The following is a 67,771-nucleotide window of genomic DNA, read 5'->3' as shown; positions in this document are numbered from 1 at the left end:
TGAGGAGTGAAATGATGTGAAGTTTATATGAAATAATTCATATATGAACTGCGGTAGTAGATGAAAGTGAAGAATGATCATCGCAGTTAATTTTCCAATTTAAGCAATTGGAAAGAAGAAGCCTGAAAAAAAAATCAGGGCTTCAACGGGATTCGAACCCGTGACCTCCGCGATACCGGTGCGATGCTCTACCAACTGAGCTATGAAGCCACACATTGGGAGCGAGGTCAATTAATTGAGTTCATATCTTCCCGTGAGGAGTGAAATGATGTGAAGTTTATATGAAATAATTCATATATGAACTGCGGTAGTAGATGAAAGTGAAGAATGATCATCGCAGTTAATTTTCCAATTTAAGCAATTGGAAAGAAGAAGCCTGAAAAAAAAAATCAGGGCTTCAACGGGATTCGAACCCGTGACCTCCGCGATACCGGTGCGATGCTCTACCAACTGAGCTATGAAGCCACACATTGGGAGCGAGGTCAATTAATTGAGTTCATATCTTCCCGTGAGGAGTGAAATGATGTGAAGTTTATATGAAATAATTCATATATGAACTGCGGTAGTAGATGAAAGTGAAGAATGATCATCGCAGTTAATTTTCCAATTTAAGCAATTGGAAAGAAGAAGCCTGAAAAAAAAATCAGGGCTTCAACGGGATTCGAACCCGTGACCTCCGCGATACCGGTGCGATGCTCTACCAACTGAGCTATGAAGCCACACATTGGGAGCGAGGTCAATTAATTGAGTTCATATCTTCCCGTGAGGAGTGAAATGATGTGAAGTTTATATGAAATAATTCATATATGAACTGCGGTAGTAGATGAAAGTGAAGAATGATCATCGCAGTTAATTTTCCAATTTAAGCAATTGGAAAGAAGAAGCCTGAAAAAAAAATCAGGGCTTCAACGGGATTCGAACCCGTGACCTCCGCGATACCGGTGCGATGCTCTACCAACTGAGCTATGAAGCCACACATTGGGAGCGAGGTCAATTAATTGAGTTCATATCTTCCCGTGAGGAGTGAAATGATGTGAAGTTTATATGAAATAATTCATATATGAACTGCGGTAGTAGATGAAAGTGAAGAATGATCATCGCAGTTAATTTTCCAATTTAAGCAATTGGAAAGAAGAAGCCTGAAAAAAAAAATCAGGGCTTCAACGGGATTCGAACCCGTGACCTCCGCGATACCGGTGCGATGCTCTACCAACTGAGCTATGAAGCCACACATTGGGAGCGAGGTCAATTAATTGAGTTCATATCTTCCCGTGAGGAGTGAAATGATGTGAAGTTTATATGAAATAATTCATATATGAACTGCGGTAGTAGATGAAAGTGAAGAATGATCATCGCAGTTAATTTTCCAATTTAAGCAATTGGAAAGAAGAAGCCTGAAAAAAAAATCAGGGCTTCAACGGGATTCGAACCCGTGACCTCCGCGATACCGGTGCGATGCTCTACCAACTGAGCTATGAAGCCACACATTGGGAGCGAGGTCAATTAATTGAGTTCATATCTTCCCGTGAGGAGTGAAATGATGTGAAGTTTATATGAAATAATTCATATATGAACTGCGGTAGTAGATGAAAGTGAAGAATGATCATCGCAGTTAATTTTCCAATTTAAGCAATTGGAAAGAAGAAGCCTGAAAAAAAAAATCAGGGCTTCAACGGGATTCGAACCCGTGACCTCCGCGATACCGGTGCGATGCTCTACCAACTGAGCTATGAAGCCACACATTGGGAGCGAGGTCAATTAATTGAGTTCATATCTTCCCGTGAGGAGTGAAATGATGTGAAGTTTATATGAAATAATTCATATATGAACTGCGGTAGTAGATGAAAGTGAAGAATGATCATCGCAGTTAATTTTCCAATTTAAGCAATTGGAAAGAAGAAGCCTGAAAAAAAAATCAGGGCTTCAACGGGATTCGAACCCGTGACCTCCGCGATACCGGTGCGATGCTCTACCAACTGAGCTATGAAGCCACACATTGGGAGCGAGGTCAATTAATTGAGTTCATATCTTCCCGTGAGGAGTGAAATGATGTGAAGTTTATATGAAATAATTCATATATGAACTGCGGTAGTAGATGAAAGTGAAGAATGATCATCGCAGTTAATTTTCCAATTTAAGCAATTGGAAAGAAGAAGCCTGAAAAAAAAAATCAGGGCTTCAACGGGATTCGAACCCGTGACCTCCGCGATACCGGTGCGATGCTCTACCAACTGAGCTATGAAGCCACACATTGGGAGCGAGGTCAATTAATTGAGTTCATATCTTCCCGTGAGGAGTGAAATGATGTGAAGTTTATATGAAATAATTCATATATGAACTGCGGTAGTAGATGAAAGTGAAGAATGATCATCGCAGTTAATTTTCCAATTTAAGCAATTGGAAAGAAGAAGCCTGAAAAAAATCAGGGCTTCAACGGGATTCGAACCCGTGACCTCCGCGATACCGGTGCGATGCTCTACCAACTGAGCTATGAAGCCACACATTGGGAGCGGGAAGATATGAACTCAATTAATTGACCTCGCTCCCAATGTGTGGCTTCATAGCTCAGTTGGTAGAGCATCGCACCGGTATCGCGGAGGTCACGGGTTCGAATCCCGTTGAAGCCCTGATTTTTTTCAGGCTTCTTCTTTCCAATTGCTTAAATTGGAAAATTAACTGCGATGATCATTCTTCACTTTCAGTTTTAGTTTTATTCCGGCTATAAGCTCCCCTCGGATATAAGCCCCTCCGTTTATAAGCCCATCTAAAAGCCTATATTGGTAAAGTCACTTTTTTAAAAAATCAGCAAACACAACGTAACTTGACTTAGTTATATCGCGAAAATTACTTGCTCGGTCTGTATTAACTCAAAAATATTTCATATCCCATTTATATCTATTTTTATTAACATCAAACCTTTACAGTGTGTATGAATTATCTCTTAAAAAAACATTTTAACTTGTTAAAGCAATGCACAATTTACGGTTGTTCGAAAGCTGGATAACGCTATCCACCGGATAAATCACTATCCAGTGGATAGCGTGGTTTGTTTTGTCAACGCTTACCCGCTGGATGGCTTTTCATCCGGCGGATAGCGTTATCCAGCCTTCGAACAACCGGGGTAAGGTCTCCTACCACAGCAAAATAATCATGGTAATAAAGAATGAAGTCCGGCACAGTGGGACAAGGTATGTCTGACGTGACAAAATCACAGGTTCAACAGTGCTTCCTTATGTGCTTCTATGAAATGTAACAATTCTCTGTTGTGACGAGATGTTGCATACAAGTGGGGTGTCACGGGCCTCTCTGGGTATGAGAGTAAATTGTGTGGCAGACGAGAACCTTTGGAACATAATCATCTTTGGAACAAAATCATAAAAGAAATCTGGACTGTCCAAAACAGATTAGAGTGGTTTTCAACTAAGTATCGTGAAACCAAAACCAATCCAATTGCTTACCAATCAGACTACCCAACCAATCTCAAACCGTAGTAAAACCAAAACCAAAGTGATTGCCTGACCTTTTTCGACACTCAATTGAAAACCGCTTTGTCTGAAATGTGATTTTTTTCTCAAACGTAGGAGTCTTATGCAGACCCTACAAATCAAACCGAGCCCACTGACCTCACTGTTGTCCTCAATTAATTTCGTTGCACCTCAAGTTTGACTTCAATCTGATAGAAAAATAAATCACTTTATATCTTGCCTAGACACGTTTTGTCTCAGAGTAGCTTAAATCTTTACCAGTATACAGTGTTTGTTCATTTCTTTTAAAAAAAGACTGACGATTATACAATATTTCCTGAACCTAAGCGTATCTTTTGTAATCAGTCGGAATCTTCCTCATTTTTAAAGTGTCCTTCGTCTTGGCTAATTATAACATATTCTTTAGCCGTTTTCTGTAATTTTGTAATGTGCTATCATTATGAAACTATTTTGGGACTGAAATCTAATCTGATATATAAGCCCGCCCAAAGCCAAGACACACTTGCTTAATGCACACTAATTATAGTTCCTTCAAAGTCAACGGCACTGTAGTTAGTGATCAAACAACCGTTGCCGAGACTCTAGCATGTCACTTTGCCACCCCTGCCGACAGTATTGGCGGAGTCAGAGCTTAGCAGTCAGAGAAACAACTTTGCAACCACCCAAGTCTAGCTCGTATTATATCTCATTGTCGAAATAAACAAGCAATAGCTATTGAGCCTACCAACAGAACACAAGTACGGTGTGCACTTGAATCGCTTATTTAATACAAATAAAGCAACGGGTAATGATGCTAGCCCAGCTAAAATACTGAAGCTGGAACCAAAGGAAGTAGCCACACTCCTCACTGAGTTATACAACTCCTGCATCTCCGGTCCAGTGGAAGGTGGCCAAGGAAATGGAAAAGGGGACAGTGGATAGCCATCTTCAAGAAAGACGATCCACTCGACAAAGAGAGCTACAGACCGGTTACTGTCCTTTTTGGTGTGGACAACGTCTTTGAGCAGCTGATTAGCAAACAAATCACTTCTCAATTCGAAAGTCGCCTGTCAGATTAAATTACCGCCTACCGCAAATCTCATAGCTGCGAGACAACCCTTGTCTCACTGGTGCAACAATGGAAACGGGCACCAGTGTGTAGCTATATTAAATACGGATATGTCAAAAGCATTTGACTCACTTCATCCACGACTCATCCTTAACAAGTTAAGAGCTTACGGTTTTGAGGAAAACACCGTCAATCTTCTACACTCGTATCTCTCCAACCGACAAAACAGAATCGGAATGGGATCACAAACAAGTTCCTGGCAAGTGGTAAACAGAGGATGCCCACAAGGCTCTGCGTTAGGACCACCTCTCTGGAACATCTTCCAGAACCACCTGGCCTACGAAACTAATTTGAACCTTTCTATGTACGCACATGACCATCAGATTTACGAAGCAAGAAAGGATCTCGCAAATGTAAAGTCATCACTTAGCAGGAATGCAGTAAAAGGCTCTAAATGGTATGAAGATAGCATGCTTAAGGCTAACTATAGTAAATTCAAAACCATGGCAATGCAGAACAAAACAGAGAGAACAAATCCGACCATGAGTATTCAAGGCAGCGAAATCGAGTCGACAGAGAAGCTAAACTTTCTAGGAGTGACGATAGATAGTAAACTAAAATTTAACCATCATATCAACAACGTGTGTAAAAAAGCAAGCCAAAGAATTGGAGTCCATATGAGACTGAAAAGCATTATACCAACAGAAGCAAAGCTGCAACCACATAAAGCTGTCATCTTACCACACCTTACTTATTGTCACCTCACCTGCCACTTCTGCAAGGCTAGCGACAGGAGAAAGCCTGAGCGCAACAAGAAAGAGGATTCAGGGCAGTATTAAAGGATAAACATTCTAGCCACGAGAAACTACTAGCGAAAGCAGACATACCATCGTTGTACAACAGACGATTACAGGACATTGCCATCTTCATGTAAAAGATTAAGCCACAGAAACTTTGGAATCGTTTCCAATTTGACAGTGCCTCATATTACGTAAGGAAACGAGAATTTGTTCAACCTCGATTCTCCTCGTTGACATACACAGTTCGTTACCTAGCGCTCAAACCGTGGAATAATCTCACTCCTAGAAAAAGAAATCTACCTTATTTGAAGCAATTTAAAAGCGTCATACGTAATCAGGACCTTCCTTCCCTAGCTGCAAATCTGAGTGACCGTCGAGGCTGCAACCTATGCCGAGAATGACTGGTTGTTTAAATATTTTTTTTTACAATTAATATACATATTTTGAATATTTTGATATGATTTAAGATATATAATTTTATAGGAACTGGGTGCCCACAAATATTTTGTAATTCAGGGTTGAGCAAATGATTTTAATTGGGTTGTTAGTTAGGTGTCCACGATTAGTAGAGGGGACTTATCCCTTCAGCTACTGCCATTCGACACAATAATAAAGTTATTATTATTATTATTATTATTATTATTATTATTATTATTACTATTATTATTATTTTGTTTTTTCCAATAACAATAATCCATTTTACCTATTTTATTATCATTATTATTATTATTTTATTATTATTATTATTATTATTATTATTATTATTATTATTACATGAGTTATATGACCCAGGAATTGAGCGTATAGTTAGCTATAGAAGTCATCCTAGACGAGTTACTTACAGTTTTAAAATTGTTTCGCGTCTCAAAAGAGCCACATGTTAACAGGTACCTTAAATTTCTCTGTGATGTTTATGTTTCAGCAACCAACAACCGTCAAGATTTAAGGATAGAAGAGAAAACAATACTGCTGTTTAGAAGTAAACAGAATAAATAAAGACAGAAATTAACGTGAAACCCCGGTAGTGCAATGGACTAGCGCGTTGGACTTCTTATTCAAAGGTTGTGGGTTTGAGTCCCACCGCGCATGAAGTTTTTAATTTTACTTTTTGAGAAAAAACTTCAAAAATCCTCGCTTTCAAGTCAGTTTTCAATTTTCTCGGTAAATATCGATTCACGGCACGGGTAACTGATTGGAGATCCGAGACGCCGACGAAACCCCGAACACACTAGCATTTTTCATACCCGCACCAGACCCTTTTCGATACGCTGCGTCACACCCAACGAAGCCCCGTTACGCTTGGTAGTGACTGGAGTGACTACTCCAGAGTTTAAGCAGGCAATTTGTTCTTGTGTACATGAGGTGCTTAAAATTCTCATATTTACTCTATCATCGAGGAGCCAGCGCCAGTAGAACTGTTCTTAGGCTCGATTTCCGCTGCCCTCTCGAGTCCAGCGGCTGGTAATCGAGCGTAAACAGTTCTTGGACACCAAGCGATTATAGAGTCACTGCTTTATCCTAAAGATTTCTACGGATCAGTGCAAAACCAGAAAATATATATTCTGAAACGTTTACTAAGGTCTCAACGTAAGAGTAACTATCCACTGTGTAAAAAGTAAAACATAAACAAAAATGGTAATTGATAAAATTAAATTGAAAAAAAAAAGCAAAACAAAAAACAACATACAAACAGAAAACCTTTTCATTGTGCAAAAGAAGGGAGATTAACTACAGTATAATCAAGAATCATGCTACTATAGTTTAACTTTGTAGCCCCCCCCCCCCCCCCCCCCCCCGAGGAGCAAGAATCTTTCCGCAGCCGCTGCAGACGGATTCAAGGAGAAAATCAGTCGTTCAGAGCGATACTTATTCGGCCATCTACGGTGAGAAAACAGCCCGAAAAATTGAGTAATGTTCCTTCGTTCCAGGATTCCATGAAAACTAGATGAAAACAAACTAACATTAAATCTATGATCTATGATGAAGATGACAAGGACTTTTTATCTCATTTATCTCCTGGAAATGGATTTACAATATAAGGTGAATATTGCGGCCGTCACTTTACAGGACAAGCCACTGGCTTTGCAAATTGCACATGCAATATAAAGCAAATCTTTCACACGGGAGCTCACTTCAACAGAAAAAAAAAGAGCTTTATTGAACACCGAATTCTTTATTTTCTGAATGGAAAACGCAGTTAGAGTTTTACAGTACATGAAGCAAACCTACGCATCACGAACGTCATGACTTTCAATCACCTTTCAATGGCAAACACTGTTCTAAAAAAAAGCAAACAATGAGGATATTATGGGTATTTGTGTTTGCAATTGAAAGGTCAATTTTAGTCACACGCCGATGTTTGTGGCACGTGCTACTGCAAGAGGACTTCCCGTCTAGTTTAAGCAAATATAGACATCAGTTTCTGTGAGAAACAAGTAGTAAAATAACAAAGCGTCAATTTACAGTCATGCCACTTCCACACTTATTTTGCTTCCTTCGGCGACAGTGGAGGTGAAGTCTTGTGCTTGAATCGTCCACAAGGACGCAAGAGACTAGTATGATAATACTCTTCTGTGCTTACGGCTAAAAGTTCAATAACAGCTATACGTTGATGTTCATGGTACGTGCTACTGCGCAAAAATATCCCGTCTAGCTTCAGCGAATGAGGACATCAGAGGTTGGAACAAACAAGCAGAATAGGAACGAATTGTCAGCTCACAGCCGTGGGCAATTCAACATTTCTACACATACTTCCAGCGACATTGGAGATTTTAGGTCAGTATATAAATAGCCAGTAAGGAAACAATCGAGAGGCTTATCAAGTAACCGTGATCACTAAAACAGAAAAAAATAAGTAAATAACAAATCTTTATTCTCTAAAGTAAAACGGAATGTTTAACGTTACAAGAACCAGACATTCATATCACGAACCTCGCATTATGCTAAAGAAAGCAAAACATAAACATATTTCCGGCAGTTTGTGCATCAGTTAGTGGACCAAAAATGCACGTGATGTCGCTTCACCGCTTGTTTTATGCTTCCTTCAGTGACAGTGGAGGTATCGTTCTCTACATAAATCGGCCACAAAGAGTCAAGAGACTGGTTTAAAAGAAAGTGAAAGCTGAAATCTTCTTTCTTCTGACAACCTTACCCACAAGAAATCTAGATCAGTTCTTGCTGACATAACTAGCAAAATGGTACGTATGAAGGTTCAATAGTCTGTTAAATGGTTATTTACAGTCTATTGATGAATATCATGTTTCTTAACATTTAGGCTAAAAAAGTCGCGTTGTGGCTCGTGTGTCTGGTTTCCATAGCTTTCCTCTCTGTACCATCCTCCTCACGATGCAAGTCAATCTCCTGCCTGTTATGGCTGCATGTTTTTGTATGTATTTGTAGGCACTTAACGTTTCCATATTTGTAATAATAAATTTCATAGTCCATCATCAAAAGGACTCTAATTAAGGATACAGTAAAAAAGAAGACCTTTTTCCAGAAGACTTAGTTAATAGGCGAGGAACTGACAATGTTTAGCTGAAGAAACAAATCAGATCTATAAACTTACACGTTATTAAATTTGGTTTTGCATTCAGGTATTGTGCAGAAGTGACAGCTATTCTTGGTTGAATACTGGCGCGTCAGATGCAGGTCAAACTGAATTGCTTTGACTTCAACACTTTCGAATTTAACGTTTGCGTTACAAGTTCACGATGGGCAAGTTACATTTGCCTGTGACTTTCCAAAGAAATACAAGGGGTCTTGTAACCGCCGCACTTGTTAATTACTCATAGCTTTACACGGATGGCGAAAAAAACCAATGTACATATGTACATATGCAATGGCTTGGCAGAGAGAAGGCATGATAACAAAGTTGCTGCCATAATGTACGACTCTTTCGGAAATCTGTCTGGCAAAAATAGGTCCTTTGCAGGATCCGGTCACATGGTACGGAATTTATTACGCTGGGACACAAGTTACGCAGTGGGACTTCCAAAACAAAGGAAAGTCGGACTGGACTGGTACGAGTTCCTTTGTTTTGGAAGTCCCACTGCGTAACTTGCGTCCCAGCATAATTAATTCCGTATCATGTGACCGGATCGTGCAAAGGGTCTATTTGGGATGACGTGTCATCGATCTTGGAACTTGTCGTTTCCGCGGCAACCATATTTTGAGAGGCATAGTTTTCCAAAGTTGGAATTTTATGGTCATATTAACAAATTTAGCATTCATGAAATTAGTTTTGGTTTTTCAGAACTATTTGAAATAATGAAGAAATCCAAGATGGTAGTTGTTTCGATAAATTGACGTAATAACCACGTAATACGCTCCTCCCCCCCCCCCCCCTCCTACCCTCAAACACACACACACCTCACTCCCCCTCTGTCCGCCGATTGTATCAGACCAAACAAAGCCCCATCTAAATAGGAACAAAGGAGAAGTGTAATTACCACTTTTTTTTGTTTGTTTGTTTTCTCTCGTTCAGATAATCAGCTGTGATGTGAGTGCATTTATATTGAGAAGAACCCTTTTTGTTTCTCTCTTTTTTGTTAATAATGGTCCGCAATGGGATTCGTATTTTAAACAGATACGTGGAAAATTTTGAACAGAATTCTCTAAAATATGCCAGAATCTCGCTTTTAAGGTCACGCCTAATTTAAAAGGTTTTCTAACTCCTCGTGGTGATGCCATTTTTGAAAAGAAGTGGTAGCGATCATAGACTATAGCATGACTATAACCGCTGTTATGATTTAATGTGACTACCGGAAGTTCAAGATTAGATCATTTACTTCTGTCATCCATGTCATTGCAGTTTTCTCCCAGGTCGCGCTTTGTAGGAGACACGACTATCATCATGGTCTCCCAAATTGTCTGACTGAGTACTGGGACTTGAGATGCAGATTTCTAAACGGGCGTCATGTCAAATGCCACTTTCAGCCTGGACGTTTGCAATGGGACTGTGGACCAAGCTGGATTCACGGCAACGACGTGCCACTTTGCTGTAAACTCATGTGTCCATAAACATTCTTTTTGTCTAAGATATTGCTATTTTATAGTAAATGGTTTGAACCCAGGAGTATCAGTAGTTCGTATAGTGTGATCGACCGGGTGGGGGTAGTTCTGAAAAGAACTGCTGTTGGTGACTGACGTTTCGACGACCTGAGCGGAAGTCATCTTTAGAGTCAAGTGAATAGTGTTTGTCAGTCGATGCTGTTAAAATTCTGGTCCGTTGAACGTGATTGGTCAGTATAGCCATGATGGTATTGGCTGAAAGACTCGTGTAAAGTTTGTCATCAGTCATTGGTGGGTTTCGATCCGTCTATTGTTAGTCAAATTGGTCGGTTTTTGGTCGTGTATTGTTAAGCCAGTCTGTTAGGAGTCCGTTTGTCGGTTTCGTTTCCGTCGTGGATAAGTCGTTTGTTAGGCGCCGGTAGTTGTTGACATCTGTTAAGAGGCGTTTGTTCTAAGTTAGTGTACCAGCTTTCCAGAGTCGGTCGTTGAAAATAGTTTGTACTGTAGGTTAAGCACTGAGCAGAGTCCCAGTCAATGTTGTGGTTTGTCAGTTGATGATGTTCAGCAATGTTATTGTTGGCATCACCATTTCTTGTGGCTCGTTTGTGTTCTGTCAGTCTCGTGTTAAGGTTTCTGCCTTAACAGGAGACTTACTGAACACAAACGAGCCACGAGAAACGGTGATGCCAACAATCACAAAATATTAGCCTTTAACCCTAACTTGTGCAAATGAACAAGATCACAACTACCTGGTCTCCTTGCTGCTAACCTGTCACAGATAAAAATATTATATTATTGTGCGATTAAGTAATCGCAATTTATACTATAATAAATTTCTTCATGAACGATACTGGAGTGTTTATTTATTTAATTTTAGAAAATAGCCTAAAGAAAATACGCGCGCTGATTGGTTAAAATCGTATGTCTGTTTAACAACTGGATTATGAGTTTGAAATTTCTATTTAACAATTAGATTATGAGCTCGAGATTTCTATGAGGTGATTGTTGATGAGGCCGAAGGCCGAATCAACTATTACCTCATAGAAATCGAGAGCGAATAATCTAATTGTTTCAGTAGAATTCTTAGTAAAATTTACGCGATAGTTGATAGCGTGATAGTTGAATCGAGCTCATGATATAATTGTTAATTATAGTTCTCCACTTAATAATATACATGAACAAATTACTCGATTCTGACTGGCTGAAAGCAGCGCAGTCCAAGTGTAGCACCAGTGTAAAAAAATGTAACACCAGTACAAATTACATATCGTAAACTCTGGATTATGATTGGCTGAAATACAATGGAAAATTTTCTAAGCCCATGATATCACGTAAAATGATCACGAGAAACTTTGAAAAAAGTTTTCTCGAATGAGAAAAAATGGCTTCAAGAAAGATCTTCCGGCACCTCCTCCACGCGAATTTTTTCATGTTTATATTATTAATAATACTCGCCGAAGCGGCTCGTGCAATTTCAGGTTTTTGAAAAACTCATTCGTGCAAATTAATTCCAAATTGAACTCGAGACCGTATGATCACCTATACAAATTGTAATTCTAGTTGGTTTAAATTGATCACGTGACGCTACTGTGTTCATCGGCGGGGGGACACTATCTACCCATAGTACCCGTCCGAAATAAATACCCGGAAGGATAGTGCTCGCCCGTAAATTTGTTTTTCTGTAAATAAGCGGGCTCTTAATTTAGAAAATAAAATTGAAAGATTGAGTGATCTGCTTTGAGTGGGTTTTGAGTGGGTGGAAAAGAATTCAAACCATCTTTGAAGTGGCGAAGATAAAGTGTTTATGTCTCGGAACTATCGGTCTGATAGTTGCTTCATCTAAAAATAACATAACATTTCTTCATTTCTTCAATTTATCATCTTTGTGTTGTCAAATAGAAAACGTCGGGGAGACTTATAATTAAGAAATCAGTTCTGACGCAATCTCTTGGAAAAATCCCTAAAACTGTTTATATTTTGCTCTCCTTTCAATAATTCAATCAGCATCTTCATCTTGGTGTCCTTAGTTATAATTTTAGAACTGTTTTGACCACAAATGCATCTGCTTTATCCGACAGTTTGCAGATATCCGGCTTATTCTCAGCCGAAGCAAAACGGAATGTTTTCACAGCACTAGAAACGCCATAATATTAGATCAAGAAGAGTTTAAAAGTTCCCGATCGACCTTTAACTTGTAAATAATGTGTAACGATACGTTTGGCAAACGTCAGTTGGGAAGTGTCGACCAGTCAAAACACACACTTTCTTCATGTGATTTGTGTGACACTTCACAAAATGGCGACCGCGGCATCTTCTGTGCAAGGCTCTTGGACGAGCGTGTTGTACGCGCCAAGGGAGGGATTTCTGCTGATATACGGTTTCGTCTAAACCTTTTTATTTCTCCTCCGCTTTCAGTTTTCCTCTCTGCCGATTAACATAAAATAAGACCAAGACACAAGCGGCAACTCTACCTGAGTGACACTACACTACACCGGCCACGTTGTAAATTAGCCAACAAAATGTTTGCCAACACGAGTTTGACTACTTCAGTTTGCCGTTTGAAGGCCGCTTTAGAGGGTGCGCAACTTCGAGACTCAAACTAGGGCTCATTTCTCTCTCAGAGTCGCGATTCACCATTTTCCTTACGACTAATCAAGATGTACAGACAACCAAGACATCCTTGTAACCATTAAACCTGGTTAATGACACTTTATATATAGAAATGGTATTTTCTCGTTGCTAACAAGGTTCCACAAAAATCATAGGACATTCTCCTACCGCAAAGTTTCGTTTTCTTGGTGGCAAAACACACTGCTTGACATTAAACTGAAACACCGTTTTTATTTTCTTAATCATATATCATTTACTTACAAATAGTATATTACATATATCTTAGTTTTTTAAAGTTTTATTTACTTATTGCTCAAATCACTTTTACAATCAGCAAACACGATCGGTGAACACAGTGTAACTTGATTTAGTTATATCGCGAAAATTACTTGGTCTGTATTAACTCAAAAATAATATCTATTTTTACGAACAAGCAACATTCACAGTATGTATGTATTACCTCCTTAGGAAAACATTTAAGTTGTCAAAGCAATGCACAATTCAGGAAGCACTCTTTCACATTTGTCAAAAGCAACAGTTAATGCAGACTGGCCTTTCTCAAAGGCAACATTTTCTTACAGAGTGAACGTTTTAGGTTCAATAATTGGCATCAGCAGAGAATCGTGTTTTTTTGTTGTTGTTTTTTTCGGCATTTGATGCCACGAAATTAACTTGTGTTATATAATATAAGGGTGCTTTATATTGACGTACATTTGTAGTAGAACTCGGTTGCATAGAAAGCAAACTTACATCCCTAGTACCAGATAAGACAAAACATGATGTGCGTTGCACCATCTAAATACAGTTATACAAACAGGCGCGTACAATGCCTGTTCTGCAGAGTTCATAGATTTCTGCAAGGACGAAACTGGTAACTATTTTAAACTGGATTTTTCTGCATATTTTAGCAACTCATTGAAGTAAATTACATTTTGGTCCAATCGATTGTAGTTTTTGTACCAAGGCAGCGTCTATTGCTGAAACAACCGGTCTCCTACCACAGCAAAATAATCATGGTAACAACGAATGAAAACAAGGTGTGTCTGACGTGGCAAAATCAAGGTCAACAGGCTCGGTGACCTGTTATAAATCTCTTATTATATCTCTTAGTTAGTACGCGCGCTGTGATTGGTCAAAACTGTTTTCTGATTTATCGCCAAGTGTTCTTAACTTTTATAGCAAGTAAAAGTTTAAAACTTTCTTTTACCCTAGATTGTGTATTAAAGCGTGCTAACGACTTAAAAACAATTTCAAATTGCATTGTTTTGCTTTCGAGGTGCGTCAGAAAGTTGAAGCCGTTCCGCGTGAACAGAAATCGTTCCTGAGCTCGTCAGACACACGGTAGGGATATAATAAATATCTTACTAACCTCGTCTTCTCGGTCCGTACTGTAAGTTACGGATCCTCGTTTTTCCCCCTTTCGATTTATGGCCCGTATGCTTCGCGCTTGGGCCATAAATCGAAGGGGAAAAAAACTCGGTCCGTGACTCACAGTACGGCCCTCGAACTCGGTTAGTAAGAGGTATTTATGTGATTAGGTGTTACACAGACGTAAAGCCTCCTGGGTTTCTTGGAGTATGACAGTATATGGTTTGGCCAAAGAGGACCTTTGGAACAAAATCATAAACAAAAATCTCCAACGCCCAAAGCAGGTTATTTGGAATTTTTGAAATCTGAAAACATGTCTTTTTGTTTAGCGTAGGAGCTATTACACAGACCCTACAACTCAGCCCGAGCCTACTAACCTCGTTGTAGTCCTCAATTTTTTTGTAACTCAATTTTGACTTTCTGATAGAAAAATAAATTACTTTATATCTTTCCTTGAAGTTTTGTCTCAGAGAAGCTTAAATCTTAACCAGTATACAATGTTAAAGATGACAAAACAGACTGGAAAGAGGATTCTAGCGTAATCATCGATGCAGTCTGGATCGATCACATTAAGGCATGATGTTTTCACCCTGCACTGTGGCGTTCTGGGATAGGTCAGCGGTCTGCTTTCTATGTCACTGGAAGCTCCATGTCGCCTGGATTTTGATCTTTCGCAAAGATGTGTGCTTGGTTTTTTGGATTTATCGCTGAAAGCACTGTAACTCTGGGGATAGAAAAGAACGATGGCAAACAGATTAAAAACTTAAGAAATTGTGTTGCGGTGCTCTACTTAAATTGTCATTCTCGTTAACATTGGCGACACACTGAGGAATATATGAGCCTCTGGTCAAACAGAACATGATGACCAATGAAAATCGATGATAATGAGGATTATTTAAAGAGGCGGCGAGGCCGAGTGGTTAGGGCGCCGGACTTGAAATGCGGAGGTCGCAGGTTCAAGTCCCGCTCTGACCACTTAGCTGGAGTTGTTTCTCGGTAGACCCTAGTTCAACTCCTCGGTCATGCTTGTAAATAACCAACTGGTTTGCCTCCCGCCAGTTGGGATTTTTAAGCCTATCATGATAAGTTGATACAACATTTGAACATGAATGGCCGAATTTCTGCCTAAGACGAATAAATTGCCTAAAAATAAATTCGCTGTTTAGACGAATTATGGGGCAAAATGTTCTTTTAAGCACGTTTTCGAGACATGCTAATAAGCCACTCTGCTGAAGCACTAATATTGCCCAATAACTGGTTTAATTAAACAACGATTCCATGTTTAGGCGAACTATCCGTCTTCATCGGATAAATCACATAATCCTAATATGGATACATCATAAATTCGGCCTCGGATAGTACGTTTGAAGTATGAAGCAGGCCAATGATAGAAGACTTTCACAGACCGTTTTAGTCAGGGCTTAAACTATAACTGAAGACACAAATACAGTAAGGATGCAAATACAATTACCTCTAGAGGGTCGTAATCATAGTCGTGGCTCTCACGATGATTTTTATTAGCTACACTGCCATTCATTGCTGGCTTTCGGGAAGCTTTAGCTTCCTCCTGGATAAGACAAACAAGGAATGTGCAGTCGTTTAATGTTTAAACAAAGTAGACCTTTCCAGATTGGCTGGCTAGTTACTAATTTTATACTTTAGATTACTAAATAGGTTAAATCTTGCTGGCAAAAAGAAAGTTATCAATGCTATAAAAGCAGAGCTAATTGGTGTGCAGAACGAAAGCAAAGGGGATGGCCGGAATAGTAACAACAAACTTTATCCTCTTTGATTTTGTTTCTGTATAGTTTAGGTTATATATAGAATAGAAAAGAAGACGAGGGGGAAATATGAAATTCCCATACCAATTGCCAGCTCGATACCAAGTTGAACAGGAGTAGGGAATTTCATCAGTACATGCACTTCCAAGTATTACATTGTAAACACGGTAATAAGCAACGGTAGCTTTGAGGATTTTCCAAAGAATTCCAACAGTCTTTTCCACAGGCCAAATGAACTTTTTGAAAATGTTCTGGCATTTCTTAAGATTGCCATGGGAAGTCTAACAAACACAACCTGCAACTGAGTTTATTCATCGTTCTATAGAACTACTGACTTTTTGATGGTTGTGGTAAAAATATTCGGGCAACTACGAAACTTTTGTATCGCGCCTCATGATTTGTCGCTCTGAACCGCCCGCAGAACGTTGCTATGTTGAACCCAGACTACAGCATAGTTTCTCATTAGTATTTTAAGCTGTTGAAAACACCCTCAATTGTAGCCTAACCTGATCACGACTCAAAAACGTACGAGCTCGTTATTTACTGTGAAATTGTGATCAGCGTATCAAGGTGCAACTTTATAAAAAGCTTCCTCGGTATGATCCGTATAATTCTTTGAAACACTTTTAAAGAAGTTGAAAATTGTATCTCGTTGATGAAAGTTAGCTAATAGAGAGATGGAGATCACTTCGCTAGATTTTCAGTTGTAAGATCTAAACGCCGAATTAAGGGTGTTCTTAACTAGTAAGGGCGTTACTATGGTAAACCGTTCTGGAAATATGACCACGACTGATTGGGTAATTCTTTCATACCAGCTAGTGTTGTTACATCAACCGATAAAAATGGAAGAAGTGTTTATCTAGTATAAGGTCTGAAAAATGCTAAAAAAAAAAGTTACCAGCCATCTTAAAAATCATGTTGTCTTGATGCTTACTTTGCTACTTACCGCTTCTTGTATTTCATGCTCTATCATCAATCTCTTTAACCGTTTGTTGTGGACGTTCACGACATAAAGAACAAACGTGTACTCCACTAACACTCCAAATACAAACAGAAAACTTCCAATAAGGTACCAGTCTATCGCCTTGACGTAGGATACCTGGCAAGAAAACAAACACAGCAATGTTGGCAAACTTTGAGTCGAAAGTTGTGTTCTAAGGAGTCACCGTAGAGCATTAAGGTACCTGAATGGTAATTCATATTGTTAAAGAAAAATAACACACTAGAAGGTGATCCAAGATACAAAGTTTCGCTATTCACTATCTCACACAGACGATCCACAAGTTAAGCTAGCTTGCTAATTAGGCATCTTGCCGGAAAACCCGAACGATCACGTCATGGCTATCATTATGCTTTGCACTGCAAAGCACTATTCCAAATATAAACAACTTTACACGAAGCTAAGGTTCGATTTATTGTTATCCGAGGGAACTCATGATCTGCAGAAGTGACACTGATACCGGTATACTGGATTTGTCTATGTGCCTATCTATCTGTCTGTCTGTCTATCTTCCTGCTTATCGGCTTGTCTGCCTTTCTAGGACACTTATAGATTATTTTACTTCATAGAGAGTTTGTTACCTTTGGCATCGCTGTATTTAGCATGTTTAATATCGTTGTAATGGTCAGAACGGACGTTATTCCGAGAGCAATACGAGCAGCAGTGGCATCAGGAGGAATACAAAATGATATCCATGATAATATGACAATTAGCGCACATGGAGCATAGATGTGAATTAGAAAATATCCCGATCTCCTGACGAAGCTAAAGGAAGATTGCAGGCGCGACCAATTTCCTGATGAAAGAAAAAATGTGAACAAGATTTTGTCTATTAGTTGATACAAATCTCATTAACAACCTTTGTGGAAAAAAAATAATAGGCAACATGTTGTCTATCTTTTCGACCCTGAAGGGTAAATATCTGATGGGATAATTTTTGCTTCTATCATAATGTCTGTGGACGAAGCGAAATTTCTTATGTGTAACCATTCAAATAAGTATGGCACGGCATTGTTTCACCAGGAAGCTGTTTGTGCAATTTCAATAAATGTTGCCTTTTAATCTTTGGATACAATCAGAGTGATTGCCCATTCAAACGAATGCAATACCTTCATCTAGTATGTACTATTTGTTGTTTTGGCCAGCATAATTTGAAATACATTTTATTTTAATGCTTTTTAAGGAACTTTTAATGACTATCCATAGAAGGTATCGAAGCACACAAACATGCATTCAAGCATACATATCTTAAATGTATAAAATTACTCATCCTTGATAATCATTTAGCTTTTAATAATCAGTGTCACTTTTGAAAGGGCACTCTAGAGTGACTCGCTCAAAACATTGCTCGTATATTGTGGAAAACGGTCCCTGAATGATTTAAGTTGATCTTATGAAAAATAAGCTTAACCTGCATACCTGAGTAATACATCGTAAAATATCTTTTGGTTGATGTACCCGTCAAATTGTACTGGGGCATATCATCAAGCTTCTTATTAACTGCTACTCCTTTGTCAGTTCGATTTTCCCATTCATACTGCATATTGTCAGCGTTGTATCCATCTGAGTGGTATATAATCATAAAATTTCCACATTACCGATCATTTTCACCAGTAGTCGTAAAGGACTAACTAGTATATATTGTATTGAAGCACACTGTCGTGTTCAGAGTTTTGCTGCAATGGCAATACTCATAGTATGGGTAAAGTCAGCGTACGAGCCAAGTGGTCCATCAGGGGCCCGTTTCTCAAAAGTCACGGAAACATTTCGGACCCCCAAAGCCATTTTTAGATAATCACTATCTAAAAACAGAGAGGTGTATACACCTGAAGCTTCTTGTATTGAATTGCTAGTCCATCACAGGGTTATTCGCCGGTACCCATTTCTACCCGTGGGTGGAGAGAGGCACTGTGAGTGTAGAGTGTCTTACCCAAGAACACAACACAATATCCCCGGCCAGAGCTCGAACCCAGACCGCTCGATCCGGAGGCGAACGCACTAACCATGAAGCCAACGTGCCTCCCACTCATAATAAAAACTTGAGATATTTAGAGAGGAAGCCACATCAGATGTAGCTGGTTTTCATGCGAATCCTCTCTCCTGTTCGATTTGGAGTGTTGGATAGCATGGGAAAGAATTATTTCCTTGGACATGGCAATCCATACTTACAGCTCTCGATGTTCAAATCGCAATGTTGTTCGTCAAATGGAAAGAGATGCAGGTCCATTGGACAGCTTGCCCGCACGGTCACTCTGAAACAAACACCATATAATTATGAAAAAAAATTTGAATTATAAACAGCCATAAAAATAAGTATTTCTTACTACAGGAATAGAGATGTTTGACAAACGGTTGAAATGTGTGATAATTAGGAATTGGGCATATTGAAATACTGAATGACGCTGTTATAACAGATGCAAAGAATGGAGGGATGCAAAGTTTGAAAACTGAAGTTTCGAGCGATAACCCTCGCCTGTCAAATGATAAAGAGAGTTTTACCAGTAACAATGTTTGGATACCAGGAAAATGTTGAAAGGATCTTGAAATATGCAATAGTCCTTTCAAAAATTGTTTTTCCACCATTTCATCATAATTTGTTATAGTTTAATTTTGTGAACTTATAACATGGTTATTATCAGTAATAACTACTTTTTCAAGCCAAAAAAAAGCAGGGTATGATTACTGAAATGGTCTGTGTTTGTCTTTTACCTTGCATTGTAATGGACCCCTCCGTCAGGCGATATGGACAACAACTTATTGACCATTGTCACTTTATGGAACTTTGAACTTTTAGAATTCTCAAAATACGTATCTGGGACCCATATCTTGTCCAGCATGGTGTTACTAAGTGCTAGTGTTTGATTCCAGTCGTGACTTAAGCGAGGGTCAGTCCACAGTTGCCTCAAGAAGAAATCCAGTTTGTAGTCCTTGGAATAATGAGAATAAAAAGTAATGAAGAAAACAATAAAGTGTATTTCATTAATAGTAAAAGTTTCTTTTTTTGGAGAGGTGTGTTAAGGTGGTAGAATTCCATCCCTTTACCGATTTGTGATGGTACACATGCCGCCCACAATGAGTAGTCCACTTAACTTCTTGGTCATTTGAAGCTAATTTCATTGCTGGTTGGTATAGGAGTCACAGAAATCAAAACTCAGTTTTTACCGTCAAGGATGGAGCTATTCACGAGCCTGCACATTTGCAGTTTCACATATTAGTTAATCCCTGTTAATAACCTAATTGGAACTTGTGCGAGTTTTGAATGGGCAATTCTGCTTGAAGTAGTCAACTAGTGAACGTTCGAGTATATGCAGCCAAACAACCAAGCTTTTAATCAAAGGAGGGAAGGACAAATGAATTAATATACAGGCGAGAATTCCCTCAGTGAACAAGTTTCAAAGTTGTCACTAGAGGCCCAAAGAGTTCTCGAGTAGGTTAAGAAAAAATCAGGCTGTAAGTGGCAAAATGCAAGAACTCCCTTACCATATCTACAACGTTGATTGAGTCAATTGACAATACCCACAGTCCAACAGTAATGATAACAGGATCACCTACGAAGGACAAGAAAAATCAACCAAAATATGTCTTGTTATAATGTTTGCTAGTACATGTATAAATATAACAAGTACAACAACAACAACAAATATATTTCGGTTGATTATATTACGATGGCAGCTATCTGTAACTAACAGTAGCTAAAAAGACACACTAAACTTGACGTGGTTTAGTGATCTCTGATTGGCTAATAGGCATTTCAAAACGATTAACAGTGCAAAACTATCCATTTATGAAACTGATTTTGATTTTGAACGAAAATAAACGTGTAGCTTCGGTACATTTTCATTTGAATGGTTCTGCACGAAGACACGTTTTGACACAGAGACAAGAGGCAACTTGCCTTGTCTATTAACTGATTACTTTCCTTTTTTCACATCACAAAAACAATACGGATACAAAGAATACGATTACTTACGCTAGTTTATATTATATACAATTATTTACAAAATAACTGAGATACTACGCGCGCGCTAATTGGTCGATAGGTGTGTTAAGATGAGGGTATGTAAACACGGTTGTGACACGCCTATGTTTGAGAAATTCTCTATAAAAACAATAGAGTACTTTTTCCGTGTTTACGGAGTCTCATCTAAACACTTGTGGGGCTGGAAGAGTTCTCGAAAGTTATTCAAATACTCAACTGCGCCTCGAGTTTGCATAGCTGTCTCGAATTCTCGAATTCTCGAATTCCTGTTTTTAAAGCCATGCGTCGCCGAACATTTAATTTCTATTTTTTCCCATTTATGTTTTACAGCAAAAACATATGTTCTCCTGCGAATGAATCACTTAGGGACCGTTCATTTTTTATAAGGTAGGGGGGGTGGTGGGATTTGGGGGGGGGCATGCGAAAAAAAATGGCTTTCGAGGGGGGGCCATCCCAAAAAAATAAGGGGAAAAGGGGGGGTCACGTGAAATATTTTAGTAAAACTTTAAAATGTCATAATGTCTGAATATCAAAAAAATTGCTATAGAATAAACATAGAAGGCAGGATACAAATTTATTACAAACTTTCCTTCTGCTTTAAAAAAACGTTTGGCGACAAAAAGCATTTGTAGATACTAAAACAAAGTGTTTAACACTGTTATTTTCGAATGCAACTTTCACTGGCACTCATCTTCATCTTCGCTGTCGTCGAGTTCTTCGTCGCCGCTTGTGCTGCTATGGGAGTCTCTCTCACCAATGCTGCAAGAAGCAGCAATGCTTTCCGTCAGAGTGTACTCTTCAGGGTACATGAAGGTGTAAACACAATCTCTGACTTCCTGCTCAAGGTTGGTGGTGATTCTGCTTCTTGCAGAATTGGTGAAATAATTCCCTTCCAAGAGCTGTGCGACGTATGGCCCATCTCTTCTAAATAACGACGTGGCAACGTCCTCAACCTTAATACACTCTTCCAGGACGGCCGCTCTAGGAGGGTACACAAGGCATTGTGGAAGATCATTTCCTAGCGGGTTTCCAACACAGATTCCATAAACTCGTTAGACGTTGTTTTCAGTCCGCTTCCTCTTTCTTTCATTTGACTTTCTCCGGTTTTTTTTTTTCCTTCTCCTTTTGTTGATGTGCTGTTTGAGTATGCCCTTGAATATACTGTTACAATTGCCCTTCTTATTTTCCAGTGCTTCCATGTCCTGCGTGACCTTCGTCAACTTAGCTTCTATACATTTGATCTGTTTTACATTAAAACTGTGGGCAAATTCTTCGCCCTGCTTTAAAGCAGGCCCATTGGACTGAAAGAGTGTGGAATCGTGTTCCTTTACATCTTTCAATAGGACATTCAACTTTTCCACCATTGCCCTGTGTTCTTTGATGGAGAAGTTCAGTTTTCTTCCATCACTGGGCTTCAACTGGTACCCTGGCATGGAAAACTCACTCGCCCTTTCTGAAAGGCCATCCGCACTTAGAAAGGTTGCTTCTTTTTCTTAAACCAGTTCCTGACCATTCCTGCCTACCGGAATACCACTACCTCTCCTACCAGAAGACCCCAAAAGAAGGGCGTGATCCAGATGACTGGCAGCCAAGGGTCCAAGCGAAGAAAGAGCATGGAAGTGGCAGGCTGGTTTTATCTCACTTAGAAAGCGTTGCTCTATTTGCAGATAAGTTTATTGTCAAATCAAAGTTTGTGGTGGATTATCTTCAGCATCTTGAAGTGCTGGAATTTAAAAGGAAAAAGAGAGCAGAAGAAAAGGCAAAGTTAAGTAGGGACGCAAAAGATAAATCATATGAGGATTATCCTTGGACTGAGTTGTGCGAAGATCTAACCAAGCTTAAAACGCTACGTGTTCCAGAACTAAACAAGTACTTGAACCACCTCGGGCTGAAGCAGCATTTGAAAAGCAGCAAGAGTGAGAAAGTAAAGGCAATTGTAAGACATTCATGCTTGCAGCAGAAGAGTCCTCTCAGAGCTGGCCAACCAACACTGAGAAATACCAGGACATTGACACAAAATGACAACAGGGCAAGTGCTGACAGCCGTGAAACGGATGAAAGTGACAATGATGAGTATGACAGTGATGCCATTGACTCTGGGGGAGAAGATGACTCAAGTGACGTCATTCTTGCATTCATCAATTCAGATGAGGAAGATGCCAATGAGAGGCCAAATGCCACACGCTCAGGGCGAGCCATAACTAGGAGATCCGAAATTGACTTCTCTTTCTTTTGATTTGTTTTTTAAACAACAGCTCTCTGTAGTATAGGGATTGTAAATATTGTCTTCATAGTGAGCACAATAACGTGAAGTAGGGGGATAATAGAGAAATATTAAAAAAGTTGAAATCTAAATATTGTTTGTTCAATTTTTTTTGGGGGGGGGGGGTCATCCCAAAAAATTACCGCTATAAGGGGGGGCCATGTGAAAAAATTGGTAAGCTGAGGGGGGGTCATGTGATTTTTAAATGGTGCTTCCCAAATCCCACCAGCCCCCCCGCCCCCCCCCCCCCTCCCTCATAAAAAATGAACGGTCCCTTAGTCGGTATTTGTTGATACAAATATAATAAAACTTTACATTAGGACCTTTAAAAAAATAGTTTTGACAAAGTGAGGTATCATACTTACCCCCAAAGTTTGGCCTGAGTCGATTGTCGTAACCTTTTATGAGTTTGTTTAAAAGAGCTGTCATATCCTCCGCAGAACGTCTGAAACCATAGTTAAGTATAAAAGCAAAGCCAAGGAGAGGAAAATTTTAACACTTAACTCTTAATTACCCATACATCTAACGGTACATCAGTCGCTTACCTACCAGCCTACCGCGGGGCCTTCCCACCAAGCTTCTCACCGTGCCACCCGCCGTAAATCATTATACACTCTTTCTATTTGTTAGGATTGACCGCCTTTTTCAGGAGGCAAATATTGAGATGTTTCGAGAATTTATCAAGCACGTATCTGTTGCGAAGTAACAATGTTTCTAGTGCGGCAAGGTGAATGAAAATACAACTTAACTCGCAAAACACAAACGAATTATGCAGCCATACAACACACTAAACTTTCATAAGGAAGAAATGCAAATGAAATAGGCAAACTGCGCATTCAGTGTCTCCTCTAACTTACTTAAAAACAAATCAGATCAAGGGGATGTAAAAAATGATTACAAAAAATTATGGAGTCAGAACTCTTATGGATGGACGGTATTTTGCAGTCGTTTGTTGAAACGAAACTTGACAACCATGACAAATATTAAACTACAGGTACATCAGAATAACACAAGCCAAATATTCCAACTGTGACAGCTGCAGGTAAAATGCTGTTATATGCTACCCTTCCCTGTCGGTGAAAAATAAAATAAAAATTCTAACGGCGCCCTGTTATGTTTCGTTTCGTTTTTTTTTTTTTTGTTTTTTTTTTTGTTTGTTTGTTTTTTTTTGTCTTTGTTGTTGTTTTCATTTTTTTTTCTTTAAGAACAACTAAAACGGAAGCCGAGGATGACTGAGTGATAAAAACGTTAGTGCGGCAAACAAAAAGAAAGAAACGATAGTTATTAGTTAATTGCAGGTTTGAAGCATCCTTGAGTAAACAATAGCTGTTCTATAACTAATTAAAAAGCACATTGTGTGAGATGTAATGACAGCGTCGCCGTACGATTCATATCAGTAGCCAAAAATACAGGAGTTAAAGGAGAGTTTGAGCAACTATGGTTTGAGCGGAGCTTAGAAAATCGTTGTAACATAAACAACTGGGGACTGCAGCTAAAGAAAATGGGACAAACTCGGCTTTTTTTTTTGCATCGCTGTGCTTTAGAAGTGCAAGTTCTGTTAATGTTTTTCGCAATTAAGTCTACGAGGTAGACATAGAAATGATCACATTTCATTCCACGCTACCTTCCTTTTAACCTAAAGAGAGATTACAGTAAAGTAATAGATCATGAGAATGCTCCAAAAAGTGCCTATACCTCTTACCTAGGTTTGCAGTAGACAGTGCTGGAACACAGCGCCACGAAGATGCATAATATAAGCGTCCAACTTGGCTTACATCCGCAAATCGTCATTTTGTTGGAGGCCAAAAAGGGGCCCTTGCAAAGTAACAAAACAGGAGAAGGCAATGTGAAAAAAATCGCATCAAACGCTATAATAGAAACACTCAGCTAATGTTTGATAAGGCAGAAGTTCAAGATAGGCTCCAACGGGGATCTTCAACCGTTTATTACAATGTAATTGTGATTGACTGAACCAGGCCATGCTTCATATCACGTGGGGAATGCAATTTGCGAGTTGATGTCGTCATAACTACAAAGTCTAAGGCACGCAGATTAATCAGCTAAGGGAAATTGTGTTGCTGTTCGAAACTCAAAAGGCTGTGAATAATTGTTTCTGATACTGACTAGCTAACTGTGCTTCAGTCCATTCTTTTCTACAAAACAAACTTTAACACGAAAATTACTAAGTGCATGTAATTACTATGCAGTAAAAATAAACATTAACTTAAAAGCACCATTCCTATGGGTAGAAATAAGAATACGCCAAAAAGCACATTTGCGCCGCGTGTTTCTGTTATTTCTAATAAAAGAAACATAAACATAAATTAAAAACCCTGACTAGCTAGGGACATTTTAGAGAGAGTTTTTTCAAAGCCACTCGCAACTTCTGATGCATTGTTATTAATGGTAAAATTGATAAAGAAACTCGGCGGGTCTTTAATCAAAAATTATTTCATGGTTTAAATTCGCAGTGTGGTGTCTAAGTAGCTTTTTTGGTTTCCTTTTTTTTTCTTGCTACAGCTTACAGAGATAATTTTCAATTTTTCACTGCTGTTTTATTTTGCATCGTTTACTATTTACAGACTGACCTCAAACCGACAAGCTGTTATACGTTTTCTGTCATCTAATAACACATGCAATATTGATGCAGAATTTCCATTTATTTTCATCACTTGTACGTGATGGAAAACAGTTATTACCTATATGTCATTGAGAAGAATAAAAAAAAAAAAAACGAAACTAGACAAAACGTCCAAGGAAAAAACTCGATTGATTTGCTGCTTAAAGTAAAAATATAAATTTTATCTGCGAATGTAATAATTTTAGCTTTAATTGTTTGGTTTAATTACTTCGCACCTCTCCTTGTGGTCTGTGTTAAAATAGGCCACAGTTTGCGAGAAACCAGCTCACACTGAGAGACTTGTTTACCAACAGACAAAAGAGGGTAACTCGATAATTATTTTCTGGATATTAAAGTTTGTCCCATGGCGTTGAAACAAGGAGTAGTTATTTCGGTTTTACACCACTGGTGTTCTTGTTTTTTGTTGGTACCCCTTGAAGTGCCTTACAATTTCCATTTGTTTACTTGGAAAAGTGTTAACGATGAATAAATATGCTTTCACTTTAAAATTGAAAGACATCTTTTAAAGAAATTCAAGTGTTAGGGTCTCTTCCATTCGAACAAAAATTCCGAAACGATAAATGGCAGTACAGAAAAATTTCCAGAAAATCTGACAATTGTTGAATTTCCGAAGTGCGATCCATTCGTATTTTTGGGATTTCCGACGGCAAAATCTTCTCAACCTTCAAACATTTGGGCATACCTTACGAGGTTGTCCTCTTTTCCAGAACTGGAAATGTCCGAAAACTAAATCGTAACTTTGGTCGATTGGAAATTACAAAGCACCCCTGCTGTTCCATTTCAAGAGGATATTACTCACGTGCATATTATAACCGTCGCTAAGCAACAGCACACTTTGTTCGCCAGTCGATTGAAGTTGCGTTTTGAAAATCGTCGAATGCATGCTGTTTTTGACGCGGTTTCGACAAAACAACGGTGGCCGGTGTTTGGGAAAACGCACCAGAAAATTTATTCCACCTTGAAAAATATTCCGCAAAAAGAAGCGTTTTCTGTGGTGGGTTAAAAAAACAAAAACAATTACAAAGCTACCGAAAAAAAAAAAAAAAAAAAAAAAGGCGTGTTCTTTGGGGTTGAGCGTTCACCGATTCTGCAATGACTTAAAGCATCAAATGTTTTCCGTGTACAGCACGCTGGAGAAATTGGAAAATGCAACAATCACCGGTCATTTTGGATTTGTGTTTAAGGAAAACTCTGGCGGGGAAGTGACGACATAGTTTTCGGAAAGCTCCGTTTTCAAACCGTTTTCTGTCCACATCTAAGCGCAAAGCCTCCGTTTTTAAATTCCTCCAGTCTGAAGAGCGTTTGCGAAAAGCTCTGATTTCGTGACGGATTAGTGTGGACGTTAGGCCTAACCGTAGAAATAAAGCTGCGATTTGAAATTTACCCGGCGTAGTCTGGACGTGGCCAAAATACCGAGTATCTTAATAAATATGCCAAACATAATGGAGGTGATGGAGTAATATTGTCAGATTTCGGTGAAAAAATGTAGCTCAGCTTCTCAAATGTTTGAAATAGATAGTTGTGTGTAAAATCGAAAAGTCTCTAGACGATTACAAATGAACTTTAGAGTTCCTTTGTGTAATTAAATCTTTGGATTATCCTTAGTTTAGCATACTCAAGGCTATACAAACCTTCGAATAAGTTTGAATATTGAAGACGTATTATCGTAGACGTACGGCTATCCAACGTACTATTCTGACGAAAAGGCAGTCCTCCGCGTCATGCAGTTTCGTGCGGTTGATCATATTGCTCAAAACGAAAGTTTTTTTTCTCCGCTCTGATCGTAAATTACTAATAGCTTTTTTTGAATCGCAGCTCTTTTAACGCAGGTAGTCTTGTTAGACAAAATATTAAGCCATAATTCTTCCGTGCCCCATTATATTGAGATAAACAAATGCAAAATTAATGAACATCCATTCTTCGCAGTGATTCTGGAAGTTGGCAGACGTTTTGTCACAAATCACGTGTTAATGAGCCTTTTAAATTGCGTTTCGTCGTAAACAAGCATTTAGACACTTACACCTTCTCTCGACATAATGAGGACAGGCAGCTGGATTCATCTGTACACTTCAAGATGGCTCTACAATTCGAATAATAGAGTTTCTGAAAATCCATACAATTTCAGCGTTTATTTTCTAACTGCTCGACACTTAACAGTATTCCTGCCAAGATCTGGATGGATTTTGTTTTGCTTGTAAGCTACTGTACTTTTTTGAAAAAGTATATAGTATTGTTCAAATGCGATTTTTTCCACATAGCCAGATCATTTTGACATAAACATGGTTATGAATTAAATATTGAAATGTGGGTGGGGAACGTCAGGTTCCCTAATAGCCAGTTTAAATTCTAACCTGTTATGATGTAGTCTTATTTGAAAGTAGCTTTTTTCCAGAACGTCTGGGAAAAATGCGAAAAATCCACCTTACACGAAACACAGTAAGAGAAAAGGTTGGAAAAAATTTCAAACGAGGAATACAAATGAGTAGAAAGTGTCATCATTTTAATACGATCTGTCGAGAATTTTCTATCGTCGGCTTTTAGATATAAATTAAGAAAAAAAAAGTATTAAGAAATAGACAAAATAACACATCAATATGAAATGAAATATGGCTCGCGTGTTTAAATAAATTGATGAAAATGTTAGAAAAGACTAGAAAAATTCGAAAGCTTAAGTAAGTCCGAGAAGTACTTGACCGTGGCCAAACATTCACAAGAGTTTTTATCAGACAAGGCAAACACGAAACAGTCGATTTGTTTTTCATTATTAAAATAAATCAAACAAAACAATATATAAGTTAAGTGTTTCCGACCTACAAAACCAATCTTTAACCCTATTCAGAGTGGGCTTTTCTTTGGTTTGATGGGACCGGGAGGAATGTATGGACCTCACTGGGTATCTCGTAGAGAATTAAAGCTCTGGCAATGAATTCAAACTTTGAACATTCGTGGTACTCTTAAAGAACTTTGCTTAGATGTCCATTGCATGGATCTACGACGTCATATGACATGGGAATGACGCCATCATTTTCGAACAGCTACCAAACTATATCCGCCATCTTGGATTTTAGGATTTCTATTAAAAAGTTAAGAAAGCACTAAAAATGGCTCAAAAATAGTCAGAACATATAAAAGAGGCTGTTAACCAAAAAGGAGCAAAAGACACTGCGAAAATTTCCTCATTAAAAACAGCAAAATTGATTATCAGGCCAAACATTGAAAAAAAAACCACGCCAGTCAAAATACTGTTGCCATGAAAACATCAAGTTCCCAGACCAATAACTTGTCGTACCAAATTATCTGCTGAGAACTTCAGGGATACTTCGCCAAATTTGGAGTTCATTGAGTTAATACTTTTGAAGTTGCAAGCCTGCAAAGATAGCGAGAGCCTCCGAGCATGTACTGTCCTGCGATCTGAACAGGGTTAACGCTTGAGAACGCTCAGTGCACAGACAGACTTAATGTTAAGAGGGTGAAGAGAGAACACACGACTGTCCTCCTTTCATATAATAGGGACAAGCTACACGATTAAGATTTTATTTTTGATTTTGTCTGTCTTTATATAGCACTTCCACTGCAAAACCAAGCACTTTAACTTGGTAGCTTATTCCTAATTAATTAGCCGTTCTACAGGGAGATGTAGAATAAATGCCTACCAGGAAGATAACTTTCTAAGTGCAACAACATTTTTGTCTTAGTTTGTTTTTGTATTTGTTGTTTTTATTGTCCTTTTACTCACTCTGATCAAGCAATACCATCAATTTTAGCAACTTGCTTCTTTACTTTTTTTCTCCATGTTCGATGGTATTTGTTTTTAACCCTATTTAGTCTGGATTTGTGGATCCTGTAACCTAGCTTATGCTATTTTCACCAAAATAGCACTGGATATTGCAGACATAAACTCTATTGACTTCAGATACTTTGCCGTCTTTATGATGTAATGTTACATCATTGGGACTTGCGTATTTGAATTTGTTGGCCAAAGCTGTTTTTTACTAATATTTCCATCAAATGTGGATGTATAACAAAAAAAAAATCTTCAACTGCAAAGTTTTTGATAAATTGTGACGTCTGCTGTACTTTTGTTGTCATTAGCAACATATATGACGTCGTTATGACTCAGCACATGGGTAAAAATCCGCCATCTTGGATCTGCTACGTTAAGTTCCTTTGAATATATTTATCTTATTAAAACAACATGGTATATCGAGCAAGACGACTACAAACGATCCTTATGGAAAGAAATAACCTTGTCCGCCATCTTGAATTTTGACTTTTCAAATTTCACTTTTTCCTAGAGTCAACCTTAATTTATGAACAATTATATTTACTTGAAAGGATTGTTGCTAAATTAAGTGGAGGGAAAAGAAAAACAAATCCCATCAGAAAACCAGAAATAATTAATGCCGAATAATGAAAAAAAAAAACTGTCATCTCCATCTCTGCGGTGATAATAGTTAATAATTATTTCACGATCTTCATTCAAATTGCTTCCCAGGAAGTTTAATAATATCACACTTTGAAACACATGAACACACCACCACGTACTTCCCATATCAGGATTTGCTTGTCAGAAGAAACCGCTATGCTAGATTTGAAGTTAATCTTACTGATTTTAGTTGCATGCCAGTTGATCGCGTTGACTTCAGTTCTGTGGATAATATATTTCCTACTTTACATTGTTTGTGCCTGTGTTGTCACTTTCCAGTTGCAGGGCAATCCCCCTCCTCCATTTTAACAATGACAGACATGAAAAGGACAGACCAAACTTGTTGACGTGCTTGAAGTTGAATCTACTTTAACAATGTCACTTCTCGCTTTTTTAATCACGACTTACTGTGTGACAGCACCCTCGCGGCTGTGTGATTGGTTTCTTTAAACTTTGATTAATTTTGATTGTTACTGTCATCGGCAATAATAAAATAAAGTAATTTGAATAATGACTTGTGTTGAGGTTGGTAGTGCTGGAATAACTACCTAAAGACATTGCAATTATTACCTTACAGTCATTTAATTGAGGGTTGAATAAGAATTTTATTAAATATTTCTTTCGGGAAATTGTCCTTGTTTTATTTCAAATGATGAACGTTAGCAATTAATTGTTTCCAACCGTGTGAACAGAAAAAAATGTTTAACGTATTTTAGCTATTTTTATTTATTATTTATTTTTCTACAACGCAGGAGTCATAAAACCTCGTAACAGATTAGATTGTTTAAAAATTTATAATTGACATTTTGGATATTCCATGGATATAAATCATTTTTTCTTGAAGAGTAACTTAAAGCAAAAAGTTGTACATGTAGCCTTTACAAGTGTCTCAGAATGTATCATATCTACAGGTCTCGTTTATATATATCCCAAGTTTTGTCCACTCTTTTAATATTCCGCCTAGATTGAAAAGAACCAATTTGAATCCATCTTTCTTGGAACTTTTAATAGATTTCATTGTTTCCCAAGAGGATGATAAAACTTTGACAGGTGAAAAAAAACTAAAAACAATTTCAGGAAAAGAGTTTAATTTGTTTACAAAAGAAAGACCAAATAAAACCTAAGTCCCCAATTTGCGTTGCCAAAATAGAAAAAAATGGATCGTCATGTTCATATTTTTTGTGAAAATTATATACACAGAGAAGAACTTATGTAAATGAATCCTACTCTTTGAAAGGATAACTTCAATATCAAAAAATATTGTCATAATAAAAGAAATCCCATAGCATCTACGTTATTTAGCTCTACAGATATTTATATTTATAGAAAACTAAACAGTTAAACAAAGTGTTATATTATGGAGAGATAATGAGAGCATCTTGGTTAAGAAAAAGGTTAGGTATAAGTTGAAAAATACTCTACCTTTATATGTATGCTCTTGACTCTCGGAAAGATCTGAAATAGAAAGCATGACATGAAAACGGAGTAGATGCTTATTCAGTTATAAATGTGACCATTACATTCGATTTTTGCTCGCGGCTCTATTCGTAAATGAAAACAGGAAAGCTGATTCATCTGCTTGATTCCGACTTTTACCTTCAGGAAAATAATCAAAGTTTTAAGTCCGCAAACGTGAAAATGTTTGTTGTTTGTGAAAAGTATTTACCCTTTTAGAAATACAGCAAGCTTCCCTTTGAACTGAAAACGCCACAAATGAAATAACGTCCTTTCACCCTACCGATCAAAACATCATTCTGATTTTCTTTCTTTTAATTTCTTTTCACATTCACATGAAAATAATTTGTTTTGTTAATAAAAAAAATATGGATTAGCATATGTTCTAAATGATTCGCTGTTTAGCATATTCAATCTATATCACTGTCTGTCGTATTCCTTTATGAGAAAAAAGAGATTTGACAACCGCTGTACAAAATTGCATTTTGCAAGACTGAGCTAACAAAGGAGGACTTTCTATATGGCTTCTCACGAATATCGTCATTTAGTGCCCAGTTGCATGGAAATAAAATTGTTCATTGCTGTACACTTGTTCAAAATCAAAATTAAAACAGTGCGCATTGCAAAGTTTCCTTTTTAACAGTGCCTATCTGAATTATGCAGAGACAGTCCTGTTGTTGTTGCCAGGTGAAGGCAAAATAACAATTCATAGTTTAAATCTCTTTTAAGTGTAGTACCTATCCTAATTTTCAGTTAAGGCGTTCGACCCCTTCTCAACAGACTAACAGACAGCTAAGTACAGAACAAAAATCGCTGGGAAGGAGGATATTAAAAGAAAAAATAATTTGCACTTGCTGTCATCCATATAATCTGCTCCACAAAATCATGATTTTTACTTACATCGAATAGATTTGAACGATCCCGAGACAGTAGGAAGTTCTTCCCGAGCTGTGATAAGCGTGGAAGTGCTCGCGCGCGCTCAGGTTTAGTTCGCTAACAGCCCGAACTTTCGAACTATCGACGAAGAACTTTGAAATATTCACGCATTTGCAACTGATGAATCGCACCAACTGTCTTGTGTTTAATCGATGATATTTCAACGACAAATCGGAGCCAAACCTGCCGAAATTATGGATGGACCATATTGTAAAGCCTCTGCATAAGTTATCTAAATCAAAACCTTTACATCGATTACAACAAGGTAATACATTAATGACACTAGTAAGAGATATTTTGATATTTGCGGTCATTCGGTAGACGAAATGACTGTTTGGGGTCTTCCGACTAAAAATCCGCCAAACTACAAAGAAAAAATAACACTAACCATTATCTTTCAATTAACAGTTTAGCTTCTTGCGAAATAAACGAATGCGCCACATTAAGGCAACTAATTCGTATTTTACCGCTTCTCTTTGAAAACGTCTCTCTAATTCACAGCTGTAAAAAGGGCCAAAGCTTAAAAACATCTCCAGGCGGTTAATTTGCATTGAAAATAAAATGATTATGTAATTATGCTAGGCGCCAAATCTTATGCCCCCCAAGGGCTAAGTCACGTAGCTGTCAGTGGGAGATAATGCTAAATGAACTTTCGATCGTTATTAAGCATTCTCGCCCAGCTCTAGCAGTTTCATTCACACAACTAAGATTTTAGTCGCAAGGAAACTTTCAGTTTGGAGTAGAGGACATTTTTAGCTTCAAGGTTATTTTAAAGGATTCGACAATTTAACGAGAGATGCGTAGCTAGAATGAGTTATAGCAGTTATTTGAGGAAGAAATTATCCACTCGCTCGGTCAGTGAGGCGAAGAGTAATTATCTTTTTTTTGGTGGTAATTCCGCTGATCAGGGTATTTCGCGAGAAGAGAAACATTTGCCTGACCAGAGCGCAGCTACGGATTCAAATGGAAGTTGTTTCCTGCTGGAAATCACTCGATTTGCTCACCAAATGAATTGTTTTACTGGCCATGGTATCTATTTATGGATATTTTAAGACGCTGGAAAGATTTTACTTTCCGACTCCCCACTGAGGTCAGGAGATCGCTTGATGCGTACTCGTAGAAGACGTCTGACAAAGCGTATGGTTTGCGATTCTAAACCTTAGCGACTCGCCATTTTGTGAGAAATTTGTATCCTCTTATTTAACGATTCTTTTTAGTGCAATGAAGTTATTAAGATGTTTGTAATGACTAAAGTCCGAAGGACAGAAACATCTATATCAGAATAGCCCTCGACTTGCTAGGGTTTTTTTAAGGCGAGAAGACGTAAAATAAAATGTGAATTTGGTCTCACCTGATAGAAATAAACTTTATTTATAGTTCTTTACCTATAAAGCACTATGTACATGTATATAAAACATTCACTCTCTGGTTAGAAGACAATATTTTATCAAAAGTAATTAATAATCCAAACAGCTCAAGTGTTCCACCTAAATAAGCTTAATGACTGTTTGTAAATTAATGATTCTTGTAGAATTTATGCTGTGTCGTGCAAAAAACAAACTCCGCAAATTCTTTTTGACCACCCTTGTCATATGAATTAAATGAAACATGTCCGTTTCAAATATCACAAGTTTGCTTTAAAAGCATTTTGATCATAGATTGCATGCGTGTTGGAGCCAAATGAGAGTCGTGTATTGAAAGGGAAGTAGACGAACAGACTAACAGCTGATTTATTCAAGTTTTTAAAGCGATGCAGTCCACTGTAGGTATGTGGCAAGAGTACCATTTTTCGGAAGTTAAATAAAAAGGTAAAATTTCTTTTAAAATCGCCCTTCCCTCCTTCCTTTCCAGGTTCAACATGCTGCCAAAGGCTTAGAATTTTATATCACGATAGCGTGGCATTGTGTCACAACAGCACGTAGCTATGTGTATGAAAGTTACATCCCCTTCTTCCCAATGCATCATTTCTTAACACTTCTAACATTTCTAACTTTTAACATTTCTTTGCACTTCGTAACTTCACAACAACGCCCCAGTTCTAACAAACGTTTCTTCTTAATACAAGTAAAAAGGACAGGAAAAAAGTTGTCAATTGCTACCTGATGTACATGGAGACTAGAAAAGGACTGGACTTCGAAGAAAACGTCACTATCGGAGGTGATGTATCCTTCTCGACATTTTGCTGCTTTTTCCTTAATATTTGTGCCTTTTAAGAACCTTGGTCTACTGGGTTTGACAACTTCTCGAAATTTCAGCTTAACGGAAAAGCTGGGGTAAACCAAAGAAAATGGTGGACACGTACCTACACTTATTTTCTGAGTAAAATTATGTCCATTTCCGTATCTTCCGGTTAATTGTGATCATTCACTGGCTTAAGTACAGTGTGTGGTGAGTTTTTTATAATCTTGCAAGAAAAGTGGCATTGGTGTTTATTTTAATGTTTAATATTAAACTCTGCGTCACTTCGTTGAATGATTGAATGTTTTGCCGCGGGGATAATGAAAGTGTGGGAGTAAATTTGGTGCAAAATTTTTGTCCGGTTTTAAAGAGACGTGCATAGCGAAAGAATCAAAACTAACTTTTCAAGATGACACTCTAAACTCCGGGAATACATTTGCACCCCATTAATTTTCAGTGCCGTTGCCTAGCAAATATCGAACTAGTACTGTTGTATCAGTAAATCTAGCCTGAGTGAATATAGGTAAAAACATATAGGCGACTACAGGAAGCTTGTTCCGACAAACACGGAACCAACTTCGCCATTTATTTGGGTAAATTACAAATTGTGAAGTCAGCTAGCTGTATCAACCAAAAACAAACTTAAACTGACCTTTCCGTTGGGAATCGTTCAATTTATTTTTCTTTGACTTAAAATTACTCTTAGCGGGTTTCTTAAAAAATAGAAGGTGCATTGTTTAAGAGGAAACACAAAATCACTTATAAAAACACTCAAACTTAAGCTCCCGATATTTGCATATGTTGTAGTAAACTTTTACCAGTTGTAAATTATTGATAACTTAGAAATGTCGGTTAGAAATGTGGTTTCAAGGCAAGATCGGACGAACAACACAAAATATAATCTTCTCAAGGTTATTATTAGTAATGATTTGTTAACAATCTTACAACTATCAAACTGTTCTAAAATATTTTACGCCCGTGAAGTAAAACCGAAATTTAGGTAAAAAGAATCTTTGCGTAGGAGTACAAATTTTCAAGAGCTATATTCAAATGTTTTCTGTTCGTATTAGACAAGCTCTTCCTAATGTGATTCTTAGGCAATAGATCTTCCCTTGAGTCACGGCATAAATTCTGGTGGGTGAATGATTTTTTTTTTGCGGTTTCTTTTTTCTAAACCCTCTCACGTAACGCATCTCATTCGATCAAAAGCAACATTTTCCTTTCTTTTCAGAAATAATCCTTGAAATTTTTCCTTAGTGGTCAAGGAGACTTAGACATGTTGTCTCTTCATATGTAATTGGTTATCTTTAGAAAAGCAATGTTTGGTCGTTTTAGTCTCAACAAGAGACTAGACTTTTCGTTTCAATTTTTTGTTTACACTTAAATCCAATAATTATATTCGCGTTCATGACACAGTCGCTTATCGTTGAATTAAAGCTTTTAAATCCAGTGCTAATTTTTTAAAAGATATTAGAATTTACCTCCTAGAAAAAGTTTTGATAGTAGAATATTTCTACATTAAAGATAATTTTTACTAGCGTTGTAATTAACTTTCTCCAGCTGCTTCCAACAGTTCATCAGTTATTCACAAAACTAAGTAGGTTACAAACTTGTTCCTGGTTAAATACGTAAAATAGGCAATAACTTTGATCGATGTATAAAGCAATAAACCACGAAATAATGCTGTATCCACGCATATAATGTAAAGCTTAAAACAGCTTTCAACTTACGGATTTTTTCCTTCTTTCATTACTTTTGCAGTATATAGGAAAGGTTCAGGACAGATCCAGATCGTCAAAAGTAAACGCACTGAATGCTCAAATATCAGGGATTAGTAACGTTTGATCTTGGGAAAGACGATCACTAATGAGTAGGGCACCACTTTAACGCCAACTAAATGTGAAGAATTGTGGAGAAGTTCCGTTTTCTTTGTTTTGATTTCGCATTTGAATCTTCGTCATTACATGTTAACACTAATGAGGCTTTACCTTCCGTTAAGGATGTTGACCGATATGATGAGATTTCCTCAAGCCGTTCTACCGTAGATAATTAGGAATGCCCTGAATCTGAGGCTGAGAAAATTGGTTAACATTCAACTCGAGTCGAGGATTTTTGTCTTCCGCTCCCCAACAAGAACAATCTGACCTCATTTGCATATCCACGCAGGTCTTTAACTTCATCATTTATTCATCCCCAACATTGTATTGGCCAACTATGAATTACGGCAGACGCCAATCTGAGTAATCCCTTCAAAAATTGCCGTTTCATTGCAGAAGTTTGATATTTCCTTTAAAAATTGCCATTAATTACAAGAGCTGGGTAGTATTTCTACTTTCATACAATCAAGGGCAACTTATGAACCGGATGCAATTAAGGTGAAAGACAAAAAATAAGAGCTTAACATGAGGCGCATCACTCACCGTTGGCTCAGGAGGTAGAATATTGACAATTATCTGACCTCACACGAAAGCTGAATGCAAACTAATGCAGGATATAACGAAATGAAAGTCGCTACAAGTTATTGTACCTTAGTCAACATCATACTTCATTCTTCTTGTCTGCGTTTCTGAGTAGTCGGCAGTCCTGGTGCAAACCGTCGCAGATATATCCTGTTTCGACGAGAGCTTTCTTGTTTAATGTAAACAAACGCGAACGTTTGTCATTTCGTAAGTAATCAAGGTGGGTGGTATGGTTAAATGTAGATAAATAAATGATGAAACGTTTTTTAACACGTGCGGGTCTATCACGTATAAGACGATGCCGCGTTGCTTAGGGATAGACAACGTGAAATGCCAAGTGTTAGGCATCAGTAGCTACTAAGAAAACCTGACAGTATGCCTTTACTTCTTTGTGGCAGCTAATTACAGCGAATTTGGCGATTCTTTTGTCCAGTCACTAAAATTAAGTTTCTAAATAAAAAAGATGCAGTGGTCACTAAATTAAAGGGATGCAAATTTTGTTCATTTTCTATGTGTTGCGGGACGATTGTGTAGTGTATGTATGCTAAAACCACAAACCGCTCGAAGACAGGCTCGTTAAATTTTGTGCAAATTGGAATATTCGTTATCTGATCAAAATTCCAATACAAAACAAACACCACAGAGAGTTATATTTTGTCTTAAAATTTATCAAAGTATAATAAGTAAATACCCAGTTCGATTCAAGCAAGGAGTGATACTTTCCCACAACCCTACCTCGCACCTTGACCAAACACGTAAAGACTGATCGAATTCAAACTGTGTTAAAACAGCAGTGATCGAGGCGACCTATTTAAATCAAAACCAAAGAAGCCAAAATCAATGCACAATAGAAAAGTTCTATACGCTACGAAACCTCGTAGTATCAACTTGATGAAATATTTATTTCTTTTTGCGAAGTTGAGTGCCAAATTTCAAAAATGCCCAAGCTTGGCCTTTGGGATTTCTGGAGGTCCCTCGAAATGAAGCTTTTCACCAACCTTTCTATAGTTCCTAATTCTTTCAGATAACTGATAATCCAAAGAAAATTAGCAGAAAACTCTAGTTCACTGTAATCATCAAAACGTATTCCCTCCAGCTCAGCAATCAGTTTATTTAAGTTGTGACTGGGCATTCTCCACCGCCGTTTGGGTTATAGAGAGCTTTGGGCGCTATTGTTTCAGCGGGCGATTTTCAAAACGAGAAGCTTAATTACATGTCGATACGCATCATAATCCCTTGTTTTAACAAACAGCATTCTTTGACTACAAGGCAGGTGCTGGGATGCTTTTAACGCCAGATTCACATGTACTATGCTTGCAAGAAAGGAACTATTTTTGTTCATACGTGTCTGATTCGCGCCAAACTATTTTTGAACAAGATTTCATGCATCATGCATCATCCTTATTTAAAAAGTTTGACGCTATAATCCTTTATAATTCAATAACAAAATACGTTTGCCATGTAAGACTGCTTGTTAGAGATATTCCCACAAGGAATATATATATATTTGATATTTTTTACGTGGATATGCCACTAAGGGTTTGATAAAGATTGAATGGCTAGTCCCTACGTTTTACGGCCGAGGAAGTAGTAACAGCGGTTAATTACTAGTCAAGCACCTCCTTAAGAACAAAATTAAATACCATTCGAATCCGCCTCGCCGTCGAAGACATATTCGTATTAATCTGACGCTATGCACAGTCGGATACGCGACATATTTTAACAAGAACAAAAAAAAATAGTCTTAGAAACACACACTTAGCGTGCTTTTAAACAACATGCGAAAATTCCTCTTTCAATGCTGAGCATTGCGTTTGCTGTTTTGTCAAGTTTAGTCGGATTAAAATATTTATAGAATGGATACGTGTACGCCAAATCTCTCCTCTCACATCTCACCTGACCATAGACCGTGCTTTTAAGTCAAAGTAAAAACAAAATTTTGTAAGCGCAAGCTAAATCTAACTCCAAATTTTAAAGAGTTAAGGTGCTTTGCTTCCTTACCAAAACAAATTTATCATCAAATTTCAGGTACAGGATGTTACTCAAAGCAAGCTTTCTAACCCAACAAAACATTTTTTTCTTTCACGCCCTCAAATAAAAACGACTCTTAATGGCACGCCGGTAAGTACACCTTAATCATTCTTATATCTTACGAAAAACCTTTTTAAACCACGCACTAAAAGCTATAAAATAATTTTTACGTAAACGCTAATCGTACTGAAATCTGGGAAAGAAGAACCTTTCTTGTTCAAGTACTACATTACCTTGTATTGTTGTAACAACGGCCTCACGACGGAGACTGCCTTGAACTATACGGTCTGGTAGTCTTGGGTCTAGAACTCAGCGCTGAAAGATTTAGAAACATTTGCCACATAATCCAAATATATATAGCACTGATGGCGTCTAAGAGGTCCTAATGATTATAAATGAACTCACGTAGGGAACAGATGAAATGAAATCCGCTGTTTTCGCTATTAGCCAAATGATAACATAAGTGTACGTTATTTTTCTTAAACAAATTAAATCAGATAGAGCAAATTATTCGCCAGTAGCTACATTGAAAGATACAATTTCCATCCTGCTGGTTCTTGTTGGTAACATCTTTTAAGATCACTTACTGCCACAGACAATAAATAATTGAATGATTTCTACTTGTATTATTTTAGCGCGCCACTAGGGTTGTGATGTGAAAGATGGTTAAAACAACTGTAATTGATTAAGAAAGAACCGGAGTCTGTCTAAAAGCAAAAAACGATTGCGACAGTTACTTTACAAAGATGGGGCACGAAATAGTATGCCACGCAAGAGTTTGCCATTTTTAATTTACAAAGGCGGTTTTTCGCCAACGTGTCAAACTGTGGTGTTTAACTTAGCAACACGACGAAAATATATATATAAGAGATAACAGAGCCGGCAAAAAGAAGGCGATGTAGTGATCATCTAATTCAAAACATAATTACTAAGCTACAAAAGCTTCCGGGATGGCACGTTGCTGCCCAACAATTGAACACCAAATTTAAGATGATACTGCAAACACACTTAAGCTAATTTAATAACTACTACGAGCGGATAACAATGGTTTTTGCGGCGTTTGAGAAGTTTACGGCGGGTACTAAACTACTTTCTACAAATTGGATTAAATTTTAAAATGCTTTTGCGTATCTGTGAAACGAAAATTCGTTTGGACATAAACATTTTAACGAAAGTCGATATTACAGATCTTTACCATTACCTGACGTAAAGCACTGTAGTATCAGTAATTGCTAGTAAATCTTATTCCAAGTTCATGCTTAGAAATGCGTCTTTTCTCACGATAAAGCTACGCCTGTGGAGATTTTTTTCCAGAATAATCTCGGAGGAAACTTTAAAATTTCTGGAGAACAATAGCAGCAAATTATACTAATTTCGAGAATAATACTGGGAAATTTGTTAAACCATTTACGAAGGGTAAATTTGTCATGACGAAAATGACCTTGCGAATTCCGCTTTCCATATTCTAACAGATTATCGACAATATGTTTACGATTTAAAAAGAAACTGAAGTACTCTCACAGTTCACAATTCTTAACAAAATTCCGTATTTAATCGCTTTGATCCATATGGCTTAATATTTCAGGCCATGTTAAGGAAGGTAATGGAGGTGGCAAAAACTATAAGCAATTCTAGGTACCTGCTGGGTTTAAATAATGGAAGAATCTGTAGGCTTTCTGGTTATGATAAAATTGGTGGGTTAGATTTCGCGAATAATTTCTAAAACGTTAATAATGTACTGTTAATTCTATTATTTAAAGTGCCTATGAAGCGAAACACCCGCAACACCACGCGAGGTTCGCTAGAAGCAGAGATCAAATCCATAGGCAAGAGTTGGTATCAGTTAGAGAGGGTTGCACAGGACAGGAGGCTAAGCAGAGAGACTGTTGATGGCCTTTGCTCCTGAGAAGGAGTGAAGGGAGAATACCTGAAGCGAAATTTATTTCGACATAATTAAATAGTGCACTTTACACAGGCGCGAGAATAAATTTTTGAAGGAAATTGGCTCATGAGACTTTGCACACTTGTAAAATAAACAGTTTTTATCGCAGGTTTCTCAAACCTTGGAATTGTGTATTTCAAATTAACGATATATTTTCAAACTGCAACGAAACAATTTGAGTTAAACAACATAATACAGAAAACTAACAATACTTCAAATCAGTGGGAAGAATTCCCACTAAGTCTAACAATTCCTGGGGGTAAAATTAAATTGAAAAACGTTCATATGGACAAGGGAAAATGAAAACAAATTCACTTCAGCGCTATTCCTGTCCTAAAATCTCAGTTCTGAGTCTCCATTTGTTCTCCCCTTTTCCATATTACCAATAAATCAGCCCCATCGAACGACACAAAAAAAACCCTCAAGATTTAAACTCAATGCCAGATAGATCCTAGGTATTTAGCTGTGCTTCTTTTATATCTACACTGACATAATTCCAGTATTAGTCTCATTGTGATTGTGACATACGGTAATAGGTTCAGTTCACGTACGTGATGGTGATAATAACCATGCAAATCTGTGAGACAATTGAGTTTTTAGTTTTGACATTTTTTCACCATGATACCCATTGAATGAGGCTGGTATGGAGCACTACGATAAATAAAATTTTCTGAATTCGAAATGTCCGAAGAAGGACATTCCACTTGATTTGAAAACGTGCAAACTACCTCCCTGCTTTGTGAATCTGTGTATCAACATTTGAGCAGTTAAGTCGTTTTGTTCATTCTGACCTGGAGACGAAAATATCTGAAGCCCATGCGTGAAACTGTTTGACTGTTTATAACTTTGTCAATAGAGAAGTGAGAGCTGCCAAACTTCAAATTGCTTCTGAAATTTAACTAAGAAGAACCTGGTTTGACATGTACTGGTACTCGGTATTTGATGTTTCTAAGAAAACCGTACTTTGATAGGTATTAAGATTTTAAATTTTCTTGTTCCTATTCACCTTGATGCACTCATTCTAACATTTTTATGAGCTATCAACACTTTTTCATTGGTTTCGGTTAGTTTTGTTTCATTTTTGTGGTTTTCTGAAGGACTCAAAAATAGCGGAGTTAGGAAGGCGGCTTTCGGCATGCAATGACGTAATCACCATCTAATATGACGTAATCATAACATTTTGCTCACCTCAAAGGAAACAATTTCGAAGTCTTGTACACTCTCTAAGTTTCGTTATCATTGTTTCAAAGAAAATTTAGAAGAGAGGTTAGGGAGGGTGGGCGGAATTTTAACCCCCTTCCCTCGACTGAAGGAGCCTAGCCTAATCTGAATTAGAAAATTTCTATATTTTTAAATTCTAGCATCGCTTTGAAGATTGAGGAAGCCTTGAAATAAGCCTTGGTTCCATGTCAGAATTTTAGTATATCGAAATTGCCCTAGAGAGTTAATGAAAAATGTCCATACGGTAGTAGGATATATGACTAATTATTTGGTCTGACAGTGTTAGGGGCGTTGTGTTTACAACAAACGGAGGTTTGCTCTCGAGTGAAATTGACTTTATAACTGATGAAACATAGCCTTGAATGCCTGGGCCTGGACCCGGTAAATTCCACTAGTGAAGGTAATCAAATTATTCTGAGTGCAATCTAGAATAAATAAGCACAAGTCAATATTTCAAAGACAAAAAGTTGCACGAGCTCTTAGGGTGAGTGCAATTTGTAGTCTTTTAAAGAAATGATCAATGCTTCTATATCCCAAATTGCACTAGAAAAATCGTTTGATTATGTGCAAATTAATAACGCAAATGCAATTTAATTTCAACTTTCTACACTGTTTGGGATTAATCGACGTGCTCTCAGCCAATCAGCATGCTGAGATTTTTGCATGTTTATTATTAGGACCTATTAGGCATAATTCAGGTTGCAAGAATACCAATTTCTAAAAATGATGTTTTGGCGACAATGTGCAACATGATGAATGCAGTTACTTAAAAGACACTGTTGAAAGTTATGTTGTTTACTGGTCTCTGAAAATTTGGTATTGAGAGATAAATAGAGGATATTACACGGTGGCGAGAAGATATGAATTTTATGTTCTCGTGGCAAGAACAATATCTCACTCGTTCGCTTCGCTTACTCGTGAGATATTGTTCTTGCCACGAGAACATAAAATTCATATCTTCGAGCCAACGTGTAATGTTCTTTTTATTATATGGAGAAACCAATTCAACAAAAGCAAAAGGCGGGAATCGTGACTTCATTGAACGATACGACACTCACAAAGGTGACATACGGAAAATACGTCACTCGGGTCCCGGATGAAGTGGCGTATGGAATCTACGAGTGGTTTAGTTCCCAGTAAAACACTCTTCTCCATATAAAAAGGGGTTTTGCGGCTCGTGGTTTGCATATTCCATATCGTCATTTCAGCTGTCACGTTTTAATTAAGTTCAAGTTGCGAAATCCATCGCGGTAGCAAAAACAGTCTTGAATCGGCAGGTCTAAAGTTTGCCATGCTGCGAAAGTTTCAGTTCAAATTTAGGATGGCTTGGGTGATAATTGAAAGCTAAACATTTATCTTTTAAACACTAACCAGTAATTAAAAGAATATCCTAATGAGGCACTTAAAAATACTTCTCATACTAATAATTTAGCTCCATCTCGCGTGTAAGTTTTATTTATCCATCATATTAAAATTAAAGGCATCTGAAAATATTCGTCAGGAGTCTGACAGAAATCAGAAGTTAACGCTTCCTTCGTTGAGCTAAACATTCGACAATGAAACAATAATATAAATTTATGACACAACATACATGTGTGCCATTTAAAAGTGTTTCTCGTACAATAGGGAAGTTATTCCAAAGTCTCACATTATCCATAATGTTTTTAAACTCAGAAGATGTTTCCCTTCTCTTGGAGCGGAAGAATGCTCATAGCATGTTTTCGTTTGAAAAGCAATTTTCATCTCAGATTTTGTCAGTTATCAGCACTACCGAGTAGGGCTTTTCGGCCATCAAAATGTCCCTGTAGCTTTAGCGTACTCAGTTGTATAATTTACCTACCAGCCAATTATAAGGTAATGCCGCAGAGCGACTCGTAATGCATCGGCCGGATCGTCTCCAGATTTCTTTCGGCATCAAGGAAGGGCAAAAATACTTTCTGACCAATTTCTTGCTTGGTATATCCGACAGTACATGTACAGGAGTGTATCTTCACGTTGTCGAAATTCAAATGCGTTATTTTAAACATGCACGCGGCGCAGATGAAAGGTTTACGCGATAACTTATATGAATTAATTTTTGACATCTTTGCGTCATCTTCATGATGATTTACCTCTGCTGGACCAATCATGATGCATTAATAGAGAAACCAAAGGTGCCGCATACCGTCAAATCTCGCTCGCGCTGTTTAGTTGTTTGAGTGGTTGATAAGTTTGAAATCCTAAAAAATGTTTCTAAATACATAACGGTTGACATACAACTTTTTTTTTCAGTGACAGCGACATCATGCACGTACATTCCATCTTAGGAGACCCAGAGCTGATTGCAGTATTCCTTTAGCGAGGCATGTACTCTAAAACAAATTAAACGGCAGAAAAGTTGCAAAATGTTGCATCTCCAGGCCAAATCGATTATTTAAAAACAAAAGACATAATAAAACTAGAACGTGGGTGTAAGGAAAAATGAATGAATGTTGTTTGTTTCTTCTCTTGGGTTAATTAACTCCAGAAATGATTTCTTTTTTCTTCAAGTGTTTATATTCCCCTTGAAAAAAACCGGGCGTGCTAAAAGGGAAAGCTAAAAACTGGTATATCATAAACATTTCAGGGTTGTACCTTGAGAGTAGGGTGCCAAAATAGAGCTTTTATAAGTTCTGCAAACCTTCTAACTACAAATATTAGGCGCGCGGTAGATAACAGCAAGAATATCATCATTAATATTAAGGATGTATTCACGAGAACCTTATATTTAATCCTTTCTTTTAAAAAAACACCTGCAATAACTAGATTGTTTGGTTAAAAAAAAAGTAAACAAAAAGCATATTTTCAAAGTTTTAAACAAAAGCAGGAAGATGAGTTTTCAAAAATTCATTTCCTTGGTGTGAAGCCAGGTAGCTCAATGAGAACCAATATTTATTAATTCTGGAAACTTCAAAATATTATTGTGTAAGGTGGGGTTCCTTTTAACCAATCCAGTTTCGAATTTAGTCAGTGCACGACGACAAGGAGCCTGGGATTGACTTATTTTATTAATAATAAAATCACAAAAAAGTTCTCTCAAATGGAAAAATCTAAAGCCAACTTTAATTTCCGATCTGGACGATACACCTTCGGACGTAAATTGTTTGGATTCAAATCTAAGATTGGCTTGGCTATAAATGGAACGGGCAATCTTATTTCCGGTCGCAAAATCCGGATTTACCTTGGTTAAAAGGAACGGTACCTATAATGTTGTCTATTTGCAGTTTATGGTCCGAATTTCTGCAGACCTCAATTGCTGTCACATTTCGTTCACAGCGCATAGTTCTAAGCCGATAGCGCTTAGGAAACGAGCTTTCGACTTCAAGAACATCTTGAACCGTTTCCATTCGTAATTTTGTTTGGTGCATTACCTATTGATATTAATGAAGAAACTCTCGAGTCGCCGAAAGTTAATTATTTGTTCACGGCGCCTTTTATGTTCTTAAACTACATGGTTATAATTGGGAATCCCGTTTCCCCTTATCGAATAATAGCGTTAATATTTCTTACGAATTAAATACACAAAATAAATCTCTCTTGCCAACCCAAAACGTTCAGAGAATCTGCAGCTTGACATTTATCTAAAAGTATGATTCAAGTATCGCCATGAAATTCTTAGTCAAGGCACTGAGCTAGTTTGCTCATTTGTCCGAACAAAGTGAGTGTTGTTTGACTCGTATTAGATTATGTATACGTTTATAGATTATAAATTTAGTTTAGCAAACGTGTGCATGCAAATGTTGCAAAATAGTTAACGTGAGAAAAACAAGATAAATATTCAACTCTGTATTTCTCTTAAAAACGCTAAATTCACCAACGTTTGGACGAAGAAAGACGTGCAGTAAAGTAGTAGCTATAGAGAACCCGCTTTATTTTGTAGGTAACTTTAGAATGCATCATTTAAAGCAGATAAAACGCTTTCGTACGTTCAAATTTGGCACTGTAACGAAAATGGTTCATATTCTTAACATTTGTTACATTCGTTTGTAAATTAGGTGAATTTCTAAATTCCAGAAGTAATTTTAAACGATGACGTTGCAAAGATGGTGCCATTCCATTCAGGTCTCTTTGAACCACTTGTTATTCTCTGCCGCCATGGTCCATTCAGTACCATGGACTTATTCCGGTTCTAACACAAAGCTAACTTGGTAAGATTTGTCTTTTCATTCATCGGAAATTTAAACTTAGACTCCGTCCGTACTACGCCGGAGGAATTTAAAAATGTAACAATTTAATCACCGGTCATTTTGGATTTGTGTTTGAGGAAAACTCGGTCAGGGAAATCATGTGATTATCGTGACGCAATCGTTTTCGAAAAGCTCCGTTTTCAAAATTGTTTTCCGTCCACACGAAAACGAAAAGCCGGCGTTTTTAAATTCCTCCGGTTTGAAGAGCGTTTTCAAAAAGCTCCGTTATGCGTGACGGATCAGTGTGGACGGTAGGCCTAACAGTAGAACTAAAGCTGCGTTTTCAAATTTCTCCGGCGTAGTGTAGATGGGGCCTTAAGGAAAGCTTATGTCACCTTACTGAAAAGTGTGTATGCGTGCGTGTGCATGCCTTTTCGTAATGACCAGAATTTCAAGTGGCCGGAATTAGAGTCACAAAAGAGAACCGCTATTTACCATATTACAAGACTTGAAGAAAAGCTGTTGAGCTCTCGCGGATTATTTGAATGTTGTGGCAAAAAAGGGACAACTTTAAAATCATCGTAGTTTTCCTGCTATGAAAATACATCTTCAGTCGTCTTTAGCACCACATACTGCAGTGAATATGATATGAAAGCTCAGTCTCATTTCATAATTATCGCAGAAATATATAAATGAGGTTCCTTTATCCACCAACTTTGGAGCTTAGCTCCATCGAATGTTTCCGAAGGTCTCTTGCATTTTCAGAGCATTTTCTTTTGAGAAATTATAACCTGGAATTCTTGCAGGTAAATTTTGAAAATATTCTACCCATTACGTGCACGTTTTCAAAAAACAGTCTGAGTTGCCTTAAGCCTCTCCATCAAAGCGAGGCCTGGTGCACACCCATTCATATGAAAATAAGTTTAATTTGCATGTAAATGTAAATCTCATTTTCATATGAAAGGATGAGCACCAAGACTCGCTTTGAGAAAGAGGCTAAAGGTAATTCGGAAATGGCCTATTGAAAAGTTGTCTATCAAATATTTTCTTTTTAGCTTTACCATTACAGTTTGTGCTTTTTTGCACCTATGGACTTTAAACTGATGAGTCCGGCTTGCATAAAATTCATTCAAGGCAAACTGATCACCAGAAAAAAGAAACATCGCTTGGTCCTCAGCTGGTAATGCCACCAAATATTACTAATTTGAGCTAGGTAAACTGAACTGTTTTCCTTCACAAAGGTTATAATAAATTAATCCAAATGGCAGAAGATTACCTGCTGAATATTTTCGACAGGATTTAAAACTTTTTCTGAATAATTTCATCTTTCGTCTTCTGTTTGTCATGAAGTCATACAGTGCTTTCAGACAAGAAAAAAATGTTTCCTGCAACATATGGCAAACTGATGCAAAATGATTTAACGCACAATTCTGATGATTTTAAGTTGATATTATTATATATTTACTTTATAATTACGGTCAACAAAACCACAAACTTAAGTCCTCTTCGCAATACACGAAATTATGTTTGTTTTGCAAAAAACAAATCTGGCAACACGAAGTCATTTTTAGTGCGTAGGAGTTTTCTTTTTTTTTTTTACCTATTAAAATTTTCGCCAGTGCCACCAAACTTCAAAGTTGCTGTCGATTAGTTTTGGAGACCGTGAATTTTTTTCTCAGCTGAGGAAATCATTTGTTCCTTGATACCTCTCCTTCCTCTCCTTCCTCATTTTGAAACGAATTATAGTAATCGTGCCTGACAGTATCATTTGTATTATAAGTGCAAACAGAATTACAAAAACGAAATTATTTTTCATCCATATCGTAGTGTGAACAGGGCTTTGATCGCCGGCAATTTGACTCACCTTCGAATTCAAGTGACAAGCTTCCCTTGTTCGAAAGAAGTTGTCAAAAAATCGTTCCATCAGCTGTAATTAAAAGATTTCCTCACCAACGGACTCAACCAAATTCAAGACATCCACTCTCGATTTGAGCTCTGGCGAAATCAAGGAAACTGGTACGAAGTCACATTTATAACCATCTTTGGGGGAAAAAAATGCTTGAGACTTCAATTCAACAAACACGTTTCCATCACAAATGTGTTTATAAATCTAGTTAATTTATTCTGTGTTGACAAGATTCATGAGTGGCTTCTACATATCTGACAGTTTCCATTATTAATTGATTTTGATGGCAACTAGATGCTCCAAAGGCGGAGTAAAGCTCTTAAGAAAAGATGTTTTCATCACAAAAGTATCTTTAAAGTTTTAAGAAGCAATTTGCTACTTTCTGCGCGGCTTCCGTGTTTTTTCATCGTTAACCATTTCGAAAACTGCACTGGATACTTAGAAAAAAGCGGTAAAGCTCTCACACGAAGAAGCTGAACATTTTTACATTACAAATGTGTCAGGTTTAATATAAACTATAGTGTTGTTTTCAGTTATGGTAAAAGCTAGTGCAAAAATGCGGGTTTCTTAAGTAATTCGATAAATACATTTTTTCTGATACTTTTGTGTAAAAGATTTTGTCCTAGTATATTTTAGACACGTGCGTCGAGAAGATATTTCAAAAAAATACATTAAACATTTAGTGCAGTCAGGAAGAAACGTAAAGTGGAACCCCACTAAACGAAGAAAGAGATTACTCAGGTTATAGTATAATTGTAAACATAATACGTCATTGACTTCTTGTTGAAGAAAACATACTGTTAGTTTAAGAAAGATATTTTTACAATTAAAGCAATGTTTAAGTTACTCTGTGCAACATTTCTCAAATCAGTTCTCTAACAATAACAAACCTGCCAACCTCCAAAAGAGAAAAGACACGGACTGGATCGCCTCTTGCACCAAAAACTGAACTAGCTAGAGACTGTATGAAAAGTTATTTGACGTCATTAGTCAATCCAAATAATAGAAAGAGTTGTTGGGCATCTTTGAATTGTCAGTGGTAGAATGATCGTTGCCCCAGTTGCCTGCAGGTTATGCGAAAGGTTTTTAGTTGAAGGAAGGTCATAGAAAAGCTGAACACTGGTTTAGTAATCTGCCTTGACTGCGGACTATTAGAGAGGTTTTGAGCTAAAGCAAAATTTTAGCAAAGTTGGAAATTAGGACATTTCCTAGACTGTGTGACTTACAGGAGGAATTCCTTTCCCAACCACCTTCTTACTAAGATCCGGTCTACGACTACAACTACAACCTTAGTGGTGCTTCGCAACTAACTACAAGATAGAAAGAAGTGATTCACAGTCGTGAATGTCCAAAATCTACCTTCTGATCCGAATCTTCTGTCTACGATACACTTACTAAACTAGACAAATTAACTCTAGGTGGTGGTCTCGGATATGTAAACAAAGGACGTCAGCGTCAATATCTTTATTGCTGATGGTTAAGGTGGGACTTAACCTAAAAACACACCATGTTTCAAACATTTTCTCGTGGCTAAGAGTTAAGTCCAAACCATGGCAAAGTATACATTTTTAAAAAGTTCAAAGACCAAAGATCATGAAAAAAATATTTGTGCACCCTATAACTGTATTGTAACCTGACACCGGCTGATTAAATCTTCCACCTGCTGGGAAATGCCAGGGCTTACTTGAGAAAAGATAACTCCTACAAGAACTGATCAAAAGGAATAATTCTTACATTTCACAAAAGAAGACAAAATAGCTTGCTGGGATAAGCATGGAGATTTTTGAAAAGTTAAAAACACGTGAAATGACGACCAGTCAAATCTAATACAGAAAATCTAGCATATGTTTCAATACATAACTTCGACAGAATGCACTGGATGGAAAAGCTCTATGCTTATCCCACAGAACGTACTCAGAACGACAAATCTTGAAAATTGTAGCTCAATAGAATAAATCGTTTTCAAGATATCTTTTCTAGAAGGCGAAAATAACTCGTTTTGAGAAAACGAGCTTTAAATTCACAGTAACAGTACTTGTCAAAATAAAACTTGAATACCTTAAGATTAGAGTTCCGTAAAAAACAAAACTTCGAATTTCTTTCAGAATTTTAGGTTAAGTCCCGCCTTAAATGTGCGTCCTGTATCGGTCTTATGACAAGCACGGTCAAGGTTACTAAATATAATTTGCAATGTGAAATAAGGTCAGTAAACATGTACAATAGACCTCTTTAGCTTGGGCGGTTTGTTTTCCCATTGTAGCCCACGTGATATTCGCTAGAGAATTTTTCTTTCATCCATTTTAACATTATTTATTCATATACATGCGACTATTTAAAAATTTGAAAGCAAGAATTCTCAAGAGTATCATCACGTGGTCTGCAATGGGAAAACAAACCGCCCAAGCTAAAGAGGTCTATCGTGCAACTCTGATTACGAAACAGTAAAAAACGAATTTCACTTCGTAACATGTATTCACTTTATCTGTTTCAAATGCTTCGAGTAATAAAACCATGAAGTCGAGACCGAGATCAGCCAATGTCGGACCTAGACCCCACTTGGCTGAACTGCACGGCAATGGTTGCAAAAAGGCTATCGCCGATTTTCGTGCAGATAATTATAGATTTCAAAAACTTATACAATAAATATCACTTAATCTCCTAGCTGTGGATTGGAAACCGAGATAGATTAAATTTTATTTTCAAATATTATTGTCGGGAAACGCCATCGGCTGAAAACCGTCATTTTTGACAAGTTCTGGGCTACCCATACGAATGGCTGTCAAATCATTGACACAGTTAATGCTTCTGTTCGTCTTTTTCGCATGTAATTAAAATTCAGGATAAAACGGGTTTTTTTTTGCGCAATAGCATTAAACACTTTCGCGCACTTTCGCTTGACAAGTGAATAATTTGAATTCTAACCAGCGCCTTTTACAATTCCTAGCTGTATAGATAACATTTTGAACCACATTTGATAGGATTAATTAACACACTGACCAGCGAAAAAGACCAAACAAGGTAGTATCCTTCAGGTTCTCCACGGAGAGATTAAAAAATGAACACTACTTCCTCGTACTGATGAAATGATAAAGCGGTTTTAATTTCAATTTTTTACAAACGCACATTTAAATTTGTCTAGCAAAGGAAAATTTTGCATGAAACCTTAATATTGGTTAAGTTAATTTCTGTAACTCTCAAGTTAGCAAGGCTGAACTTTGCAGAACGAATTTTTGGAAAAACCTCAACGTTGTATAGCACCATAGTTGCAGGCGTTTCAAAAGGTGATTTCTTCACGGCTGCATTTACCTTTCATTGTTATTGTGTGCTCAGAATTATCAAATGCTTCTTTGTGCCTCCGGGCTTAAACCTTCGAAAACTGGGTTACATCTATACGTAAAGGGGTGGCGAATGGTCGTTCAAAATCTCTGTGTCTAGCAAAAATTTTCGTCGAATTTCACGGGTCTCGCAGTGTTACTTTTTAGCGGTTATATGAGTCTCACAGTTTCGATTTTTTCACCAAGCCGTCTCGAAGTCTCGATTTTATTCAAGGCTAAGAAAGTCTCGAAGTAGCGACTTGTTTGCTGCTTTTTTATGAGCTTAAATGACGTCTGAACATCTCAGACCCTGAGTGTCTCGAGCTCGTGTTTAAACGCTTTGAAGTCTCGGTTTCGCTATTGATGACTGAAGAAGTCTACATGTCTTGGGCTCGCAAAGAAAAACACTAGTCTCGCCTTCTTTTCTCACATTTACCAGTCACCATCCCTACGTAACTGCGGTCTTGATGTAACAAAACGTTGTTAAGCTTACCTTGTCAACTTTAAAGATCTTCGACTTCAGTTTTCCCCAAAAAGTATGATGTGGGCCCAGTTTAATCAGTGTGTGGATTTTTCGGTCGTCTTAAAGTGCAACGCTTTTAGCTGAACAGGAAAACAGCCAGTTATGTTAGTCTTCTTGTCGACGGTCCAGACTCAAACAGGAAGTTTGATCTAATTTTAAAAAGCGCTTTCTTTTTGCTTTGTCAACCACGCTCTTCATTTTATAGGCTGTTTAGTATGACCCGCTAGGTGCTTCACAAACAGTTCAGACAATTTAATTACAACTTCCCTTAAAGAGTGACGCGGATGATGCTAAATTTACACAAAAGCGGTCGTGTTGTCAAATTTTAACGCCTCCGCTGCCTGTGGGGTATAGTGTCAAAACGGTAGATAAGTTAACATCACATTGGTAAATGTTGCACTCTCGAAAACACCTGGGTTGTCACAATCGAAACTATGTAGAAAAATAGAAATTTTTAATCAACTCACCTAGTCTCTTGCTTTTTGTTTCCTTAGATTGTATCCTCAAAGGTTTGTTCTCTCTATTGTCCATATTACAAGTATATCTTTTAAACTTCAGTTCCCTTTTCAAATTATTTGCTTTGTATAACTAGAACGTATATATTTTTATGCATAAATATTGCCGAAAATTCTTTTTTTCCAGAGGTAGAGTTATAATTATTATTTCGCGATCACACTCACGGAAAACACGATTCACTCTCACGAAAAACGACGAACGTCGGCGAATGGAGCGGCCTCAGTACTGCGACACTCTTAACTACACATGTGACTACGGTATTTCAAATTGTTTAAATATGTATATATAAATAAATGATGTAGTGTTTTTTATTATTTTTAAATTTTATTGTAGATTTTTAATACTTGTATAGTTTTAGGTTATTTATTGTTGTAATGCGCTTTTGATCACCTGGTATGTTAAAAAGCGCACTATAAATCAATAATAATGATTAAGTTTAATAGCTACGGGCTAAGTAGGGACATAAAGCAATAAGGAACCCTATACATATACGACAACTACGGCGAGGACGACGCCTAGTAGAAAATGTGTTTCTATTTTACTTTGGAATTCCGCATTATTTGGAACTATCCAGTGTGTCTGTTGGTATTAAAACTTGCCCTGCTGAATATGCTACGAATGCGTTCAATTCCAAATAGAAATACGACAAATCAGCGGTTGTGGTTTACGTTCTCCAAACAACGCAGAATTTGGTCATTTCACGATGTTGTTTTGCAGAGGACGGCAAAGAAATGTACCAAGAATTAAGACGCACGTACACAGCTGTTTTGCTCATTAAACCTTTTGTATGGGGACTTTCTCTTTGCCGTTGCCGTCGTTTTTTGCCCAAGACCCCTAATGACCAACGACGGCGACGTCAGGGACGACGTCTCGTAAAAAAATAGTACAACGATTCAAAACGCACGTGCACAGCCATTGTTTTGCTCATTAAACTTCTTGTTAGGCGACGCTTTTAAAGCCGTTGCTGTGGTGGTTTGTTTAGGCTCCCTAACATCTCAGAGAGAGCAGATTTTGAATTAAAATGTATGCAAGAACCTGACACAGTTTGAAAATACGCCAAGTTCTATAGACGTCAGATAATGTAGCTGACGTTTAACACGCCAACTGCGTAGAATATCGACATTTAATAATTGTCTTTCAGGTTACTCGCGTAAATAAGGAATACCAATTTACAATTATAACATAGCTGGCAAAGCACTGTTATCAATAGCATATTGTAGGTGTGCATCATGATCTAGTAATGCACTTTCATAGTGTGAGCAAAGTTAACTCCGCTTAGAGGCTGCAAAACAATATTGATACATGCCTTTTACGTATCGATCAAATAGGAACATCAACATCTCCCTAGAGCACAATTTTGACGTCTGTTGTTCAACTTGGGGGAGGGGGAGAGGAGTTGTGTTTGAATACAACTATTTATTATATGGCTAGCTCCGTGAGCGGGCAAGATGAATCAAATCCTGCGCTGTGATTGGCTACCCAAGCGGGCAAGATGGAGGTATCTTGCCCGCTCGGGACTACCCGCCGTCTCCCGCAAGAAAAATTTCCCCGAAAGCCATATAATAAATCCTTTATTGACCAAGCTTGTTCGGTCAAGATGGCTGGATATTGGCCTCGTTCTTTTTTTGCGAGTTTATGGACCTCGACTCCGTCTCGGTCCATAAACACGCAAAAAAAAGAACTTAGTCAATATCCAGCCATCTTGACCTCACACTTGGTCAATAACCCATACAAACAGTTTGGTTGTGAAAATTAATCCCCGTCATATCTTACTAATAAGTAAGCAATGCTTCGGACACAGGGGAAGTTCTTGAAAGCGGGTGTTCCTGAGTGATTTTTTTGTAGTTGTTTTCTTTACTAGTAATAATATTTGCCATGTATGTCCCAGCGGTAGTGGCATTTGATCGCCTAGCACGAGTTGACCCTAAGGTGAGGTATTTGAAAACCGTTTTGGGCCCGGTAGATGGGAATTTGAACAACTGAAAATTCAAAATGTTCAATGCTCGGGGGTGGGAGGTTTGTTGAAGTTTCGAATTGCCGGATGCATTACTTGAGTATCATCGAATTAATGATGCTCTCAGAAAGTTTGAGGGACACTCAAGAAGCTACAGCGAAGCTTAATCGTTCTCTGACAGCTCAGGGATGCGATCTGCCATTTTTCACAAAAGAGCGTGCTTACAACTACGCACGAGTAGAATATCATTTACAGCAAAAACACATTTCAACGGTATTACGCATGAGCATACCATTGTTTATCGGCAGATATTTACAGGTCGCGTGGTGGGCTCTCGGCCAATGAAAAGGAAGAGGAAAACGCATCGAATGATAATGATTATTAATTGATCGACCGATTGACAAATCCAACCTAGCTCCCCGGTGTCTCCTAATGTACATGTGTAGTTAACACAAAACATTGCCCCAAAAACATCTAACTATGCTTCTTCATTTTTATTTTATTCTCCATCGCTGTACAATTTGCTCTGCATGGTTCTTTTCTCTTTCCATCTCAGACAACGAGTGAGAGAACGATGTCTTTGGGGCAACTCTGTGAACGACTGTTTAAACTTCGACTCCACGAAATATTGATGCAAGCAAAGCTCTTTTGTAGTAAATTAACAGAGTCGACGGGTCACACCAATCATGCGTGACTCAGCTGTGTCACACAAGATAGGCATGTCACTTAAAGTCGAAGAGATGTCACGCTTCTCCTTGCGTCCTGATGTCGTCAATTTTAAGAATCATCTTGACGAGCTGAGTGGCCAGGCTTATCTGCTGCTTCTTGCCGATTAACGTTTCGATCACGTGTTGTTCTTTCATATCTGCAAAGCAACCAAGGACACCTCAATCAGATATATAATTCAAGGTTAAAGCAATATCAATACATTGTCAAGCACTCAAGGGAGGTGATTCCATTCAACCTGCAGTCTGAGTGTTTTTTTGGGATTAGAGAGCTTAAGGGCTCATTAACCGATTTATGGGCGCGCTCGCGCGCGTTGCTCAGGAGGTGAAATTTCACTTCCGGTTACTTACGTCAGCCTGAGCGCGGAAAATAAAAACAACTCGATAACTTCCAAATTCGCTTACATTTTAGATGTTTTTCCTTGTGTTTTACAAAATGCAAAGGAAAAAAAGTACGAACAAAGACAAAATAAGAAAAAGACAGAAAAACAACAGCAACAGAAAGAGAAAAACTAACTCCTCATGGCTTTGTTTGATCTTACCGAAGCCAGTAGTGTAAATTGCGCACGCGCTGATAGGAATTTTTCCAATATATATCGGGCACACTTCCGGTTTCTTTAAATGCTAAAGGAAACGCGGCTTTTAATTAAATCCAGCCTTTTTCGACGGATTTCGATTAAAGCCAACGTTGGAAAGATAGCTATGCATTCTTTTCTCAAAATTATGCTTTTTTCGGAAAATTACGAATTTTTTAATATTTTGAAATTCTCTCAAAATCTGACCTTTTAAAAATGAAACAAAATCTATGCATAGCGTAATGATGATTTAAATTAAAATATTAAATCAATGAAAAAAATCCCGATGAAGTAATCTGCCTGGGAGCCTTTGCGTTTTTTCAGTATTACTCACATGACCATGGGCGTGGCCTGATGACGTCATCACTAGTGTTGCTGATCATGAAAAAGTTAAAACACATGAAATAACTCTGAACTAACCAAAAATGATGAGGTTATATGAGAATAAATTTTCCTTAGCAACGGCTCGAAAAGATCGGTTAATGGGCCCTTAAGCAACGACGACAGCGACCCCGAAGACAACGCCTTGTAAAAAAATGAATTTATATTTTATCTTTGAATTTCGCAATTGTCTAGATCTGCTCAGTGCGCCTATTGGTCTCAGAACTTGCTTAAGCTAAATATGTAATACCAGTGTTGAAATCCAAATGGAAATACAAAACATTAGCCGCTGTTTTTCGCGTTCCCCACAATACACAGAACTTAGTCATTTGATGTTGCTGTTTTGTACAGGACCCCCCCCCCCCCCCCCAAAAAAAAAAGGAAAAAAAATGGTGAAAAGATTCAAAACGCACGTGCAGAACATTAAACCAATTGTTTGGCGACGTTCGCGCAAACTTCGTCGTTGTGGTTTGTTGAAACTCCCTGGTGTCTGCAAAGGAGACTTTAAACAAAAGGCATCTGACTGTGATTCAAGTAAACAAACAAACTGAATCAGGCCAACATACCATTAATTCCAGTATCCATGCAGTCGACACCGAGTCTAGGATTGCCTTCAGCGACTTGTCTGGATTTAATATCAGCTACAGTTTGAATGGGATTCAATCCTGAATTCTCAGCCAGAGCCAAAGGTATAGCTTCCAAGGCGTCACTGAATGCTCTCATGGCATACTGCTCCAGTGTGGATACCTGAGGAAATAACAGTCTCACTTACATGTGCGTGCAAATTGGAATGGTAACATCCAATTTTTTAAGTCAAGGAGCATACTAGACATAACTTTAAAGGTGTCAGTTTTAGTGAACAGATGCATGTACAGTGCCCCGTGGGAGGACCCCATACGGAAATGACGGGGGTGGTCGTACCTTTTAGGGGTTTTAAAAAACACAGTTTTGGTACGTCTTGGAGCATTCAGCTGCAAAAGGTCCACAATGGGAGCTTTTGGAGTACCTTACAGGGCATTGAGCCAAAAAAAAATTTGACCGGAGATAATGTCTTGTTTAAAAATTGGTACCTCTTAGGAGTTAAAAATATTTTGAGCCACGCCCATAAAAAGTGATCTTGGTGGGAGTCTTTTCAAAAGTTCCGCCGAGCACACCTGCCCTGTTTATATAGGGGTCGCCTGGGGTACAGTGCACAGTCTGTAGTCTGTGTCCTGCAGGGTTTGATCACCAGTAGTATTTGGAACCCCTGGAATACCACTGCAAATGGATATGAACCTGAGGCGTTTTCCATTCGATCAAAAATTCTGAATGGAAAGTCGAATGGAAAGAGCCCCAGGTTCACGTCCAAGTACTACTGGTAATCAAATACTACAACTACAAGTGGATGTGAACCTTAGATATTTTCCAGAATGTTTGGAAAAGGGGTCAGCCTCGCCAGGTACATCCAAATTTTCAAAAATGTCTTACCTGGAATTTCTGTTTTATTTGATTTCTCTCCCGGAATTCCAGAAATTTCCAGAATTTTCACTTTAATAGTTTCAGATTTTCTGTACACTTCCCAAGGAAATTTCCACAACATAACCATTCCCCCCATTTTGAAAGTTCCAGAATTTCTGAATGAATGGAAAGTGCTCCTGGATTTGGACCCCACCAATTTTGGGCTCCTATTAAGCTCATTGTCATCGATATCTGGGACCACTAATTATCATCAAACTTTCAGCATTCCTTTCAAACTACACCAGATGACCCTTACCTTGTCTGCTTCTTTTGTGACTGCTAATGAGCATGCCAGTTCTGTTGCTCCTCCACCATACACCACACGATTATCACGAACAAGATTCCTTACAACACACAGCGCATCGTGTATGCTCCTTTTAGCCTCCTCTATAATCTGTTTAAAAAAAAATGGAACAAAAACATGACAGCCTGAATTCTATAATGTAATGGGTTTCAAATTGTATAAATTTACATTACTTGGCATAATGTGATCTAGGGGTCATCTAAACATATTGTATGGAAATAAGCAAAACATACTACATGTAGTCGTTTGATGGGCTTTAAATGAATGCATTTACCACGAATCTTAAACTATACATGTACATGTTTATTGTTAAGCATGGAATGTACACAGAAAGGGCTATGCCTACATGTACACATAGACTTACATCTAGCCCTACACTGTTAATATGTATTCAGTTTTGAGATTTTGCTCCCCAAAGGAAATTCAAAACTGGCGTGCAAAACATTGCCCATATTTTTCCCCTTGGGTTTGGCCTTCATTTTAGTAAGTAAGTACGTAAAACTTTATTTAGCCAGGGTGGGTTCATTCAGGATCGTGGCTCTTATCCAGAGGGACCATTTACTGGGTATGCCACCAACCCTTTATTATGTCCAACATCTACATCTAACATGTATCTGTTACCCTTACGTCTGACATTCACTCAATAAACCTTTTCCTCTCCATGTGTTACAGAAAAGACTGTGTGACAAGGTAAAACAAGATCGGTTTGACCATTACACTGTTTGACCCTCACCATTTTGTTTCCTCCTCGGATAAAGATTGTAACAGCTCGAGAGTTCAGACACTCTTCTATAACCAACATCCTGTCCTTTGTAGTTCCAAAGCTGACTTCCTTTACCAGACCAGCTTTACCAAGCTTCTCTGCTGTCAGCTCTGAAAACCTTGGCACAATTCTTCCACCAGTGGCAATAGCAATAAGCTGGAGACAGAGTATCTTGCATGAGTTTGCATTCAACAGTAGATGGTTATGATTAACTACTTATTGACCGAGTAAGGTCTTTACAGGAAAATCTCAAACCGAGACCTTGTCATATTGTCTGAGCAATAGGTCAATAAGGCAAGGCAGAGGGTTGAGATTTTCCCATAAAGACTGAACGTCTGATTATTATTCAGTGTTTCAGCCAGAAAATTTTTTTCAAGGGCCAAAGTGGCCCCTGAAGACCTTTTTTAGGGGCCAATTTTTTAGGAAAGGGACCAATAAATTGAAAGCTATAGAAGGAAAAATGCGTCAGGGTACCAAGGAAAACAAAGCAGTTTATTAGGATCTAGGATAAAATTTAATAGTAAGTGCTTTTTGAAGTGTTTCTACTCAACAAATTTATTTTTAATCAGATACTAGTACAATCCGTGCATTACAAGAGAACAGTCCTTAGGCATACATGACATAGTCAATGATCAAGGGTTTACAATGCATTATAGGGCGATTTGAAACTTGGAAGTTTTCCGATGTGAGAGAATCAATACAGCAAAGCAAAACGATGGATTGACTTCTTTTCTTATGTTGAATGTTTTAAAAGCAAAGATCTTACAATATGATCGTCTAGAAGAACATAATGTGTGACAAAATAACCGGATTGAGCGTCAACACAGAGAAATGTTGTCACCATCATGGTGACTAAACCAGAATTTTTGCTGAATTTTGGTCGCCAAGGATGAAATGTTAGTTACATTGGTGACCGTATTGGTCACAATTTCGAGCCCTGCGATGGCTTTTAAAAGGAAAGGGCCAAATTGGCCCTTTCTTCGTTTTCTGGGGGCCATCTCTGGTTGCAACACGGGATTCCCGCAATGGCGTGCTCTGACGGAAACACTGATTATTGCTTTTTGCTTTACTTTCGCAGGCCCAGAATCAGGCCATGGGCATTACGGGAGAATAATGCCCTAAACTTGGCTAACCAGAATGTGCATTATATTGTCTACAAATACAAGCCACATAATGATTATTTGTACCAAATCAGCTGGTTATTGTAACTGTGATAAGCAGTAAAGACAGCTGTGATTTTCAGCACATTTCTGGCATTAGATACCAAGATACCACTCTAAGATACTAAGATACCAAGATACCACTCTAAAGCTAAAACTAAAATAATCAAACAATTGCCTTTTGCATTTTACTGTCAGTTATCTAGGTAGATGAAATTTCAGGAAATGAAGAATGCTCCAAAGGTCACATCCCTGGGTTACAATTGGCAGATTTTGATCCATTTTGACAGTTTGCTCCTTATTTCTATGACATCATAAACAGTGCAAAAAAAAAGGTACATTCATTTAGGTTACTGCAGACTGCTGTAATACACAACATACCTCAATTTCTGGTCCGCCAACCCATCTAACGGCTGGAAGCTCATTTTGTAACAGAAGATGGTTGGCCTCATCATCAAATCCCCACTGGCAGATTGCCAAATTAGCACCAGTGTCCTTCACTTGTTTTACCATCTGTTCAAACTTCTCCTTCTCATACTCTCGCAGCTTTTGATAGTCTTCCACAGAAGCAACATCCAACTTATGCTTAGTTTTTGGCTTGGGTGGCTCAAACGGGCAAGTTAAGATAGCGAGTTTGGCATCTTTAATGACCTGTTTGTCACAGAAACAAGAAGATAAGCTGATTTTCCTTTAACAGCCATATTTTCTCTAGTCAATGACAATTTTTTGCAATTTTTTTTTTTTAAATTAAAAGAAGTACTCTTGAGCAGCACACAGCATCAGATCTTGTCAACTTGCTTTATTTTCTCTGACCAGGATGTGGCTTGGCTGGAGGATACTTTAATCTAATTTTCCATACATTTGCCTGTAAATTTGGCTGGGGAGATGCAGTTTGCGAGAAAAAAATTATAGATGTATGTATGGGAAATCAAAAATTAACCGAGCATCTTCTAACCCAGCTACGTCAGGTTCAAATTTGGTGAATACAGTCTGCTACCTAGTATGATAAAGTTGTGATTCATAAGTTGTCGAATGTTTTCAATATTTAAAGTAAACTTATTTGCCACCTGATTCCCATACAAACACTGTTAGTAATTTCTAACCGCTTTGCCTACTCAGACAGATGGCATCGAAAACCATGATTAGACCTATTTTGCTTAATTTTGATCAATTCTGGGTTCACAGATTAAACGTTAAATCAAATAAACAGCTCTACCTGGTTCAAAATATAGAATTCTTCCGGAGTTGAAATGCTTTACAACTCAACAACAGCACACACCTTTGGCATTTGAGGATGGCTCATATCCTTGTCCACAACAACTCCTTTTACCAACATCGTATCATCCAGTTTTCCACCTTCCTTTCCTTCCATCTTGATTAATTCAAAGTCAACATCTTTTCTGTCTAAGTCTGCTACAGATAGCACAGCTTCTACTGCAATCTCTGCCAGCTTTCTGTGACATCTGCTGACACTGACATGAAAATACATACATGTATATATATGTATAAATTTTTAGCCACAGAGACATTCAGCATACCACTAGACATGCAAGCGGAGAAATTTCGAGGCAAAGTCGGTTCATGCTATTTTGCCTAAATTTATAATTCATCATCTTTGGTTGTAAATTAACAATAATATTTAGCAATGACATCATGGTTTCTATAGACTGTTACATGGTATGTACATGTACGTAGCTGGTCAACCGGCAACCCCTTGATCCACCCACATACAATATCAACAAAATTGATTTATGGACAGTTCTACAATGTTTTTGTAACACTCTTGAACATGAATTCCTACAATTTTGGCTTTGTTTAACATTCTTAAATTTATGGTTATGGACAGCTAATGGTTCATGTACTTACATTTTTGATCCAAGCGTCGTCATGGCAGTCTGAATGAGGGATTCTGGGTTGTTTCTATCGATGGGAAAGCTATCACATATCTTATCAAGCTGCTCATTGGCTATTCTGGCAGCTAGTTCATAACCATCGGCAATTCTTATTGGATGGATACCCCAGTCCAACAGCTGTTCAGCTTGTTCCAGAAGAGCTCCAGCAAGAACTGAAGAAATAGGAGAACATTAAATCACAACAATGCCAACATTATTTTTCTCTCTCTTTTGTTGCTTCCTGTAGTGTTCAGAGAAAATTTACACTTATGCACATGTATGGGAAGTGTCATTCATCATGACCAAACAAAATAAATAACTTCATTTAATCTTTAAGTGCATTTAGCACTCTTGTGCTAATTGAGGACACTCAAATTGTGCAAATAGAGTAGGAATTATTAAGAATCTCCACTGGTGGGAGGTTGACCAGTTGGCTATTAATTAATACAAAATGGCAAAGGAGTTGAACTTGAGGTTAGACAGAACAATTAATACAAATAGTGGCAGGTTGGGGGATTTGAACCTCCAGATTTCATATCCAGCACCCTAAACCACGTGGCCAGGCCACCTCCACTTGGCCAATACAGGATTTATTCGTGTAGTATTTAAAGCACACCATTCTCCCTTTGGACACAACTACAGTAGGCAATCTGGAGTAGGCATGAGAGCCTTGTCTTGCCTACTTGCACAACCAATAAGGATACAGGATTTAGTTCATTTTAGCGGTTCATAGAGGTACAACGTAGCACTCAAAATAAAATCGAGTTATCATACATGTATATTTTTAGGGCAAAGTGGCAAAATTTTAGAGGTGAGCTGTGAAAGAATAGCATGCAATTCAGGGGAGTCAAAATTTCCTTGTCATTCTGTGCTACAGAATATGAGTTACACATTAAATATCCGTAGCCCGTGACCATCCACAGTCACATCCCTCAATTGACCCTCGATCAACACTCGATTGACATCTCGATCCACACTCAATGGACATCTGGATCAATACCTAATTGACACTCAATTGGCAGTCTGTCGATAGTCGGTTGACTGACTCATATGTATCGACTGACACTTGATGGTATGTCTGCAAAAATTAGTCAACTCTCAACCAACTGTCCCAAACTAGTGTCAACCAAGGTGTCAATTGAGTATTGATCAAGTGTCAATCAAGGGTCAATCGAGGGCAACAATCAACACTCAACCGTGGATGCCTTTAGTACACACAATCTACCCTGGTTCTCTGGGATTAGAACAGACTAATTTTATCCTAACCTACAACTCCAGTCGTCCCATCACCGATCTCGTCATCCTGTGACTTTGATAAGTCGACCATCAGCTTAGCGATTTGATGTTCAACTTGCATCATGTCCAAAATGGTCGCACCATCATTAGTGACTGTTACATCACCATCTGGACTAACCATCATCTTGTCCATGCCTAAGAGTTATAAAATGTGTCACAAAAAAACGTACTGAACACTGTAACAAATTATTGGTCATTACTAAATCTTCAAAAACTTCATTTGATCTAATTTTTAAAGAAACTATGTTTTGGCCAATTTTTGAAAATATGAGTACGTGTGGAGTTTTATAAAGTTGATGAAAGTTATTACAGCACTTGTGTCATGATCATGTAAAACAGGCAACAGGTTAACAAGTTATTACATTTTGCTTTGAATGAAATCTCTCGTAGAGATTATAAATAACGGAGTATTTGTTAAGGACAAATTATGACACTTGCACATATGTCAGTCATATACACATATGAATGCCGACTCGCTAAAATGTACACTACATGTGTTACACAGTAGGAGTGTTGGTCACTCGTAAACCTGCCAACTTTTTTTCAGTAAAATGCATGAGATTTTTCATCTCCAGAACCTCAATTTCCGAAGATTTACTGACGGCTTCTGAAGATTGCCGAAGATTTCCAAAGACTTCCAAAGATCGCCAAAGATTTCCGACGAAATCCGAAGATTGCCGAAGATTTCCCAACGACTTCCGAAGATTGCCGAAGATTTCCCAACGACTTCCGAAACATGTCACGTCACACAATCTAAACATGAGTTGGTGTCGTGAACTCAATACGCGTAACAGAGTAAGCTTGAAGATGCTTTTTTGCTGGACTCACCAACTGTTTTTTGCCGAAAAAAAAAATTGAATTTTTATTTAATCGATTTTTAAGCAATTGTCAGTTAGGCGTGAGAAATTGGTCTGAATGCGTGAGATCACAATTTTAGATCCGCAGGCGTGAGACTCACGCGTAATGCGTGAGAGTTTGCAGGTATACACTCGAGGTAAGACATCTCCTGTTTTAAAGTGCCACTGAAACGAAATTTTCGTACTCTCTTTTTTTAGCCCAATTCATAGTTTCAAACGTGCTTAAAATAATGGTGAACTTTATTTCTGTCAAATCCTAACGGAAAGTGCTCTTTTTAGCTGCTGAAATCGACTTTTTGGAGCAAAACTGTGTCCGGGCTCTGGAACCGAGTTTAAGGACCTTGTGACGTCACTGGTTGTATTCACGCAAGAAGCGCTTAAGATTCTCTCTTGTTTTCACTTGATTTATTTAAGTTTATTCTTCATATTGTCGATACCTACTAGTTTCCTACCTTGTAATCTCAGTCCAGCCTTGACAGGAAATACACATCATAAACGTTGGAGGGCGCCAAAGAATGTAGATTCACCAAAATGAATGCTACAGATTAGAACAGCTCAGTATACTTTTCGAACATCTTGAGTACTCGATTGGAGATTTCGAAGACGAGTGTGGCGACTTTTGTATCACGTCCTGAAGCCTAAACACGATATTTCGTCGTCTGTTTTCAGCCTGGTTCTGAAATTTGGATTCTCACGTTTATCTAAGGTCTATTAACAAGGTTCGAATATGTCCTCGGCAACTTTGCTGCATTAAAAGCCGTAAGCGCATCAGCCATCCGCACAATCATGAAGTTATTAACGGTCCACAAGCTTTGAGTCGAGTACTTCTTTGCACACAGAGAGCATCTTTTTATGATACTAATAAGTGAGAGTTCTTGTGGTAGACAAAATGTATCTTTGAAAATTGTGATCCACAGCAGGGTTTGCTTTATCGCCGCATACGTATCAGTGTAAACAAAGCGGGAATTTCGCTTCTCTTTTACACGTATCTCCCAATTGTAATATTTCACGGCCGATGGATAACTTGGAGTTCTTTAGCACATACTTATGTCTATGATCTTCATTTAATAGTATTCAAGTTCAAAGCAATTCGTTAAACGTCACTAGTTTATTATTTAGTCGAAGGTTTATTAAACAGAATTTGAACTAATTTGCATATATGACCTTTCGCCGCCGACATTGTCACGCTTTCTCTCGTTTCCTGAAAACATATAATTGTAGGGTCATGGCAGCTAAGCTTACCTTTATAGTTTAAATTCGCTCCCTCATATAAAATAAGAGGGTTTCTTAAATTGTTGCTGTTGTGATAACTTGTAGGATGTAGCAGATACAACTAGACTAAAGGTCACTGTGGCACAATCTCGTCCACGGTGAAACTCACAAAACGTCCGGTTTCCTCGAAGCGAAGCGACTCGAAAACTCGAAACGTTGTTGCTACGATTCGTGCAGCAGCACTCCGGATAATATTTTCAAAAGCCGCTTTCTCTTGTTTTCATTTCTTTTAACTTTATGAGTGTAGATATTGTTTAATTGAGTGCTGGCCATTTCACTAAGAGTCCCGATCATTTTGCGATCTAAGAACTCCCACTCGTTTGCTTGCTTACATAAAATATCCAATTAAATAGACTGAAAAGCCCCAGGATCGACTCTCCACCTCTTCATGTCTAAGGCTACTCTTATTATCTGCTTTACAGCCCTGAGATGTCCTTAAGATGTTTTTTGGGGGGCTTCGAACAGTATTCTCTTCTCCCATAATCACTCTAAATTTTCAGCGCGGCATGAGAGCAATACAACCAGTGACGTCACTAGGCTGTTTTGGCCACGCCAAGATGGCCGCCAATTTTGGGCTTAACCAGCCAATTTCGAACGGCTGAAAAAGCAGTTTTCGCTTACCGTATGCGAAAAAAAAGTCTGCAGTGTTTCCAAGTAAGGTTGAAACTTTATTACTAAGCAAAAATCTCACATACGAAAATTTCGTTTCAGTGGCACTTTAAAGCACGTGACTTGCGTATTGATCTGAAGAAGCAGCAGATGTATTATTACCACAGGAAGGCTTCAACGTTGTAGATATTTTGTTAACAAAAGATCTGCACCGTTTTGTGTACATGTTTTGTGTACATGTGGACATGTAAGTAAGCTTATTATAAAGCTTTGCATCAGCTCGAATCATTGCAAGACGATGAAAATAACACTGATACAAGCTGGAAAGATCTGGAAAGAATGCCTGCGCAATTAATTTTTGTACAGCACAGTTAGGATACATTTTTAAGGTGGCTACTCCCCTTCAGTTGAGGAGGAAACAAAGCACATTTCGTCCATTTTGACAAGTACATTTGCTCGATCGAACTTAAACTTACCTTTAGGCCCAAGAGAGGTCCGAAGAATATTAGCCACAGCTTTAGCTGCTAAAATATGAGACTGTGGAGAAATTACACCAATCAATCAAAATGATGATCCATACTGAAATCAAACGATGATCCAAAATTTACCTTCTGTGCATCCAGGCCTGTCAACCTTCTTTGCTTGTCTTGTTCTTTTAGGATTATAAACGGTCTTCCGTATTCATCGAAGGTAATACCCTGCGGACGAGCTTTTAGAGGCATTGCAGTCATGTTCCCTGACGTATGGAGAGAGGGATCCCTCACTCTTTTGCCGATTACTTTGGATTTTGTGGATGGTTTTCGAAAGAAAATGTCAGAGCACTCCTTGCACCGGTAGAGCCCAGACCTCCTTTGCGCACAAGGTGTTCGCGAACAACTGCAAACGCGCGGTCCCAGGCCACAATCAAAAAAGCTGTAGGCAGCTAACGCACCGCACAAAAATGACAAACGAAATTAAGGTGGCTGAACACAGTTTTTGATACCTGTGTTCATTCACCTTTTTCTCTAAAACCCTTGATCCTTCGCTCACCAAAAATGGCAGCAAGCAAGTTAACATCACAAACTTTGGTTTTTTGATGGTTAAGCTGATGTATGTGCCGTTGCCATGAATAAATATAAACAGGCCTTTAAAATCGGTTTTGTTTATTTATAGAAAATTTAGTTGTTACCGAAAGAACCCAGTTAAATGCAGCGCATGCGTAATAGGTCAAAAAAGTGCGATTGAATGAAAAATTACACTCTCGGAAATACGCCTATTTCTCGAGAACCACTCATTAGAATTTCACGAAATTTGGCACGAAAATACTTTAGGAAATAAGTAACTGGAGTACTAAAAATAATTGAATTTTAACAAAGGAAATTTTAGATATTCCAGGGAAACTTCAACAAGGGATAATTAAAGATCTCTCTGTTAAATTATTAGCAAAATGGTGTTAACTTGTGAGAATCG

The 67,771-nt window shown here is 37.9% G+C and overlaps 2 protein-coding genes and 1 long non-coding RNA gene across 8 annotated transcripts; 1 reads left to right on the top strand and 2 right to left on the bottom strand.

Moving 5' to 3' along the window:
- The first annotated feature begins 7,706 nt into the window (after window positions 1–7,706).
- Window positions 7,707–11,191, top strand: LOC149115877 (uncharacterized). Its single transcript, XR_016206150.1, has 4 exons — window positions 7,707–8,108; window positions 8,381–8,530; window positions 8,608–8,680; window positions 10,144–11,191. It is a non-coding gene; the product is annotated as an uncharacterized LOC149115877 (long non-coding RNA).
- A 1,973-nt stretch (window positions 11,192–13,164) lies between these two features.
- LOC110041004 (gamma-aminobutyric acid receptor subunit beta-2-like) lies at window positions 13,165–53,055 on the bottom strand. Of its 6 annotated transcripts, none has more exons than XM_089285305.1 (12): window positions 52,492–53,055; window positions 31,834–31,866; window positions 25,047–25,159; window positions 23,710–23,789; window positions 20,583–20,650; window positions 19,812–20,029; window positions 19,272–19,354; window positions 18,522–18,665; window positions 17,684–17,898; window positions 17,049–17,201; window positions 15,793–15,888; window positions 13,165–15,045 (listed from the first exon to the last, which is right to left on the bottom strand). In XM_089285305.1, exons 3-12 carry the CDS (start codon window positions 25,133–25,135, stop codon window positions 14,788–14,790), a joined length of 1,404 nt encoding a protein of 467 aa, XP_089141431.1. In that variant the 5' UTR covers window positions 25,136–25,159; window positions 31,834–31,866; window positions 52,492–53,055; the 3' UTR covers window positions 13,165–14,787. The 6 variants fall into 6 exon arrangements, with proteins under 6 accessions (XP_089141431.1, XP_089141429.1, XP_089141427.1 ...); XM_089285303.1 differs by lacking the exon at window positions 52,492–53,055 and adding an exon at window positions 39,704–39,824; XM_089285301.1 differs by lacking the exon at window positions 52,492–53,055 and adding an exon at window positions 37,508–38,231.
- A 2,415-nt stretch (window positions 53,056–55,470) lies between these two features.
- Window positions 55,471–67,198, bottom strand: LOC110041065 (T-complex protein 1 subunit epsilon-like). The gene is made up of 10 exons (XM_020746334.2): window positions 66,931–67,198; window positions 66,799–66,859; window positions 63,555–63,719; window positions 62,263–62,461; window positions 61,676–61,868; window positions 60,778–61,047; window positions 59,207–59,392; window positions 58,426–58,563; window positions 57,239–57,419; window positions 55,471–55,856 (listed from the first exon to the last, which is right to left on the bottom strand). The coding sequence occupies exons 1-10, from the start codon at window positions 67,051–67,053 to the stop codon at window positions 55,735–55,737; spliced, it is 1,638 nt and encodes a 545-aa protein (XP_020601993.1). The 5' UTR covers window positions 67,054–67,198; the 3' UTR covers window positions 55,471–55,734.
- Window positions 67,199–67,771: the final 573 nt, after the last annotated feature.

The sequence above is a fragment of the Orbicella faveolata genome, unplaced genomic scaffold (genome assembly GCF_042242905.1).
Source record: "Orbicella faveolata isolate gen_17 unplaced genomic scaffold, um_ofav_v1 contig_13, whole genome shotgun sequence".
Taxonomy (NCBI): Eukaryota; Metazoa; Cnidaria; class Anthozoa; order Scleractinia; family Merulinidae; genus Orbicella; species Orbicella faveolata.
Note: the sequence above shows the minus strand (reverse complement) of the source record. Positions and strands in the feature narration are given on the sequence as shown.

Coding starts and splice junctions, on each gene's coding strand:
- LOC110041004 (XM_089285300.1), bottom strand. CDS start 31,887: ATGTCATGCTTTCTATTTCAGATCTTTCCGAGAGTCAAGAGCATACAT. Junction 23,790..25,046: donor ACTGTCTACTGCAAACCTAG/GTAAGAGGTATA, acceptor CTATGGTTTCAG/ACGTTCTGCGGAGGATATGA. Junction 18,666..19,271: donor CGATTTGAACATCGAGAGCT/GTAAGTATGGAT, acceptor TATACCACTCAG/ATGGATACAACGCTGACAAT.
- LOC110041065 (XM_020746334.2), bottom strand. CDS start 67,053: ATGACTGCAATGCCTCTAAAAGCTCGTCCGCAGGGTATTACCTTCGAT. Junction 58,564..59,206: donor TCCGAGGAGGAAACAAAATG/GTGAGGGTCAAA, acceptor TTTTTTAAACAG/ATTATAGAGGAGGCTAAAAG. Junction 55,857..57,238: donor CATGGATACTGGAATTAATG/GTATGTTGGCCT, acceptor GTTGCTTTGCAG/ATATGAAAGAACAACACGTG.